The following is a 70,191-nucleotide window of genomic DNA, read 5'->3' as shown; positions in this document are numbered from 1 at the left end:
CAATAAGACTATGATAATTATACAATGACATGCTTAAACCAATTCAACATCTTAATTTCTACGTTTTTTTTTCCTTTACGTGCTATCTTATAATCAAACAATTGTTACAGTTTAAACTCATACCACCCTAATTTACCTTTTTTTGGTTAGTTAGCCTTTCTTCAGCCCTCCCCTACAAACATCAACCCTATAACTGTAATTACAAACCTTTTCAATTTTAAAAACTTTCACCCCAAGGCCTTCCCACCCCAATTACCCATTAAAAATAAGTCCTCAGCTGACACAATTCGAAAGCAACATCAAAGAGAACACACTAATTCCCTGCGGAATATTTTATAAAAGTATTCAACAGTCTAATAAAATACGTGTTTTCCTTTTTATATTGAAAGGCAAACACATGAAATTACCAAAGCGTCTGGTCCTAATTATTATAATAAAATAACATTCTAACCAAAAGTATGAAATATTAAAAAAAAATACACTAAGTTCTCTAATCTGGACAAACTAATAGCATTCTACAAGAAATCCAAAAATTTGAAAACATTCTACAACTTGTGATCCAGGTCCAAATCATGTCAAATTTTCCATCAATCCTAAGAGCCAATTCCAGCAAAATCAAATATTCGCAATTGAAAACATTTCAAATATAGGCCCAAAATTAACGAATTTTCAAAATTAACAGCCTCTTATAGGTTTAAAGGTCACCATTATTCGTACGTCGGTAATGCCCTTAGGCAAATAGAACAAGAAAAACATATATTATACTCGAAATATGTAATTAACCACCTACATAAAAAGTTACATTTGCAGCATATATTCACAAATTCATTCTTGCATACCTTGTTTGTCCCAATGCCTCCTTGCTTATCCAACCACTTCATAAATTTTCTTATTTTGTAAGCATCCCACCTGACAACCGGACACATTGATGCATCTTTTCTACTTTTCCCATAAAAAACAGAATTTATGTACAATACCTAGATGACCTCAGAAAAATGGACACCCAATACAATTATATACATTAAAATCCTCATACACGTAATACAAATAATGCAAATCAATAAATGAATTCATAATATTATACCAAAACAATAAATAACCAACTATTTTTAATAATATACCAAGTCCTAGAGGTTAATGATTAAATGATTTCAAATTAAGCACTTGTTTACCCATAAGGCCCTCGGATTGTAAATCACTTTTTCATCAAACATCCAACTTCTGCAAGAAATATCTATCAAACAAAATAATAATAAAAAATTTGTGTAGATAGCATATTTACCTGAAGATAAAGCAAACAACCCCCAACATATGACAATTTCTCTTCCTTGTATCTTGTTATCCCATCCATTAGCCTACCAAAACAACAAGACGCTCAATTCCTTGATTTTATTGTTTTCACATCTGTCAATGAAAAAAAATATTCTGAACTAGTATGGACTCCCCCTGGTGGACATAACACTGCATACAGTGCGAACAACATAAATGCTACTTTAAATTCATCATCATCACAACTTGATCTACTTATGATTTCAACCAACTTCTTAATGTTTACACCCTTAGACATGACTTCAAACCTTTCTACATATCCAGAAACTTGATTTATGTCACCATCTAATTCCACATGCATTCCTCTATCAGAAATACCTATTATTTGTCCAAAACTCTATGCACTTAGCTCTAATTCCCGACCATTAACACATAATACCGACCTTGTCGTGTCAACCCTCTATAATAACCACTCACAAAGTTTTCATTTCGAACAACCACACTTCATCTCCAGTAATTGCCCAAATCCAATAGAGCACAAGGCTGCTCTTTGTTCTGCCCTCAGTTTCCCTATAACGGAAGCCAATCGCTCAGGCACACACCTCGATACAAACTTCGGTCTTTCTCCACTCAAACGAAATAATTTGTGCCTTCCAATTGTGTACTTGTGCCTTTTATCAATCGGCAAATTCTTGAATGCCATTCCAGTTTCCTTCCTAATCTGCAAAGTAGTAATAAAATAAACTAAGGTCTTATTATTCTTCGATCTTGTTTGTTATTCCCAATTTTCAAGTTCATCCACTAACCTCTTTAGTTATACATGCGTTTTCATTATTTTCCTTTATCTTCTGTACTGTTTCTTTACTGCAGTTGTCAAAAAAAAAAAAATTCATCGCATCAATTCCATACTTTATCACTCTTAAACCTCCACTTTGTGTATATCTAGGTTCATTTATTTTACTCTTTCTTATTTTCCATTATGATCATTCTTCCCTATCATCATCATGTGAACTAACATATAATAAAGAACATTAACTACATGACATATACCACTGAACTATCAAATATGTCTATCTTTCTTCAATCACCACATTCAAAATATCAATTAAATTTCCCAATTACGGTACAAACTTATAATTTGTTACCTATTCTCATATATCCATTAACCTAACAATTAAATAGAAATTCAAACACTGCAATCATAGCAATTAATAATAACCTCCAATGCATTGTTTAAAAGGAATACCAGAATCATACTTACAAGTACGAAATAAAACCGTAATTATTTCTCTCCTTTTTCTTATCGTCTGCACTGTTTTCAGCCTCTGCTTTCTTCTCTTCACGACAAAAGGCCCCTTGATGTAAATCTGGTTCACCTATTAATACATTGACGCAATTTTCACATAAATCTTCTTCCCTTTGCTTTGTCATTTCTTTCCATCTGCTTAACATTTTCCCTTTCCACATAAACAAACTAACCAATTTCCTACTTTCATCTTTTCATTCCTAACCCTTGATATGCGCCCTTCACTAAGCTTCGATTACAGTCGTAACCCATTCTCTTTAACTCGGGCTTTTATCAGGATTAATTCTGGGATTTTTCCAAATAATGATGTTCAAATAATAACGAGTCACCCATAACAATGAATGATGTGAGGGAAATTTTATGGTGAAGACAACTTCACAAGATGAGGCTTGAAATTTTAGCATTTTCAGTGACATTTGAGCGCCTCTAGCTTTGATTGTATGGTTCTGTAATTTTTTTAGTTTCCCCAATTTGTGATCTGCAAAAATGAACTAGTAAATTGGTATTATCGTTTGGTGCTTCTATTGTTTTCCCTTCTTTCAAAACCTAATTACTGTACTTTTTTCCCTCTTGAATTTTTCGCATACCCGGAGTACCACTCATGACTCATCTTTTCCCTATATAATTTTCATTGCCGACTAACCCCTTAGCTGCATTATTCGACAACTGTTTTAGCAGGTTGTCCTTTTATTTTTAATAATCCATTTTCCACCAGTACCTGAACCTAATTTTGTGTTAAATTTCATCACATCCATTGGATCTGAAAAATGATGAATCCAATGATTCATTTTCTCGGAATGTTACTTGCAGCAAATGTAACTTAAGCGCGGCCTCATATTCAAAGATGCAACAGTACGAACAAAGCAATTATATATAATAATAAAAAAATCAAATCCCTAATAGCTCCACAAATCATGAAAATAACCGAGGATATCAAACAAAGACAAATTTGAATGATTTGAAAATTTGATATCAAAACGGTTTGAAAAACAAAGACAAAGACAAACCGAGGATATAAAAACCTTTTTCCTTTTAGCAGATCCAAAAAGAGAAAATGTGAACGATTTGAAGTGAATCTTTTTCATTTATGATATCATGTATTTGTTTTGTTAGTTCAAACAATTGATCAAACTTAATTAGTCACACTGCCACTGAACAATTATTTGAAAATATTAGCCCTATTTGGTATTGAGGGCAGTTATAAAGTTACAATATTAAAGTGTTTGGTAAAAAAACTAACTATTATGACTTAAAAATTAAGTTGATTTGATTCACCCATTATATGATGAAAAAAAAAACTTATAATATATTTATTATATTTTGCAAAATTATTATTGAAAATGTTCGTTTACCATACGTTGTTAACTTTTATTTGAAATTATAATTTTTTTCACAATAACTATAACTTAAAAATTACAACATTTTAATACCAAAAATACCTAGTATCTATGATATTATGAGTTAATGTAATGTGTCTAAATTATGTGGTACTTTGACGGTCAATGTATCTAATCTCTAAGTCCAACTCAGCAATGGCTGAGATTCAACTCCTCTCTTATGTTGAGGCTTACTTGTCTCCCCACATTTGGGGTTGAATCTATTTCCCTCCAATATTAAAGTGAGAGTAGATCTTCCTCCAGTACTAAATGGGTGTTAACCTTTGGATTGTGCCATAATAAAATTATTAAAGAGAGTTTCAACCGATCTTTAATTGTAAATATCAATTAAGATATGATTGTAATATATAAAAAAAAAAACACTCAGCCCACGAGTGAGCTGTATGTGTTGGTGGGTTCTGAAATGTCTCGCGGAATTCTTGCAGTTATACTATTTGAAGGGATGGATATTTTTAAAAATTTAAATCTTGAATTTTCTTTTTTGTTTTTTTGAAAGAAAAGAAAGTCACGTTCATTAACAGTTACAAGCACATGAGTGAGGCCCAAATTAATTTGGCATTAAGTTTTTAAGTGTGAATTTGAGAAAGAAAGTCCATCTGTCATTTAATTGCACCAGCATGTTTCACGAGCATCTAAGTGAGGCCGTAATAAATTTGGCATTAAGTTTTTTAAGTGTGAATTTGAGAAAGAAAGTCCATCTGTCATTTAATTGCACCAGCATGTTTCACGAAATTGAAAGTAACGTGTATATTTATGTACTGGAAAATGACTGCCATTCAATTTAATTTCAATTTGTCCGTTCTAACGCATAGTGGACTGCACCAGCCCTGGGCTGGGCATTTCTCCGAAAAATTGTAACCATTGATTTTCTTAACTTCACATGGAAAATGGAACAAGAATAATTTTCCAATTATAATATGAAATCACTTTATGCTGGGTATATAATGTTACGAATTTTACTTTTTCTCTGTTTTGGGATTACAATTCCTTATTCATCATTTGATTCGGTCCATTTAGACCTATCAAATTTAATAACTTCTTGGATTTAACAATGATATTCCTTATTCGTCGTTCCTTTCAAAAGAAATGGTCTTAATTAAAAAAAATACATTTTCTTTTATACGTATTTACGAGATTTTTTTTTATTTAATATCTTTTTAAATTGTATTGATCAAATATATTTATTCACTGGGCTCAAGTGTAGAGGTATCCTTTATAAATTTTAATAATTAATTTCGTGATATAGATATTAAAATATATGTAGGGTTTTTTAATTGGAATACATAAATAAATCATGTTAATGAATAATTTTTCTTTTGAAATAATTATATAAAAGAATCTTCTTTTAAATCAACTAGATAATAAAGTTAGTTTTTAAAGCTCTCTCTTCAGCTTCCTCAACCGCGCATTCTGATCTCACCAGTTATCACTAGCAGGAAGAGAAAAGGGCCAAAAAAAAAAAAAATCCTTGCCAGAGAGAAAAATAGCATGGAGAAAGAACCTAACGAGTGGGGCCCGAAGGCGTGGGCCCATCTGTCGGCTGTGCGAGCCCAATCACCGTTGATACAGTGCATCACGAATTACGTCTCAATGGATTTGGTGGCGAATACCCTGCTATCCGCGGGTGCATCCCCGGCCATGCTTCACACCATCGAAGAAATCCCCGACTTCACACCACACGTCCGCGCTCTCTACGTCAACGTGGGCACGCTCTCCGCCAACTGGCTACCGTCTATGAAGGCCGCTGCGCAACTGGCGTCTCAGTTGGGTAAGCCTTGGGTTCTCGACCCCGTTGCCGCTGGAGCTTCCGGTTTCCGGTTAAACGCTTGCTTAGAGCTCGTCCAACTTAAGCCCACCGTCATTAGAGGCAACGCTTCCGAAATTATCGCGCTCTCTCGGGCCTCCGTGGGACCCACTAAGGTAATTTTTATTTTTTTTTCAATTTGTTTGCTCTCTGAATAACTAATAATTTGGCATTGTTTTGTATCATCAAATTCAAATCGTCGGGCATGTTAGGAGTTATTTTGGCACATATTGTTGATTACAATAATGTTTAATAAGATAAGCATAGTGATAATGTGTGTTTACGGGCTTACGTGGCATTAAGGGATTGATTGGTTGGTGGTTGCAAGTGACACCCGATGCCAAAATGTGGCGCTTATGTTAAAATTAAAAATTTTGTTCCTATGTATCATGGGAGACTCGCACTTACCATAACAACTAGTATGTTTATTATTATTTTTTATTATTATTAAGGGTGTAGATAGCTCCCATGAGTCGATGGACGCAATGGAGGCAGCAAGATGCTTAGCTGAAGCAAGTGGTGGCATAGTTGCTGTGTCTGGAGCGGTTGACATTGTAACAGATGGGAGGAGGGTTGTTGGTGCTCACAATGGGGTGCCCATGATGCAAAAAATTACAGCAACAGGATGCTCTGTCACTGCTCTGATTGCGGCTTTTGTTGCAGTTGATCCTCCGCACGCTTTTGAAGCCACAGCTTCAGCATTGTCTGTATATGGTATTGCTGGTGAGATGGGAATGAGTATGGCCAAAGGTCCTGCTTCATTGCGGATGCACATGATAGATTGTCTCCATGGGCTTGATCAAGCTGCTCTACTTTCCCGCACCAACATCACCGCCTTGTCATGATCCTTTGCCTGAGGACATATGTAAATGGTACGTTTCGTTGAGTTGTATTCATTTAGGATTAGAGAAAAATAGTTAGCTGCTGCCAACATGATTGAGACCTTGTTTCATTTCCTTGCAATTTGTTCTTTTCTTTTTCAAGTAATATAAAGCTTAAAGCCAGAATATTTGGGGAATGGACACATGATCAGTGTCCAGGACTCCATTTTTTCAATAAAAGTAATCTATAGATCATAATTGTTAACCTCTGTTGATTTCAATTTCTTTTCATTTTAAATGCTGGTGAACATTCTTCGATTAATAAAGTCTCCTCTTTCAGCAAAAATCAAGCAAGAATGCTTTAGTGTGTCATATCCATAATAGTATAGTAATGAAGACATGACAATATTGTAATTACTACATATTTTGACTCATAATTATCACATTGACAGAGTGAAAATGGAACCATGTGACACTCTTTCATGATCAAACGGACATATGCACACGAAATCTTACATTGTAATACATTTTCAGTATTTGAGATTGGCGGTGATCCTAAGCAGTGATTCTGCACCATCTGTGACATGTTGACCAGCTGGTATCAATGGTCGCACCTCAGCCAGCCCACAAGCATGCTTGAACTTTCCTGTACCACCAGTCACTGACAAATGTGACATGGTACTTCCAATCTTGTACACACCATAGAAGTTGAGGCTATCACCATATTCTCCTTCTTCAATCATAGCTGTAAATGCCATCATCTGTGTCGACCCATCTGCTGAGCTTGCCACATAAACTCCTTGAGCTTTCCCCAGAGCCTGTGACCTCAACTCAGGGCTAGCCGTTAGTATGTCATCAATGACAGTGATTGTTCCAAAACCTAGTCCCAATCCATCAGGTCCTAGTTGAGTCTGAGTGTTACCATTTAGGCTCTGCTGATTTCCTTCTCCTGCAAAAGTTGTACCGGCTAAGCCAGTTCCCAATGGGACTCCATTCAGACCATTAACTATTGGAATGGCACCATCGGCATTAGGGATGGCAACTCCATCTTGGGGGGGAAGGAACCCAATCGGCCTAGCAAAGGGCACTTGACCGCTGTAGATGTTTCCTAGCAAGCCAGTGATTGGTCTTGCCGTGGGGTTACTGCCCCCAAGTATGTCATGCATATAAAATTCAAGAATGGGATGTTCTCCAGCAGCCGGGGCAGGGTCAACTGCAGCCACAAATATGGTCATCTGTGAAGTTAGAATTAGCATTGTGAACAGGGATGATCGCTTGGAGTTGAACATCATGTAATGTGCGTATCTGAGGTATCCAAGACGAGAGAGAAATGAAAGATGAAGGTTTTTTGGATGAGTATGCATGTAGGAGGCTGATTTTGGTCATTTTTATATAGAGGCAATGAGCAAATTGAGGTGGGGTTGGTGTTAATTCTGAATATCGAGGAGTGGTTGGAACTGGAGCTGTTTAGCTGAAGCATACTGGTATTTGGTAACATACAAGCCTTCGGATTGAGTGGTTGCAGCAAGGGAGAGAGCTTTTTGAAGCAGTTAAGATATTATTCTAAGACAAAATCTGATGTTACAAAAATGGGCTTTCTGAGATGCAACAATCAACAGCAAGATTTATGTAAAAATGGTTCTATATCAGTAAGTATAAACACTTTTATGCATTTTCTTTCCTTCCACTTGTGTTCTCTGTTTTTCATATTTCAAAAGTGAACAACACGGACTCCCACATGAGAGTGGTGAATAGAAGAAAAAAAGGAACAAAAGTTGAAGAATGCAAAGTTATAAATTGCAAGTAATTCTCGGTGCCCACAAAAAATAATTGATCTTAATCGACCTCGGTCAAGACACTATTATAAGCTTTAATTAATGTTCAACAGCAACCATAACAAGGATAGCCAGTAGCCAGACCTCTTCAAATTTTTAACCGAACATGAAGTTCTGTACAACGAATTTAAAACATAGTTACAACCGTAACTCTCTACTGGTTGGTTCAGAAAGTGCCACGTCATCACTCCACCTTCGGCCTTTTCTATCTACACTATGACTAATACAACAACAAAAGCAACTGCTTGCTACATGCTTAGAGGAGCAAAAGTGGGTGTGTCAATGGAGGCAATACACGTCCATTGTCACCGTTATTGTTTCCTCAGAAAAATTTTATCAACTTGCAATCATAGTAAGGCCTTCAATAAACAAACAACACACTGCCGTCAGAAGAAATTGAGCAGGAGGAAGCCAATTTTGTTAAGCACAAGCATTGACAGGGGATATTTAACAAGAACAGCAGCCGGTGGAGTTCCACCTCCACCATTAGATTTGACAGAAGACAATGTTAGGCAGGTCATAGCCGATGCTCGTGGCGAGGTTAGTAGCTTCCACGCCCCCCCCCCCCCCAAAACCTAGATTTATTATCTCAATTTTGTTCATTGATAATCTTGTTACTATGATCATTCAATCTTGTGTCCCTTTTCTGCAGCTTGCCCAGTTGTTTGACACTTCAGTTGGCATAACAGGTGACAACTTTTAAGCTAAGTGTTGAAATCTTCATTATTTTTTTGTCACTTTTTTTCTTTTTGGTTAAAAAATGAAATAAATTATAGGAGTGGCTGAGCTAGCTGAATTGGATGGACCCTTTGTGAAGATTAGACTGAGGGGTCGGTTTTGGCACAAACGTTCAACTGTTATTGCAAGACTCGCCAATTACTTGAAGCAGAGGATCCCAGTAAGTCCACTACCTTGTCGAACATGATCCAGTGCGTGCTGTCGTGCGCGAGCGTGAGCTTGACGGTGCGCAACTGCATGCACTAATCAGGACCCTTTATCATGTTTGTCATGTGATAGCTTAGCTTCAGAAAATGATTAAATCTGTTGCTCTGATACTGATAGCAAGCCATGCTTGGATTTGTTTGCAGGAAATTTTGGAAGTAGATATTGAAGATGAGAAACAGTTGGATGATAGCCCTGAAAACTTTTGAGACAATCGGTAGCCGTTACCATTTTCTTTGAAATGTCAATGTTAATAATTTTCTTTGCTACTGGTCTGTTTGTGCACCTGCAAAATCTGGATTTGAACCCCATAGAATTGCAGAAAAACAAGGCTTTTTCACAAGTTTTTCATTATCCATCAAACCTTTGTTCAAAACCAAAACAATGAAAATTTAAATAAAAAAAAAAGAACTGTATAGCCTTCTGCCACTTTTTGATTTGGGTAAAGAGGTAAGCACCTGATACAAACTAACCGTTTAATCATACATGATATACATCAACGTTCTACAAAATTCCTTGATCACGCACTACAAATATTACATCTTACAGCTGAATATAGCAAGGATCATGGATACAAAATTTCATTGGCAGGGGAAGCCTTCGGTTTCTGTGTTGCTTTACGACAATCTCAACTTGAATGCACAAAAATTCGATGTTGTTAGAATACGCAGCTGAGATTTACTTCTCAAGCTGTTTTAAGGGGCGAAAGAAAGCTCAAAGCTGGTTGATTTCCTTCATTTATTCCTTTTTTTTCACTTTTCTTTTCTGTAAGTTGGGATGACGAGATCAATATCATTCAAGTATACATTGCTGAGACCGGAAGTTACCACCTGAAAACATTTCAATGAGACGATTTTCAAGCCGTCTTGACCCTGGACCAGGCCTCAAAATATCAGCATCACCCCAAACAGAACACGTGTTATTCCCAGGCTCGCCTAAGCACCATCCACCAGGTACAACATTGCCAGGGCTGCGATTCAAAATTTCTCTGTCAATGCGATCAAGCACAGGATCATCAAACTGGAATTGTGAAGCAAAGATTGCTCCGCTTTGAATCATATCATCAAACTCAGTGGAATTAAGTGTGCAGTTCTGTTTGGATGGCTTGTCACAGGCTACATATAGCAAGCTATCGTTTATGACAGTCTTGTTGAATTGGTGAGAATTACATAGAATGGTAGGAAAGTAATTGGGAAAGGAAGAAGGAGTGTTTGATAAATACATCAGCAGAGTCCTTGGAAGGTTATCTGTACCCAAAATGCAGAACTCAACAAAATTACGACTTAAAATGACAACAGCTGAACCTGCAAATAATAAAAAAAGGACCTGAACTGTCAGTTCAACATATCTAGTTGTCCCAGAAGCAGAAGGTAATATCAAGAGTGGCACTTGATGGACCTTCGGCCCAAAGCTGAGCAAAAATTTTACACATTTGCCAAGGCACAGAAACTGCAAATTACGCAGGAAGGAAAACTTAAACAAGCCTCATGCAGTGCTAATTTGTATAGAGCAACCAATGCATCCATGTTCTCAAGCCTGACAGAGACCAGATACAGTGCTCGCTTAACCAAAAAGAAAATGAATGAAGGAACATAATGGTTAGTGGGCCAAAAAAGGCTGCATCCTTAAAGTTTCAGAAACAGAAAGGGAAGAATCTGCAATTTTCAGGAATCTCAACTGAACTGAACTATCTGCGCGGGGATCTAAAAGTTTGATTATCATCATATAGAAACATTTTAGCCAACAGATCTCACTCGAATCGTGGATCCCTTGATGGGTTGACTTTAGGCATGGTTTGAGAGTCTGGTAAGTGCTAGCCATCTAAACCTCACACTTAAGCATCCTGGCTACCACATGGTGCGCTGTAAAGTCATGAAATCCTAGACTCTTGATATTTTAATACTAACAAAAATAATTATCATCAATATCTTCAAGTTGTGAAGTAATGAACAGTCCAAACTTTATTAATACTTTCATTCCAAATCACCACAGAATTTCACTATTAGAAATTGAAGTACAAACTAAAGATTCTTAATTTTGTAAACTTTTGACCTGGCTTTACACCTTTTAGCACAATCTAACCCAACATTTTTTCAATTATTGGCAATTAATCAGTCCAGCTGGGCTTTTTGGCTGAATCTCTACTCCTGTAGCTACTAACGTCCTCAAAGTCTTCTAACCCAGTTGAAATTACCCTTTCATCCCATTTCCTTACAGTACGCTACTGCCCCCCAAAAATGTTGTTTCTATTTAGGATACAACACTACAATCAATGCACAGAGTCTAAAGATGAATTTCAAATGGTTCACGTTCATACATTTAGACCCTCTATCAAGAGATTCTAGATACATCAAGCATGATTCTAAAACTTGGAAACCATAAAGCTGTTCCTCACTTGGTCAAGTCTGTTCTAGCTGCACCAAGAAATCTCAACTCTTGTAATCCATCTTACTATATCTACATTTCATCCTACAGAATTTTGTGGATAGAATTGTAAAACAAATATTATGGCTGAGACTTATAAAAGAGTAGAAAACAAATTATAGGTGCACCAAACATGCTCCATGTCTCCACCCTAGGGTTATGCAAAATTCTTGTTAGCATATATAAATTCTAACTAGAAGGTTCTCATGTTCTCAGAAATCTTTAAGAATACCTCATTGGTCTCTGGAAAAATTAAAATTATAAAAAGGAATCCAGAATTTACATCACATAAGAAAGTTTACCTTCTACCATACAAGTTTTGTCACTAATGCAGAATCCAAGAACATGATATTTCGATATTGAACCATTAAAACGAAAAAATGAAAATGTGAGAAAAACCAATCAAATAGAGGCCTAAAAAGAACCAAAAAAAGGAAAACAAACACACCCACATACCTGAAAACAATCTGAAAGCATTGGGCAATTGTCGCTTTTGAGAAACATAAAACATTGGGTTTTGCTCTGAAAGATAAAGTCCTGGATCAACAATTATCCTCTTCATTCTACTCGAACTACAAAAAAACCAAACCAGATTCATATCATTAACCTTCATTTACTAAAAAAAAAAAGCATCATTGTGAGCGGCTGACAAGAAAAATAATTAAAAAAATAAAGCAGAAATACAAATATGAAACGTGAATAAATCAAATCATACTCTCTCCAGTCAAGGTAGCTTGTGTGGTTCACAAAGTTAAGTTCTTTCGGCATATACGATAGAATGTGAAGAAGATCTGCAAACATTTTTATTAAAATATTAAAATATAGATTCAAATTACAATTTCTCCAAATCTATAAAAATAACCCAGATGATAAAAGCAATTAAAAACCCCCTAAAAGAGTAAAATTTTAACTAATTTGCAACAATGCCATCGAATTTGCTCAAAAGAAATTAAAAAAATAAAATTATACCATCTTGCTTAATAAGGGGATAATCAGCGGCATTCAAGTTGATGAACCAATCCCAGTTCTTCGACAACTTCAACAGGATCGACGCGCCATGAAGCGTCGACGAAATCGAAGTCGAGCCGGCCGGGTAACTAAAATCAGCTTTCCCAATTACGTCGACGTTTTGGGCAGCCCTAAAAACGGGCACCGATTCGATCGTGACAGCCAAACTGTCGCGCTCAGCTTGCGGGGCTGACCGGTCCAAATGGAGCAGGTACTGGTTCTTCGGGTGATAAACAGCGTGCAACAACCGGACGATGCGGGCCGCGTCGCCGGCCGAACCGGAGATGAGGTAAGCGAGAGAGGGAGGGGCCGGGTGGGAGGGGATCTTGGAGGGGAATGCGGGGCGGGTTGGGAAGAGGAAGGGGTCGGATTGGGTCTGCGAGTCGATCGAGCGTCGAGAGGAGGATGACGTGGAGTAGAAAGAGACGAGGAAGAGGAGGGAGAAGAATAAGGTGGTGAGTAGAACGGAGCGCGTGGCTTTGGTTTGGTCCCTTGGGACGGACATTGACGGCGGAGTCGACGGCGGTGCTGACGGACTCGAATGGTGCATTGTTATTAAATTCTCTCTGTTATCGGTGAGTTGTTGGATTTGGATTGGGATTGCGTTGTGCTGGAGAATGTGTGTCGTTTTGATATTGCGCTCTTTTTCTAACATTTCATTTTCCTTTATTTTTGGGTTTTAGATTTCGTTGGCAATTGGCAGCTTGGTATCCTCTGTTGGGTGTTTGTCACTTTGCCAATTTCTTATTGTGCTTAAATTAAGGGTAATAATTATTCAAGTCATGTGCCATCTGATGGGAGCACCACCAAGTGGCTATGTATAATCTTGTATGGGAACATTTATTTCCTGCCGTCTTATGAATAAAGTTCCCCTTGAAAATACTTCTATACTCGTATCCTCAACTATGTTGACGACATCAGTTGGAGAGACCTATACAATTTATTTCCTTTGATTTAGAGTAAATATCTTTTAAATATTAATGGGATCGGATTTTAGAGATAGAAAAATTCTATAATGCCGTAATGAAAATTACGGTATCAATATTGTAGTAGATATAAATATCGTATATTATATGTAGAACTAGTAAATATAAAATAAAATTAATAAATTCATACAAGATTATTAATTATTTAAAAAATTTACATTCTTTCTACGGAGTTTTAATGAAAAATATTTTATTCATTTACAAAAAAAAAATCTTTAATTAAATAAAGAAAAAAATTACTCATTAATTATACAAAAAGTTATATTAAAAAAAAAGTGGAATATGTTTTATTGAATCGGTTTAACCATAAATTATATATTTATTCTAGAACATTTGTATACTTTTTCCCATTTTCTATAATAATATCTATTCATTACACAAGTTAATTAAGTATAATTATTTATCTTAATATGGATCAAGTAACAACAAAATAAAAAAAAATTCTTATATTACTAGACACATATATGATATATCAATAAAATTATATCTAATTTTGAGTTTTATGCATACTTCATGTAGTTTTAAATTTTTTACTTGTACTTATAAACAATTTAGGATTGTTGTTCGAAAAAGTGTAAAAATATGTAAATTAACCTTATCTTACAATAACTATGAAAGATATTAAAATAATTTTTTTTCAAAATCCAATTTTGAGAATAAATTTCATCCTTAATAAAACATCACACGTATTACATAAACGCAAAACTACCATTATTCAATCTAAATAAAAAAATCAATAAATATATAAGGTAATAAACATTATAGTGAGTTTTTATTTTTACAATTGTGATTTTTTTTTGTGCAGTAACTCTTATATTAATTTACTTATTTTACCTTTATTCATAAGTTTTATGCATAATCTACAAAATTTATGTTTTAATTTGCACTTAATGTTGATTTACTCATTTTATATTATATTTGTAAGTTTTCATTTTATTTACCATAAATACATCATTTTATTAGTTTTATAGTAATTTATTGTTTTACCTTCCTTTTACAAGTTTTATGTTATATTTTCAAATGTTTTATTTTACAGTTATTGTTGATTTAATAGTTTTATTTTATATTTGTAAGTTTTTTATTTTGTTTACTATTAGTACATTAGTTTACTAGTTTTATATTAATTTACTTGTTTTACATTCCATTTTACAAGTCTTATATTTCATTTTCAAAATTTATATTTTTATTTTGCGCTTAATGTTGATTTACTAGTTTACGTTATTTTCATAGATTTTTTATTTATTTACCAATTTTATTGTAATTTACTTGTTTTGCTTTTACTTTGCAAGTATTTTGTTTCATTTCCAAAATTTATCTTTTATTATATAGTTAATATTTATTAGTTTTAAGTTATATTTGCAAGTTTTTGTTCTCATTACTAGTAATACATCAATTTACTAATTTTATATTAATTTAATTATTTTATCTTCCATTTACAAATCTTATATTTAATTTCTAAAATTTATATTTTATTTTGCACTTAATATTTATTTATGAGTTTTATGTTATATTTGCAAGATATTGTTTCATTTACTAATAATACATCAATTTACTAGTTTTATATTAATTTATTTTGTTTACCTTCTATTTATAACTCTTATGTTTAATTTCTAGAATTTATGTTTTATTTTACAATTAATGTTGATTTACAAGTTTTATGTTAAATTTACAAGTTTTATACTTCACTTACATAATTTATATTTAATTACGGTATTAATGTTGTAACTTTAATCACAACATCATAGAATGACCCACAAGTTTCTTAGTTGTATTTTAAAATGTATGTATTTGTAAGTTTCAATTTAAATTTTAATGTACATATATGATTGTGACAATTTAAAAGAAAAATGATAATAATTTAAAAAAATAGTTGAACTTGGCCTTTGGAAAACAAATTAAGAAACAAATAAGAGTGGAGCTTTTAACACACCTATAAAATTTTTATAACACACTTTTTTTAAAATTTTATTTCCTAAAATTCCCTGCGTTTTATTTATAAAATAAAAATCCATATATTAAAATTAACTAATTTTTTACCCTAAAACATTCTATCTTAAAAGCTTTTATTTGTAAAATGCATATAAATTCTAAAATCCTAAATTATTCCTTCTTATTATATAATTTATATTTTCATAACACTAAACTCTTATAATTTTCCCAGAAGAACGAAATGTTTGTTTAGAGAATAATTTATTTAATATTTAATTAAAAAAGAAAATGAAATAAATTATATTTGGTTATTTTAAAGAATTTCCATTGGAAAGGGGTTTTACAAGGAGTTCTGCCGGGTGTCAAGAGACCTACTCAACAAATAATTCTGTTTGGAAAAATGGGCCAAAGCCCAACTATGTTAGCCCAGCAAACATCAATTTAAAATCAACTAAAAAGTTCGGAAGCCACTCTTATCAGAGCCAGGTTTCGATCCTGGGACCTGTGGGTTATGGGCCCACCACGCTTCCGCTGCGCCACTCTGATTGCTGATTCATGGTTTCCCAGTTTTTAATCTTAACCAATCTGTAGCTAATTGACCCTCCACGTTTACGAGAGGGCAAATTTCACAACACCCCAACATTCAAAGGACTCTTTTTTTCGTATATAATAATAAAGTTGTAGTTTTAACTTCTTTAAAGCATTTTCAAATATTTAAACAAAATACAACTGAAACGAAAAAAACGTATTATTTTTTTATATTTTAAAGGGAAATTATTAATATTGGATTTTTTTTTAAATCAATTTAGGATTTTCACAGTAATGTTTTTGCTCCAATTAATTTATTTCCTCTATTTAATTAACAGTTATTTGATGGATAAACAAAGTTTCGTAGGCTTAACTCAAGGGGGAAAGTGTCAATGAACCTTTTGATAAGGAGCTTAATTTAATTTTTAACTAATATAATCATAATGCTCATCGCAAAGAGTGAATGGATAAAAAGCAATACTCAAAAATTATAGGAATTAACGACTTTCTCATAATTAAAAAGCCAATTTATAAACATATTAAGATGTAATAAAGTTTTATCAAAAAAAAAAAATTGATGATGATATACAATGGCACATATGGCAATGAAAAAGCTCCGAAAGTAGAAAAATCAAAATCAAAGAGTTGAAAGAATAAATTGTATATTCTGATTATATATGGTGGCATGATTTGAATATCTACTGAGCCTAGAATAGGCGGGATCTACTAATATTTTGAATTAAATTATCATAAACCATAGGCAGGTGAGGAACTTAAATTGTGAATCTAAGATTATTCCCAGCACTCGACCAAGAAAGGTTTGCATTAGATTTGTTATTTAACCTCTATTGTTGTGTCAACATTCTATGAAAACAGAACACTACTTAATATTAATTCTTAGCCATAGCAAGATAATAAATATTCCTCACTAGAGCTGGCAAAATTTGACAGGATCCTATTACTCGATACAAATACAACACAAATAAATGGGTTTGAATCGTTAAATTTGATACAATTATTAAATGGGTTGGGTCCGGTTGACATGATTTTTTTCCGTGTTAGTTTAGAGTTAAAATTCTTGACTCATTTACCCGAATAATGATACAATTATATTTTTTTAAATTAATTTTTAGGTTCTTATTATTAAAACTCAAATATTGGATATAATTATCTCTTTTTATTTTTTTTGGAAGAGTAGATATATACACAGTGTTTTATTTATAAAATTTTATATAAATTTAGAACTTTAATAGTGTAAGTGTGTAAAATATTGGTACACCTATATACTTTATGATATTAAATTTACATATATATAATTAAAAATTTTAATAGTGTAAATGTGTAATATTTGGGGGGGTGTGCAACATTTGTTAAATATATAGATATTAAACGGGTGGGTAACCCGTTTATTTTCCGTGTCGGGTTTGAGTCTCAATATTTTAAATAAATTATTAAATAGATCGAGTTTGGGTCAATCTAAATTTGACATGAAATAAAACTGACACGACACAAATACGACCCGATGGCCTATTTTACCAGCTCGAATCCTCACCTTATAATTAATAATCTTAAGTTCAAAATATTTTCTAAAGAGAAAACTCAATTGTAATAGACTGAAACCTTGCATTGTACTAGGTTATATATAGAATGTGTATTACGTACAAATTGGTTGTGATACCAGGGACAGTGGTCGTTATCCAATCGTACGTGAATATGGTTCTTAAAACTTTAAAAGTCTAAAAACATAAACCATATACGTGTCACATAATTAAACATAGCAAATTTGTTGTGAGCACCTTCTTTTTTTTTTTTATTAATGCGGACATACTATTAAGTTGTGCAACTTAATAAAGTTAGTTTTAAATGCACAATAAAGTAATGCAGTTTAATAATATTAAAATCTAATGTTATTAAATCGCATAGGTTAAAAGCGTATTCAAATGAAAAAAAAATGAGAGTGTTTGCACTAGAGGACTATATACACACTCACACTCATGCACATACCTCGCATAACATGTCGTGTTTGTGCTACAATAGTTGCTGCATTAGTGCCACATTATCTAAACCAGAGTGTGAATCAAGTTTGCTTAATGCTACAGTTTGCCGCATTAGCTGGCTTTCGTCTATACATACATACGTACGTACATACATATATAATGAATAAAAATAAAATTTTGATTTTACATTAAATTACTTAATGATATTAATTTTTATTTTCTTTTATTTTAACATTATAAAAATTAGTATATATTAATAAATTATCATGTATTACTCAATAATATTATATTATATTATATTTTTATTTTTATATTAAGTATATAAAAGTAAAATTAAATATTACATCATTTAATTATATTATATTATAATAACTAATATGTAAAAATTAATTATTATTAAATAATTTAATATATCTGATAATAAATACGTAAATATTAATTAATATAAATTTAAAATTAATAGTAGTATAAATAATGATATAAAATATTATTATATATAATACAATCCTTGCTGCACCAATCATCATATTGCATTATAATAAGATATACCATAATGTAATACACCATAATCCAATATAGCTAATGTAATGCAATATAATATGTCAAACGTACCCTTACTATTTTAATCTATCTAATGGTAATCCCTTCGATATAGCCCAACATTTTGCTAAGTGTGACTCAATTTTGAATTTTGATGTTGACAATCAAGTCAAAATTTTTTTTTTCACTATATTTACAATTAGACTAGCCTTTTTTTATTAAATTTGAAACATAGGAGAGGATAGGAGGAACAAAATTAAAAAAGAATCATAATCCATGAACTAAAACCCCTGATTAATTATATCCTATTTTCCTTTGGTTGATTTTATTTATTTTAAAATATTTTGATGAGGTTTCATCACTCTTTTGAATATTTATTTTAACGAGTTTAGTTTAGCTTTTGGTGAATTGATTTTCGTGCGGTTATTGAGACTTAGGTTCATTATTTTGAATTAGATGTTCTAGATAGAAATTATTAGATAAGGGATACCGCACTTTAATAAAATGCGGAATAAACTATTATAATATTACATACTGTAGAATAGACTTTTACTAAAACTCATTTATAACCCATATTTTACTGAAATACGAAACAACTCAGTTTTTTTTTTTTTTTAAATAAACACAAGTCCGTAAATTTTGTTACTACTACCAATGCTATGGAGTAACCTTGAAGGTTAATGCGTAAGTTTAAGCCCAACGTTCAAAACTCCTGTTACATCTATCAACTTTAAAAAGAGCAGAAAGTCTACAAGTGACGCATGCATTTTTCAAATTAATTATAGTGCATGCAAGCAAAATTTTATCAGGTATATATATACCCTAATATTGAAAATGATCAGTCACGATGAGAAGAAAAAAAACTTCACAACGCATATCTTTAAAAATTTACGTTTTGACCCTCTATATGTATGAATTATTTATTTTGGACTACCCAATGGTTTAGTTTAAGCATTTACGTTGAACCAAAAACCCGTTAACATACGTGCCTACATATGTCTTACTAGTCTACTTACCGATTTAAAAAACTACAGATAAATGCCTACGTCTTATTATCAGTCCTAATGGGTCATGTTAAGATTTTATCTTTTTGGAAAATTATATCTAGCAACCAGTTCAAATTAACTCCTCCATCCGTTGGGAGCTCATGATACTTCCTCCAATAGCGTATGTATGGCAGTATGGGTACCTTTAGGTTCATAGATTAAGGGAACGAAAGGTGTAACTCCAAGAAATTTCCTTGGATTCAGATCTCCGAACTAGTTACACGTGTTAAATAAAACAAATAATGACAACTAAAAAATTTTGAGAGTTACTAATGAAGTTTTGCATGCCCTTGATCCACAAACCATTGTGCCTAAAAATGCAAATGGTAGGTATATATTTAGAAAATTTTCAGTCTAGAATTTTAAAATACGAAAAATTTGGGGAAGTTTTAAAATGTTGCGGTTTTAATGTTTTAATTTCATAATGCTTTAAAACCGTGTAGTTTTAAAGATTTTTCAGATTTTTTCACACTTTAAAATTCTAAACCAGTTATAACTAAATACTAGAGTAATTTTATAATGAGTGATCCTTAAGTTATTAAAGTAAGAGATAAATTAAAAGATAAAAAACACACACTCTAACACACTGCATCACAAAATACACTATAATGAAGTGTGTGTTCTGCTTGACTTTAATTAACACCGTTCATATCATAATTCTTATAGTTAGCCTCAATAAGTGCCATCCACTAAGTAAACAAGTCATAATGGTCGAGACATGAACAAAGGTCTTGTGCTCAAGTCATAGCTAGGGCAGCGTCAAGTGGTGCGGGGAGGGACTGAAGTCCTTGCTGACAGGAAAAAAAAATTAAAATTATTATTTTTTAAGTTTATGAAATCTTTTAAGTACAAACGTTATCGCATCCTAGTTGTTTCTTTACATTTTCTTACCTTAAAAATCAGAATTTATAATTTTTGTATTATAATAGATTCTTTTATTTTTCTCTTATTGTTAATTTTCTTATCAAATTAATTAAGACAATTTATGATAATTTCTTTCTCTTATTTCTTTCAATTGTTAAAGAATTTTTCACCACGACCAAGTCCATCGACAAATTACATCTGCAAGCTCATAATAGAACTAAAATTAAAAGTTTTCGAGATTCTAAATCATTTCAAATTAATAGTTCAATCTACATAATAAGATAGATAATGAGACATTTAGAGAACTTTAACGTATAACTAAGTATCATTGTTAATAGACAGACTAGTAAATCGTTAGAAGTTTCAAGTAAGCCATTAAAAAATTTAAACAATATCACGTGAAGAATGAAATTTATAATTTTGGCACTTAACAAGAATAATGCTATAAACTTAGCCTCTTTAATATTTAATTTTTGCCACAGCCACTGTCTATGGGTTTGGACCATGGCGTTCATAGCTCTAGGTCCAGGGCTTAACCTTTGTTTCTTGATTATGTAGCTCACTTGACTTTGATGAATGGTGCTTATGAGCATTGTCATTGTGAAAACAATTTTAGGCTCAACTTTAGCTAGCCATCTTCCTTTAATTTTTTTTTTTTATTTTATGCAACGGGGATGATAATTGACAGTAGTACTCAAGTTGAATTTGGTTTTGGGAGTTGGGCCATGTTTAATGGTAAAATAAAAATATATATTATGTTATCAATTAAAAAATGAATAATGTGTGGTGAATATAACTTTTAGATTGTAATTTTGATAAGAGTAGCAACGTTGTTAGTGTAATTTTGATAAGAATAATTACGATCTTCATGGAAACAAATTAATTAATGTGAGTTAGGGGGAAAAGGAGAAAAACAATGAAAGAGACTCTTCCAAAATAAAAAATAAAAATAAAATAACAATGCAATAAACTTTCTTTTATACTGTTTCTACAATTTAATATTCTTCCAGACGATTAAAGGAAAAAAAAAACAGAAGAATAAACAATTAGTTAATAGAAGTCAAAACTTTAGTCTTCTTAATGAAGTAATGCATGTCCCCGAACCACCCACCATCGTCCCTGTGGTCATGTTTGATGAAAAATCAACCTTAACTTGCTCACATGAAGCCGTCATCAGCCCAGACTTGAAATCCTGTCCCTCAATCTCAACAACAGTTCTCACGGCCACAGTAAAGTTGAGGGCGGCGCTCGACGTCAAATCATCAGCAATGGCATCAGCAAGGGCAGGGTTGATATACGCAGAGGATACATCAATATTTGCATGTATAAGTCTCTTGCGTCGATCCCTGTTATACTCAAACAAGGGAGATTTAAAAACCCTAGACGAGATCTTTAAGCCCTTGTATAAAACTGAAACCTCAACATCTCCATAGTAAGTGTTGGAATTGCTACAATGGATGTTACAATTCTCAAAGTCAATGGCAGAGAATACGATGTTCCAATTGGATGTAATTTGAGATGAACAAGATATGTTGAAGGGAGATACAATCAACGAATCGACTTCAAACCTTAAATTTGTACGAGAAGGCACGGTGGCAGAAAATATGAAACCAGTAATTGATAATGATATCAATAGACAAATTAAAAAAACGGGGTATATGAGAGAATCTCGGCGATTTTGACAAGGTGGAGATGTAACCTGCTGCTGGAGAGCCATTGATGGGCAATTGTGAGGGTGGTAGCTATTATAATATTGCGTGAGAATGATGAACAAGATATATAAAGAGAAATAGAAAAGAAGGGTATTTATGATTATGTGCATGATTAATTAGATAGAATCCGTTCGTCAAGTTTAATTCAAATCATATTAGAATTAGAATTTAGTTTACTTTTATGGCCCTTCAATTATTAGTTAGTAGAGTATGTCAAATCTTGTATAGACATTGATTAAAAAAAAAGATAGATATAGTTTCAAAATACTAGTACATAACTTTATGTAGTGCTGGGAATATTTTCAAACAACTTTAGAAAATTTTTACTCCATTTTAAACCTTCAATATGGCATAGCATATGTTTTTACACCATACAATTAATTATTTTGTTTTAAGGATTAAGGTACTAAGTATATAAAGAAAGAACTGATGATGGAGAAGAATAGTTAATAGCTAATAAGTGGTCATAGAGTATAACAAGCATATTTGTATTCGATTGGAATTAGACCACGAGATAGGAGGAACCCGAGTCCTAATCAGAGTAAAGCATTTTCTTTTATTTTGTGATTTAAAAATAATCTTTTATTTATATTAAATATTTATTTTGAATTAAATTTTTTTGAAGATATTTTAAATGAAATAAATAATTTAAAAGAGAGATAAAATTCGAGAAATTATTTTTTAATATTTTGAGATGCGCTTCACAGTGTTGCGCTTCTGTGGAAGCTGTTTCAACACGTTAGTGAATGTGCTCTCCTTATAATGCTTATTGATTAATTATCTAATGTTGTTGAAAATAATGAATGCTATTTGTTTGAAAATAAGCATGATTATTCTTATTGATCCATGTGATAATCATGGTGAATTAATTTGTAAATTATATTAGTATATCACATGCAATTATTTTATTGAGAATACAATAAGATATTTAAAATATATTGGGATTACTAAAGCCTAGCGTAGTATTATGAATGTATGCATGTTTACGAAAATTCTGTCAAAACGATGATAAGGGTCTAAGAAAATTTGGTATTTAAGTGGGAGCATACAGTCCCCACCTCTTTTCTGAAAATTTTCTTGATGCATTATTCATGTGAACAGATGCATGAAAATTGCTTTATTCCCATTATATTTATAAATTCTTAGTGGGAGTTTTATTATTATTAAAATTCTGGGAATAAATAATAATTCAACCAAATATTTTACGCAATAGAATAAAATTATGTTAGTATAATGTTTGGAAAGGATTATGATTGGAAGCCTCAACGACTTTTTGATTCCAATCCTTACACTAAATTTTCATTAATTTGGTTTATGGTTGCAACAAAATATATTAAATGTGTGTGAATTAAATGAAGATTATGCTAGCATTGATTGTCTCTTTGATTGAATATACTGGAATATGTTGTGTACAAATTAAATGGAAAGACTATTCAGGCTTTAAACAAATACCAATTTTGAGCTTGAGCATAAGAAGCATTTTATGGGATTTTACAAAAGCCTCGTATACTTGCATCTTATTGCTGAGTAACATGCATTATGCCCTTATTAATGACTCTAAGAAATATTAGGTTGCTCATATACGAGAGCTCAAACATGCTAGACACATTGTAATTGACAATGTTAGGTCTAGGCAATAAAATGTCCAACCTTAGTAGTTAGGACAGTATAGAATTTTATATTATACGTAGCCCTAGGGATTTGAAGATTAAAGCAAGAGGCAGCTAAAACTTCTAATCAAATATGTGTTTCTTGGATTTGGAAGATGAGTACCTAGAGGCAGCTAATATTTCCAATTAACTGTATATTACTAAGTCCAACTATAGAAGATGAGCGCCTAGGGGTAATGCTTCCAGCAAAATTCATATAATTGATTCGAATTTAAGAAGATAAGCGCTTAGAAGCAGCTAATGCTTCTAAAATTAACCTAACAAGGAGTTTGGCTTGAAGAGATGGGTTAGTCTCTTCTAGTGGGAGTTAAGGACTTGATCCTAATCTAATGACCAAATGCTAAGAAATGCCGCAATGCATGGATGGCTACTAAAGAGTAATAATTGACATGTTCAAATTTATATTATGCACTATTATTGTGAATTTGTGATAAAAATATGAAACTTAAGGTATTCTTATACATTAGAGTACCAAAATCAATATGTATTCACTTCAATATGATTTAGGTTATGATAAAATACTACGATATTTATGTTATTTGAGATATATATTATTTATTTAGCATTTCAAATTTAATAAGGATACAAATGTAAAACTATATGTTTTCATTTTTTTGAAAGTTGAAAAAACTAATTTAATACTTATTCCAGAGATTCAGACGGAAAAAACAAACATGTTCAAATTCAAACTAAAGAGTAATAATATAGTCACAACCACCTTGTGCCATGAGGTGATTAGTTGTATAAAAGCATCATAAGCCCATATAATTAAAAAAAACGATTAATATCACTTTTCACCAAATCTCTTCATGTCATAATTAATTCAAAAAAAGGGTTTATTCAGAATTCAAAAATCAGATGCTATCTTAATTAATTTAAGAGAAAGGAACACTTACACAACCAAAGTTTGGGAAAATAGTTACAAAGATTCTCAAGTTTTCAAAAAGGGATACCAAGACCCCATTTTGACCATAATACCATTTGAATATAGTAATTAGAGAATTAACTTTAAATTTTTTAATTAATACAAATTTAATATAAATAATATAGTCTACATAGTAGACTAATTACAATAAATTATTTGTAACATTTAAAATAATATCAAAATTTTAAATTACTATATTTATTTTAATAACATATTTATATTTATTATAAAGATTTTAAGTAAATCTTTGGGTTAAATATATTTTACAATTAATAAAATATCTCCCTATTACTAATATTAAAATTATTTTGGATATTATTTTGTACGTAATGTCTACAGTAATTTTAATTTATTTATTTTAATAATATGTTTCTATATATTATTAAAATTACTTTAACATAATAAGATAGCTCTAATAGATTGTAAAATATTAAAATATTTTAAAATTTTAAAATAATTTTAAAATGTATATATTATTACATTTATGTTAATGCCATATATTTATTATAGATTTTTTTTTTGGGTTTATAAAGTCAAAGGGTGTTATGATCTAAAGGTGTTTTGATGTCCCTTATTAAAACTTAGGGGGTCTTTGTAACTATTTTTCCAAACCTTAGGGGTACAAATGTTCTTTATTCTTAGTGTAATGTGTTTATGTGTTGAATTAAAAAAACAAAGAGTAATTAACTAAATCATCAATCATATATAAACCTTGGAAAAGATGATAGGTCAGTAGAAGAGAACCGAGATCCCAAAATATACCGGAAAACTGATGCCAACCAAATGACTCATTCGCTGATTAATTAAAATCTTAAAAAACCCAACACGGACTAGAAAAATGTTCGACGTGAAATCGAAATGTATACTTTTGTAGCAACCATCTATATATACTTAGGGAATTATTACTATAATTATCTTTAGTATCTATAGGTTCGTTCGGGTATATATTACATGGACTAAAGAAAATAGAAAGAAGAATAAAATAGTGACAAATTATATAATTTAGCTTCTCAAAAACAAATTCACTAAAGAGAGTTACGATAAAACAATGCAAGAAACTCTCCAAGTAAAGGAGAATAACAATTCTATTTTCTTAAAAAAAAAAAAAAGATAAAGGGGTAGTCGAAACTTAAATCAATTTTTCAACCTGTGTTTTCTCTGAAGTCGAACTTTAGTGGCCAGCCAAATATTAATAAATCCAAAAAACTAAGTAGCCATTAAGGAAGTCTTGCAAGTCCTTGAACCACCGTGCATTGTCCCTTCCATCATGTCATCGGATGAAAATCCAACACTAACTTGTTCACACGAAGCCGTCAGCTGCCAAGACGCGGAATCATCACGATCATGGTGATGTTCACTACGCTCGATCTGAACAATTGCTTTCACAGTCACCGCAAAGTTGACGGCGCGACGCGGCGACGACACCAAATCAGCGACAATGGCATCGGCAATCGAACGGTCGATATGCTCTGAGGAAACCCCAGTGTTTGCATGTGTAACTCTCCTGTGTTGTTCCGCAAAATACTGAGAGAGCGGAGAATCAATCGCCTTATATGTGATGATTGAATCGTTGTAGAAAATGGAAACCTCAATAGGTGAATCATAGTAAGTGTCATGGTGCTTACAACCAAAGTGACAAGACTCAAAGTCTGTGGCACTGAATATGATGTTCCAATTGGCGGTTATATTGGAAGAATTATTAGAGATGTTTAATGGCTTTACACTCAATGAATCCAATTCAAACTTTAACTTTCTATGATGAGAAGGTAGGGTTAAAAGCAACACGATGCCAACCAAGAATATTATAAAAAAAAGAAATCCGCAGCGCGAAGATTGCTGTGGCTTTGGATGAATAGTGCTATTTTGCTGGCTAATATTGGTGGGATTCTGACGGCTAATGTTGGTGGGATTTTGAAAAGATTTCAGTATAATGGGATAGCCTATATACTCCTGTTGTTGCTGCTGCTGCTGTTCCTCCTCCTGCTTGTGGTGATGGTGATGGTGGTGGTGCTGCTGTTCTTCCTGCTTGTGGTGATGGTGGCGGTGGTGATGTTGCTCCTCCTGCTGGTGGTCGTGATGGTGGCGGTGGTGATGGTGCTCCTCCTGCTGCTGCTGGTGATGGTGGTCGTGGTGATGCTGGTACTGATCCTGGTGATGGTGCTCCATTGATGGTACTGATGGTTACTGTCGAGTTATCGAGTGAGAGTGAATGAAGAAATGTATGAAGAGAGAACAAACAGAATAGAAGTCGCAAGTAAATGGAAGGATACTTTACATTAAATTAGAGTTTGATAATTAGAAGTTCGAGTCCCTATCAAACACAACTCCTGTCACACGACACTACTAAAAATAAATAACTTATGTTGTGTTTACTTGCTGGAGTGGGAGTGAGGAGTGTGGATTCCTCCCACTCCAGCGGTTACTTACTTGAAATGGGGAGGGATTGGGAGTCCCACTCCGTGGGCCCCCACCCCATTTTTGGAGTGGGGAGTGGGAGTGAGACTCCCATTGGGGGGGAGGTGGAGTGGGAAATCCACTCCCACCTCTCCCATTTCTACTCTTTTTTATTTTATTTTATGTTTTATAATTAATAAAATAAAATAAATAATATTATATTTATTTGAATAATAATATTATATTTATTTAAATAATAATATTATATTTAACTAAATAATAATTTACATTGATTCTAAGTTAAAAATTATTTTAAAATAATATTATTATATTAATAGAGAATTAATAAATATAATATTATTATATTTATTTTAAAAATAATAGTACTATATTTATTTAATATTAATAATAATAAATACTTTATTCTAAGAAAATATTAATTTTATACTAAATAATATTATATTATTATTTTATATAATAATAAATTTAATATAATTATATTAAATAAAATAAAATAATATTTAATTTTATATTAAAATTACAATTAATAATTTATTGTTCATAATTAAGAATATTAATAATTATAATAAATTTACAAATATAATAAAATAAATATTATTCATTAAATATATTTTTTATTAGTTTTGTAATTAAAAACTATAATTCTTTAAATAAGGATAAAATTGTAATTTGAAACTATTTACTCCCAATCCAAGACAAAGTAAACACATAAATTGGATTCTGATCTCCATTCCATGCTTCCATTCCAGTGTAAGTAAACAACCTACTCCCACTCCCACTCCACACTCTCAATCCTAGGATTCCCACTCCCCAGGATTCCCAATCCAATCCAAAAAGTAAACGCTACCTTAGAGTCTCTATTACTATTATTAGTTTAGTCTATATTACGCTTATTTGAATTAATATCAACTTGAATATCTGCCTTTTTTTATCTGAATAAAATTCGGGGATTCCAATATTCTTCTTATTTTGGTGTTCTCCTTATTTGTTTGAGTATTACAAAATAATTGGCACGTGTAGCTGAGATTTTAGTTTATCTTTTTATCTAATTTTTAAACTCTGCGTTATCTAACTACAATTTTTGTCCATCTCTAAAGCTCAGATTCTTATTAATTACGATAGTTTTATTGATTACTTATTAAATAGAGCTGCAACTCTTTCCATACTGGGAATCCCATCCTATACATAAAAACCTATGTATGATGATGATTTCCGTACGTGCTGGCATCACTGAAGATTCAATTAGAATATAAATTCTTCCTTTAAATCTATTTTAAAACATTTACTTGATGTCAAAAAATATCAATTGCATCTCAATTTTGCCTCTTGCAGCTTTCAAATCTCGTATCTTAATTTGCAGATTTGATTTCTTCTTATTTAATTTTCGATTAAATGTTGCCCCATGGGCATGACTAAGGGTCGACCACCAGAAATTTGGATTCTAGAGATGATAGGGATCCCGAGTTTGAATCTAGGTAGGAGAGCTTAAAATTAAAAATAATAATAATTTAGACTTTACTCACTACCATATTCATTTTTCTCACCATTAAATTTTGAGTAATGATACAACCACAAACTCTTGTATAAATTTATTTTGTACAAACTGATGTGGCATTAATTCATTGGTTGAATGAAAATATAAATTAATAAAAACAAATCATGTGGGCCAAGTGATATTTAATTCAACCAATCTTATCATGCCACATCAGTTTGTACAAAATAAGTTTGTACAAGAGTTTATGGCTGTATCATTACTCTTAGATTTTATAGAAGACATGCTTATTAATAACAAAGAAACGAAAAGAAACCCCAAATAATTTGGGACTTAGAACTTTGGACAGCAGGGGTAATGGGCATCACCAGCTACAAGTTTGTTATTACCAAACCTGTATTCTTAAAAAATTTAAATTATTTGCCCACAACCTGCAACGGATTTTTTTCCAAGACCCCTCCCCCCGCACCCCCCCCCCCCCCCGGCGCCATGTGTTTTAACATTTACTAAATCCACCCACAATTCATGGATTTTTTTGCGAGTTTTCTCATTTGGAATCACAAATATTAAAAAAAAAATACTTAAATTATATAATTAGAATTATAAATTTATATTAGTAGCCCAAAAAATCCACATATAATTTTTAATTCTAGAATTTATTAATATAAATAAGAAATTAAAATTTCAACATTAAAACAAGTACAAAAAATATATTAATCTAACACAAAATATTTCTGTTGTAGGCAAATCATCATCACTAATATCAATGTCTTGCTTCATCTTTGAATCAATATGGAATCATTTTCAACAATATTAAAAAAAATTATACAACTATCTTTAATAATAAATTAAACAAATAAAATTCCAACTTTAGTAAACAATCATTAGGTTCAAGTCGTGAAAGCGAAACAAACAAAATAAATCAAATTAAAATAAATTATTGTAATATTAAACTTAAAAATTATAAAATTTCTACTTATTAAAAGCTTTGTCTCCGCTTGTGTATCTGATGGATTCTTAATATCAAATCCATCCTGCAATTTGTTGTGGGTTTAAGTTTAAAATATCAAACCTAGGCAAAATTACCCACAAGGACAAATTTTCAGGTTCGCAGGTAATTTTGCCATTCCTAAGATAGGGATGTAAATTGATTGGTTTTCATATATTATTAAGTAGTTTGGGTTTTAGTATGTTGGGAGTTGGGTTATATTGAGCCTAGAAGTTTGCTTAACAAATGAACCTAGCTAGTGGATCCTTGCCTGCAATTGGTCCGCAAGCAGTTGTTTAGAGGTCTTCGAGATTGAGCCAAGTACATGAATTTTACACAGAATGAAGCAATTAGATTTTGAGTAGGCAAGCGTTTGAAGAAGCTGAATTTAAGCAGGTGTTTCATGTCAAATAATCTAATTAACCTAATACTAATCGGAGCAATTTTACAATAAGAGAATTTCTTATTTTAATAAAATAAGAGATAAATTAAAAATAAAAATATATATAATCTAATATATATATATATATATATAGACATGCTTTGAAATTTTATTGAAATAAGGAATCTCTTTCTTATAAAATTATTTCTACTAACCAAATACTAACATTAGGCAAGAGTTTAAACATTAATTTTTTTAGAGCTGTTTAGCATCACATTTCGTCATTCACGGCTAGAAAGCAACAAAATTTTGGGCCGGATACAGAGCTACCGGCCCAGTCTTTCAATTTGCAATAATTTCTGATTAGATCTTTATAGGATACGATACTAATCAAACAAAAAATTTTACTCCCGCAACAGGACCCACGGCACATGATATTCAACTTGAGGTTTACTCGTAAGAATGAAACTCTCTCTTTAGTGTTTCCCTAAATCCTAAGTCCTATTTCTGCTTCTTTCAGTATTTTGAGTGCTCTTCCAATTAAAAATCTAAAAACAAATAAATAATTAAAATATATATATAAACCACCACTCTCCCCCTTACCATATTATCGGTAATTTTATTTTTTTTAGTCATATTCAAAAAAGAAAATATTATTGTAAAAAGAGAACATTATAAAAGCAAGCAACGATAGAGATAATGATATGAATGTTTTGAGGCTGAACAAACACTGACGTCATAATAGAAAGACTAAATCAAATTTTACCCATTGAGGAAACACAAATTCTTCGAGATAAGTCAAAATTAGCTAAACTATGAAATTTTGTTCTAATTTCAATGCAAACTAGCCATTCATAAATTGGCGTTTTCGAAGAGACAAATCCACCAGGGACAAAGGCTGCTGAAGAGCCGGCACGTGCACAGCGAAGCGTGCCCACGGTTTGGTGTGGAAGTAATAGATTATTAAAGCACATGCAAATGGTTTCTGAATTTTTCCAAACGTAATATAAAATGGCCGCACTGGTACGCTGCCAAAGTTGAAACTCTGGGTGGCGCAAGAACGCTAGCTGCTTCAAAAATAGACGATTATAAAATGTGCCAAACAATTCTTATTGTATTAATTGGCTTGGTTGAATAGAAATAGAGAGAATAATTATAAGGGAAATTATCAATTGTATACTTTTATTTTACTTCATTATCAAATTTATTACAACACTTTCAGGATATATCAGTGGTTCACTCTAAATTAACAAAATGTATATGTTGTCCACTAAATCGTTAGTTGTCGTTTAAATATAATGACGTCAGAGGGGTAATTTGATCTTTTCATATGATACAAGTGATAATTTAAGGGTATATAAGTGATAATAAGAGATTTTAAGGGTATATAAGTAATAATTTTTAAGGATAAAATTGTCAATTCGCTATAGTTCTATTAACTTTTAAACAGCAGCTAACGGTTTAGTGGTCGGCATATAACTTTTGTTAATTTAGGATGGATAATTGATAGACCCTTAAAGTATTGTTGTATTTTTGATAAAAACGTAAATTTAGAGTATACGAATGATAATTTTCCTAATAATAATAATATGAAAGAGTTGATTTGAACAATTTTTGTATTTAATTGATTGAACGACCACTTAGGTAATCTATTTCGATCAATCATGAACCTGTTGACTAGCTGCAGTTGTATATTGCACCAAATGCAAGTCTATGCAGTTGTGTATTGCACCACATGCGAGCATATGCAGTTGTATGTAGTACATGTTGCCGCTTTATATATTGATAATGTAGTTTATTGGAGGATTTCACATGCATGCGTCAAATAATTTATTGTCTTAGCTATGCACTTGTAAGCTTGTCCGTTGCTGTGCACATTCAACAGTCTTACTCGGCGGGCTTGATTTAACTCTTCTCATGCCATGTCTTTATAAGTTTTATTTACTGTTCTCGTTCATACTTGCTAGTTACATCTTATGTAATAATTATTTTTTAAAAAATAAAATCGAGAATAATACAAAATTGCTAAAATATGTAATGATACATAAAATTGAATTGGTTTGAGATACAATATAGAGGAGGGATACAACAGTTCAACAGTTCATTAGCTAGGGATACAATTCCATGCCTGCCATGTAATAATGCCTCCATGGAGATTCAAATTATATATCTCTAACTATTTATTTGTAGCCTGACTCTGTTAAATAGTGATTAGTGATACATCTTTTCGAATACAAAATTATGTATCTACTAAGAAAATAGATTACTTGAAAATTGGATACTCATTAGATTTCACATCATGCATGCGTCAAATCATTTATTGTCAATATAGTTGGCCCGCATGAAAATAATCCCATCAATAAATAATTTAGTATATTGAATTTTATATTTTATTTAATCAATAGTATTCTAACACGTCAGTTTATTAAAAAATAAAAAAATTGCATGGTCATGCATTAAATTTATCAAATAAATATACTCTATTTTCAAAACTTGCAGCACTCTTAATATCATCACAAATTAATAGAGATTGTCATTACCTTCCAATCCGCTTATGATTCCGCTTTTTTTTGTGTATTAAACCGTCTGATATTCCAAAATTATATTGGGCTCTGACTAATTTAGATTCGTGTCAGATAGGACCACTAGAGTGGTAAAGCTCTCTCAATAAGCCTCGAACCGAGGATCTTGGTTAAATTAAAATAACTTCATGCCAGCTGATCTACGCTTTTATTGGTTTCCGCCTTTTATCACTATCCCTTATTCTTTTTCATAGTAGCCCCTTGACTGCTTGACATCAAAAGTTAATAAAAACGTTGTAAATACATCTTTGACTGCATTGTTTTTAAAATTTCAAACTAAAAGATGACAAAGGAAAAAAAAAAGAAAATAATTTCCTGTGAGACTTGACGTCATGATATTGAATACAGACAGAGTACATAATATATGCTATTGTTAATTAATTATCAGGCAAATATCAATTAAGCAATACTCAAATTTAAAAAATAAAAAGAAAAACGGAAGAAGAAATAACAATTAGTTGCCATTTGTTTTTTTTTATTATCTAAAATCTAAATAAACCTTAATCAGTCTGATTTTTGAATAAAACTAAAAATATGAATTTAAATAACATATTCTTTTTTGTCTGAATCGCCAAAAATAGGTATTAAGTTGTTTTTTTAACGTAAACAATGTAAAAACTAGTATTTTTATATTTGTGTCCTTACAAATTATAAATGTTAAACAATTAATAATATCTCAAAGAATATAAATAAAATAATATATTTTCACAACATAATCATGTTCAATTGAATACCACCTAATATAAGTTAATCAATTTTATTGTTGTTTATGGTATTTTATATGAAAAATATTCATTAAAAAGTATGAGGATAAATAATGCTAATTTAAAGAAAATAAGAAAATTAAAATAATAATAGTCTACCACTATATTATCATTAGTTATAGCGATGGATAATAATGCTAATTGTTAAACTTATTTAGGTGTGAATGAAAATTAATTAATTAGATAGAGAAATTTTGTATACTATTTTTTGATGATGTCATTCGGACTTTTTAAATTAAGTAAAAAGTTAAAAAAAATTAACTTAATAACTTAATGACTGAAATTTTTCATTAAGTCGAAAAAATAAGCTGACTGAATGACTTAGGTGGCGTTTGTTTTTTAACTTAATGACTTAAAGTGACTTAACTTAATTAATTGAGTTAATTAGAGGTGTTTGTTTTTATAACTTAATGGGACTTTTTTGATAATTTTGACTTAATAAAATAAGCCAATTTTTTTGGTTTTTTACTTAATGGAGAAATCTTAATTAAGTCAATTACTTGTTAATGTCAAAAATATCTCTGCTTTATAATTTATTTTTCATGTTTATCCCAAAACTCACCCATAGACATTTACCTCACATAAAAATATCCATGTTTTTTTTTCTTATATTATATACGATAAAATTTGAAATGTATGGTTTTTTATATATTAAAATTATAAAATAATTATGTATTCACTTGAATATAGTTTTACTTATAAATGTTAAAATATTGTGGTATTTAATATATTATTTATTTGACATTCAAATTTAATAAGGATACAAATGTAAAAGTATATATTTTCAGCTTTTAAAGTTGAAAAAAACAAATAACTTAATACTTATTTTTTGAGATTCAGACGAAAAAACAAACATATTATTCAGATTCAGATCTATTCAGAATTCAGACTAATTCAGGTCTATTCAGATTTCAGATAAAAAAACAAACGCCACGTTAATTGATTGCAATTAAGTCAATTAAGTCATTAACTCAAAAAACAAACAGCCCCTTACACTCCTCGTCTAATCCCAATTATATCCAAAAATAGTGATTTGTGTATTTATATAGCCAAACCTGACTCCTTCCTCCACCCACAACCGTCGCGCAACCCCCACAATTTTATCAAACAAGCACACTAATAATCCCCATTCCCCAGTACTAATTAATTATACTTTAAATGATAAGAGTGTGGGTAAACTTTAAATTCATTTTTGGTTCCTTACTTTGCTACGTCACTATTCGAATTCAAGTGACCTATCATATTAATATTGAAGTAATTAATTATATATGGAATATATTCCCTTCATTTTAAACTTCAGTAAGAGGATCGATTGTATAACGCTGAATGCTGACCAGTGACCAAGACTAGTCGCCACATGACTAACAATAAAACATTAATTGATTTCTTAGTAGTTAGATACAGACTAAATATATATATCAACTTGCATGTACGTGCTTCTACGTAAAACCATAGGAACTTAATGAGTTTCCATGAATCTGCCTCGTTTTTATAATAGGACAATTGACCATAGAACGTGATAAACAACGTTCGAAATTGCAGTACAAAATTCGATATTATAATATATATTCCAGTCATTAGAAAACTGCTGAACTTAACAGCCATCTGATCTCTATATAATGTCGTATGGACAATCTCCTCTTCATTCAATCAAGAGTTTCTTTTGCCATTGAATAGCCATTCATCGTTTTAATTAGAAAAATACTACAGCTAGCTCATACGTTTGAATCTGAATTACCTCCATGGATTACCTTTTTCATCTTGACAATAATCCCACTTTTGAATCCGTTGTTTGGGTGACAGTCATTGCCCTGATCCTTGTTGCACTAACAAGTTTTCAGCTCAAGGTATGTGTTTACAGCTTCCTTTTTTCCTTCGTCTATTTATTAGGAGCTATATCTCATTATACATGCATTTGGTTCAAATTCGGGTGGCCAGTAAAAAATGTTACTTGAAAACCTCTTGATTATATAGGCCCCCGATGCAGCATGCATGCGGTAAATTAATCGTCTCCCGTTCTAATTTTTAATTTTAATTTTTTCTTCAAAACTAAATCCAGGTTAGAGGCCAGAAAAGAACGAAGCAGCTACCTCTCCCTCCAGGCCCGACTCCATGGCCAATAGTGGGTAACCTCCCAGAAATGTGGAGCAACAAGCCAACCTTCAAATGGATACATGATTTCATGAAAGAGCTAAACACGAATATTTCTTGCATCCGTCTAGGAAACGTGCATGTTATTCCAGTGACTTCACCAGAAATTGCCCTAGAAGTTTTAAAAGATAATGACTCAATTTTTGCATCAAGGCCACTTACGATGGGGACAGAGTATTCAAGCCGTGGATTCTTGTCAATAGCAGTTGTGCCATGGGGAGAACAATGGAAGAAAATGAAAAAGGTGGTGGCTTCTCACGTGTTAAATTCATCACGACTCCGCTCATTACTTGTCAGGAGAACTGAAGAAGCTGACAATCTTGTTAGGTTCATTTATAATCAATGCAAAGATAGTCCAATTGGCTTGGACGTTGACGTAAGGCTTGCAACCCGTCAGTATTGCGGAAACGTTATGAGGAAGATGATGTTTAACAGGAGATATTTTGGAGAAGGAAGAGAGAATGGAGGGCCAGGATTTGAAGAAGAAGAACACGTTGAGTCACTCTTCGTTGTACTCCAACGCCTTTATTCGTTCGCTCTATCAGATTATGTTCCCTGGATGAGAGTGTTCGATTTGGAAGGCCATGAAAAAATTATAAGTGATGCTATGAGAACTGCCTCCAAGTATCATGATGCGATTATAGATGAGAGAGTGCAACAACGGAGGCAAGGGAAGAACAAGGACGATGCTCATGATCATGATGTGGACCTGTTAGACGTCCTTATTTCAGCAAAGGATGAAAATGGGAGGCCATCGCTATCAGTAGACGAGATCAAATCTCAATGCATGGTAAGATATCTGAAGAAAATTCTCCTTTTTCCATTCACTCTTTTCCATGTATAATAGTGAATAGATGAGAAATAATGTTCCAGGAACATCAAAGGCCTTCTCGATATCTAAATATGTTTGTAGCTCATGTTAGGATGAAAACACTAGCGAGTCTTGAATTAACTTGACAAACTTATGATGAATCTATATATACTTGCAGGATCTGATGCTTGCAACAGTGGATAATCCATCGAACGTAGTAGAATGGGCAATAGCGGAGATGATTAACCAGCCTGAAATTCTCAAAAAAGCAACAGAGGAAATAGATAGGGTTGTGGGAAAAGAGAGACTTGTTCAAGAATCTGACATCCCGCAGCTCAATTATATCAAGGCTTGTTTAAGGGAAATGTTTCGCCTTCATCCCGTTGCACCATTTAACCTACCCCATGTCTCAAATCGTGACACCACAATAGCCGGCTACTTCATTCCCAAAGGGAGCCACGTTTTGATAAGTCGTGTAGGGCTTGGACAGAACCCTAATGTTTGGAAAGATCCATTGAAATTCATACCAGAACGTCATATATCTGCAGCTGATCCTCATCATCAAGTCGAGATTACTGAACCTGAATTAAGGTTTCTTACATTTAGCAGAGGAAGACGCAGTTGCATGGGCATGGCACTTGGGTCCGAGATGTCTGTAATGCTATTGGCAAGGCTGCTTCAAGGGTTTGATTGGAGCGTGCCGTCACATGAGGAGAAGATTGACCTCGCTGAATCCAAATACGATCTCCTTATGGCTAAACCGTTATATGCTCATGCAAAGCCTCGATTGCCTGATGAGATATACACCCGCCTTAAATGAGAATGATACAACTAAGTTAGAACTAATAAATTGCAAACTGCCCTTTCTTAAAAAAATTGTAATAAATTAGTGGGTGTCAGTTTATCTTGTAAAATAAATTCAAAATTCTTGCATGGCATTTTTTAATTGATATTAGTAAGATATTTACATCATGTCAATCCATCCGCCTCTTATGGGGATTCTTTATTTATCTAAATATTAACCCATGGTTGTTTATCAATAAAGAATTTAGATCCCGTGGTGATTTTGAATATGTTTTAAAGATTTTAGTTTTATTTAGCAATTGTTGTATGTAATATTAAAGTGTTTAATAAATTGTAGTTATTGCAGCTTAGAAGTTAAATTAATTTGATCATTATATATATAATGAAAATTTTATACATTTTTTATTATTATTGTTAAATTTATTATTTAAAAATTATATTTACGACAGACATCTAACTTTTTTAGAGTAGCTATAACTACAATATTTTAATACCAAACAAAACCTTTGTATCAGGTGACCGACTTTTGTACTTTTTCGGAAAGGCATCATCCATTTTGTCATTTTATTTTATTAGAAAACCAAAGTGAGCTTGCTTATATGAAGCCGTCAGCAGAGACTCGACATCCTCTTCGCGGCGGTCAACAGCTTGTCTGTACGAGTAAATCAACTTCAAATTTTAAATTTGTATTTATACGATCAGAAGATGATGTGCATTCGATAACAGTCTAATACAAAAAGCCAAGGTACAACAACTGCAAAGGAAAACGGATATTTTGACACCCGGCAGTCGTCAAATTGTGTATTGACGGATGCAGGTGGTGGCGTTATTAGGCGGCCGGCATTATATTGGGGTTGCCCATTGCTGGATCCATTTAGAACTTTCGTCATCTGTGACTTTGTTAATCTTATTAGCCCACGGACAAGTTAATAAGAAAGAGTTATTATCATTTCATTATTTCAAGAATCATAAAATATCAAATAACTACAGTCTACAAAAAACAGGTAATGTTCCCTATTATTTTACTATTATAACTTTACAAAATCTTTTATTTTATTACTTTTCCATTAAAATCGTTAGTTAACCAATTAATTGACTAATAAAATACTAATTTTACCTTTTATAGTAAAATACACAAATACAGATATTAAATAATAGACAAAATCTATCAAAAAATAATAGACAAAAAATTATGTTATGAATTTAAATTGTTAAATAATAGTTTTAACTATGAATTTATTATAACTGTAAAAGTTACAAATCGACAAAAATACCCCTGAATATTTTTGTTAAAAAAACTCAATCTATTCATTAAAAAAAAATTAACCTTGTCTAAAAAATCAACAATTCCATATTTAAGTGTTTTTTTTTATGAATAGATTGTGTGTTTTTTAACAAAAATATCTAGAAATATTTTTATTAGTTCACTACTTTTATGTTTATAATAAATTTACAGTTAAAACTATTATTTAATAATTTAAGGGCGTAACAATTTTTTATGTTTATTACTCAACACTTATACGAGTGCCCTTTACCACAAAGAGTAAAATTTGTTTTTTACCAGTCAACTAAGTAGTCAATTAACAACCCTAATAAAAAAAAAAGTAGTAGAATGAAAGGTTTTACAAAGTTATAGTAGTAAAATGATAAGAAACAATAATTCTTGTAGTCATTTGATATTTTATAATTCTCGGAGTAATGAAATGATAACAACCCAAAAAGAAATTATTAAGAATTTTAAATCAGATTAGGATGATTCCAAGAAGATATCTCAATGAAATTATACCAAATAATAATTTTTCCCTATATCATTATATGATAGTCGATCAATTTTTGATAGTCAATCAATTTCAAAATACATGATATGTTTGTCCTAGTGGCATAGCCAAGATTTAAACTCAGCAGAGGTAAACGGATACATTTGGTAATTTTTTTTATTAGTATTTTTGGCTCTTATTTTAGAGAAGGAGAATGATATTTTTGATGAGATGTTTTTTAAAATGAAAATCTGTTTGATGGTTTGTTTTCAAAATAGTATATGAAAATAAAAATAATAAAAACGCATTTAGTTGTTTGTCTGAAAATGTGAAAAATAATAAAAATACATATGGTCGCTTGTTTGAAAATGTAGATTTTTTTATAAAATAGATTTTTTTCAATTTATTTACACATTTTATCTTTTATTATTATTACTTTTATACAAAATCAAATCACATTTCATACAATAATATTAATTTTCAGAAAACCCTCTCACAATTTGTTAAGTTTAAAAAATTAAAATAAAATAGTAAATTTAAAATTAATTAGTATATAATAAAATAAAAACTTGTACTATAATTATATACATTCTAGACGTTTACGTAGTTCATTTACGCTAATTATATTTTACAACCCAAAAGATAAAGAACAAAGAGTACAAAATATTTGGATCCAAAACATGCCCAAATATCTACATCTGTCCCATTCAGCATGAAAGTTGTCACCTACAAGAAGAAGATTAGAAGCTCAAGTATATGACAAATAAAAATTGATATAAAAAAAATCATACAAAATTCTAATGAATAGTAAAAAAAACTATAAAAAAAAAAAGTTACCTGGATCTTGGCTACAGTTGAAGAGATAAAAACTAAGAGTTTGCAATTGGGTGGGGGGGGAAGAGGGAGATGTAATGGTTACAGTTGAAGAGGTGAAATGATTTCAGTTATACTTACAGGAGAACAAATTGTTAATGCAATAAAATAATAATTAAATAAATAAAAGTGTTGGGCTAGGGCACCACCATTTTTCCTAATCTGTTTTATTTGTTGTCCACTTTCGTGAACAAAAGTTGCGAACACTAAATTGGCGTTCTTGACTTTTATTCACAGAAATAAAAGAACAAAAACATTTTATTCTTTAAATTTTTTTGAGATTGTCAGAGAATGGTCTTACCAAACTTGAGTTTGTAATTTTCATTTTTGAAAAACAAAAAGTACCCAACAAAAAAACTTACCGAACTCACCCCTAGTTTCCTTAAAAGAATTTGATTTTTCTCAAGCGTTTTTAAATAATTTTAGATTTAACGTACTCAGTTAAAGTGATTTTAATGATGATAATTTAATTTTGAACTTCTTTTATATATTATTCTGAGGACAAATTCAAAATTTAGTTAAGGACCAATAAAATTTTTAATTAAAATTTAAACATAATTTTCTGAAAAATCTAATAAGATTTACATGGGCAACCGGCCCTGCTTGTTTCTACGTAGCTTCGCCGCCAATTTGTCCCACCTATTCCCAAAGCATACTCGGGTTGGCTGGTCTCCTGTTACGTAACAATGAGCAAATTTCAAATACAGAGGTAGGGATACGTTTAATGTGAAGGTTCAAATATATTTCTGATTGAATATTAATATATTGTAATGTAATTATAAAAAATAAATGTAATAGTCAGAGTTTTAAAAAATTTTAAAAATAAATATTTTTTTTTTCCGTGTGAAAAGGCTCGAAAAAAGATTTATTCAACTAAATATTATTTGGTCTCTATCATTTTAAAAGTTCAATATCTTACCTCAAAATTAACATACTTTTTATTAAGCATTAACCCCTAAAAAATTAAATCCTATGGCATTTCGCTCCAAAATTTCCAATTCTTAATTTGCCCTAACCAGAGGACCCAATCTATTTTTTTTTTTAATTTTCTACTAAAGATTATTTGGATGTCAATAAAAAACTCATCCACTAAATTCGTGTGATTATGAGCGTGGAAATGTATTCATAGCCAATTGAGATGTGACTACGAGCTTAAGACAATTTATTCTGCTATTAAAAATCAATTTATGAAAGGGAAAAAAAAATGTGCAAAAGAAGCAATTTAATCTTTGATATGATGATAATAATTTTACACAATAATTAAATAAATAAATTTGTCCTTTACATCTGCTTGGAGCCTGAATATTACATGATGGATCTAAAGGCTAATTAATAACGAACACAGAAAAAGAATCAATAAAATGGGTTGAATATATATACAGAGAGAGGAAGATAAGTTATTAAAATTTAAAATCATGGCAAGATTGAGTCATCACTCTGCTGCATAGGCTCCTGATGAACTTTTGGCTGCCTCACTACAGGCGAAATCAATTTCCACACTGCAAATACAAAACCCTTTTAACAAATTTAGGTAAAGAGAAAGGAATTGGAAGTACATATAGCGAGCGAGACACATCAAATTTACTTACAGTATATGGTGGCGGCGAGCCACTCGTTGAGGATTTTCACCCATGTACTTGCCCAGCCAACATCAATGCTCCATCTGATTGATAATTGTTTTTTGGAAATGATCAGTTAAAAAAAAAATATGATGTAAACGATGACTTGAGACACAAGTAATCTGGTTTCTTACTCCTTCGCCGGGTTTAGAAGATTCCAGCTGAGGAATAACATTGCAAAATACATGGCTCCGAGGGAGAATATCAGGTGAAAAATTCCGTACTTGTAAGGGATATCATCCTCTTCTTGAACTTCATCTTTCCGGAACTGCACAAACATTAGTGAATATCTGCTGTACATTCGATGTTACACGTACGCTCGGTTTGCTACTAAGGAGAGGGATTATCACCTGAAAAGATTGTGAATCAATTCCTGTTGAAAAGGTTGACATGACAATTGTACCAATGGCGATCAGGAAGCTCTGGAAACAAAAATCAAAAGAAGATTTTGAAAAAAAAATGAACTGCATCGTGTATTGAAGAATACAGAAAGATTAATGTTAAATCTTACAAGTATTGTTGTCCAATCAGCATTGCTATTTACTTGTTTTTGTACATTGCACTTCTCATAAGGCGGTTCACTGAAAAGCCATACATTAAAATGCAGAAATTTAGGTTATATTTTCATGCGAAATTACACTCTACTTTTTTAGCAGTAGAATTTAGATTATAATTTTTTGAATTAGTCTTAATTACCTTCTAAGAGCAGACCAACAGAGGAAAACAATGTAAGATGCCATGATTCCTGAGGATAAAAGACCTCTGTTGACCTGTATATATGAAACAGATACGTAATGAGCTCTTCATAAAAAGGAGATATAAAGGAGTACTGTGAGTATATGTCATACCAGTGAATGTAAAGATATAATCATCATCACTAAGACAAGAATTGCAGTCCATGTAATGAAGAATATGTTGATGGCACATGCGAGTCTCGGGGCATATAAGTAGTACATTAGCGCAATCCCCAATATAGAAGCGACATAGAAAATTGTTGACATGAATAGTCCCAGCGAGCAGCTGCAACATAAAAAGCATGGAAGTAGCATTATTTAACCAATTCCAGAAGGGAAAAAAAGATCTTTGTATCCAAAACAAGACCATTCTATTTCTATCCCAGTATCATAAAGCAAATTGCACTCTGGCACTATGCTGATGCTTTTTCTGATGTAGCATATGGCACAAGGTTACCTCTCTGACTTCATGTGTGTATATTGCTAGCTAGATTGTGCGGAGTTCTTTCCGAGAACAATTTCTAGAAATATATCAACTGCTGTTAGTATTACATCTTAAAGAGTTTTACTTCCCTGTAGTGTACTCACTCTTTCAATATGCATTGTCGATCTATCTAAGCAGTTCAAGTTGATGCGCTTATGTCCTCTCAGACATTTATTTTCCTAACTTGAATGCACTACTGTGGTAGTGAGGCAACTTTAAGGCCATAGAAGGGCTTTTGATGTGAACGCACTACTGTGGTAGTGAGGCAACTTTAAGGCCATAAAAAGGCTTTTGATGTGAGCGAGAATCTTATACCTTTTCTTCTCATCATCAGGCGTCCAGTACTTATTCCACCATACAATAAACTCAATCACGCTTACAAGTTGGAGAAGGAGAAAGATCCTGCATCATCAAAACGAAAATAAAGATTTATCGCTACATTGTCCAAAATGAAAGTTAAAATGAAATGCTTTTCGCACATTTCAGAAGTTACTCAATGCTTTTAACATGTTGCAGTATAGGTGTTAAAGCAACGTATATGAAGCTATGGTTAGATACTTAATTCCACTTTAACAATATATGAGAAGCTTACCCAGCACCAGCGCGAGCAAGTTCACCTGCACATATAATGACAAACATTTTAAGCAAATGCAAAGCAGGCAAAAGGCATGTAGTCAAGTATGAAAATTCGAAAGAAATACATTAAAGTTCTATTCTTTTTAGGCTCCGTTAGTATATATAGAGGATGAAAAGGAAGCTCCTATTTCTCAAATGTGTTAGTTTTGCTCTGTTTCTCCATCAATTGTCAGATGAGTAAATACAGATAGATGTAACATGACTGCAACATTAACATGCAGTGGTTGATTCTCAAGTTACACTTACCATATATTTGCATATAATCTGAAGGGAAGAAGAATGGAACTGCCATTGACGCAATCAATAGAAAGGACTTCAAAACCCAGCACCCCGAATGCCAATTACTGCGAACTTCATCTAATTTTCTTGTGGAACATGTACTGAGAAACATTAGGAAGAAAAAGATCTGAATCCATTGTCAAGGATTGCAAAATCTGAATAAGAGGTGCTATGCTCAGACAGAAATTCTTCAGACAACAAATAAGAGGTCCAAATGGTAACACTTATAGTTTTTCAATACTGGGACCAGAAATCTAACAGCTCAAAAATGAAAATACTTGATGGTCACAAACAGAAGAAAGATACAAAGCATCCTAAACTCACGCGAAGAACTCCAAGCATGCGAAAGCAATTGTTTCCCCCAGCTCCACAAGCTTTTACGTCTGCAAAACAATTTTCCCACAAGCAAAAGAATGAGGAAATCAACTAACATTCCCTCAAAGCTCCAGCTATATTAAAGATTTTGAGTAATCATATTGTATACATTTGGGAAGCAGAAGAACTTTGACTCACAATGGAGCTGAGGCAAAAACTTTTGTCCGTAGTCACGAACTAACCAAGCAAGAAGAATATACATCAGGAAGATCATGCCATAAACATAACGAACTCGAAGAGATCTTTTCTTTTCTGCTGAGCAATCTTCAATGGCTCCAGCAGACCCACTCATTCTGCTCTTTCAAGAATGAAAATAGGACAGTTTTTAATTGACATTAACTCTTACACCTTTTTTCTGCAACAACTTACAAGAAAAGCTTATTTCTCATCTTTTTAAGGCAGGTTTGGTACCACTAAACTTTGGCAAGCTTCCTATATGATGGTCATGAAAGAGAATATACACTGTTTCCACATTGGCAGCTGAAATTTCAAAGAATGTTAGGAATGACTGAAGATTGATTAACTTGATTCTCAGTCTACGTCGTCCAAAGTGGTGGAAATTAACCAAATTAAGTATGATCTTTTAGAGGGATACCTGATTAAAATTCAACTCCTGCCCACCGTGCAATATAATTTTCTTCACATTATTAATTATCAGTTCAGTTATTAAAATTACAAAGCGAAAGTAGATTTTTCTTTTTTCCCTTCCATTTCAACTTCTGAAAATTGCCCAGAAGAACCAATATCACAATGTTTAATCAAAAGAAGCATGAGACGTAGAAAAAAAAAATTATCTACAAGAGAATGAAGAGATACTAATGACGTGTCAAATGAGAGAGGTGAAGTGAAATTTCTAACCTCTGTGGCTGTACACGATATGAATGAAGCTCCTTGCTCACTAGCTCCTCGAAAGAGACAAAGAATGAGTGCAGCAACACTTAATATGAAGCAGCAGGTTTAAAAAATTTCAGTTTATAATGTTTAATACCATCATAATCAAAACCACTAAATGGCTTTTGTTGTGCTTAATTACCCTGTTTGAGCTATTTATTTCATGTCTATTATATCACAATGTATGAAATGGCTCCATTGATAAAACTTAAAAAATATACAGTGCTTTTTTTTAATTTTGTTTTTTTTTTCTTTTGGGTTAGGTTAATATATAATGAGTTACTTGCATGATTTAATCAATCACATGCTTGGCTGGTCTACTATATTATATTTGATCACTTTTGCTTTGGTTCCGCTCATTTTCTTCTTGTCCTTTTGACTTACCAACATTGTCCTTAGTCCTTACAGCTCATAATCTTCGGTCTTTCTTTTCTTATCTTTTCTCCGACATCCTCCAAGCAAGTAAACAAACTTAAAGACAAAAGTTGATAACGAGAAAATGAAGCACGCATGTTGTTTAGGCAATCAAAAGTCTTTACTCAGTTGAATAACTGCGGCCTTATCAACTTAATTTCGAAAGTGAAGTAGGTGAAGTATTTGTTAAACACCCACTTATCAAATAATGATGATGCTCAAGTCTGAACATCCGAACATAAACGTAGCTATATCAAATAATGTCTCATGATTTATTTTTCAGTGATAATTCCACCTCAAAAGTATTTGCGAATTCAATATGAAAAGATTTGTAAAATTGGAAACCACCCAATTGCTTGGTTGTTACGTATAAACCCACTTCGCTTCTCATCGTTAACGAAAGAAATAGTTAATTTTCTTTCAAATATTTGATAATTTCTTCTAACTTTTCACAGTCCAAATGGGTCACAAAATTGATCTTAGATGTTCTTTATTGCAAATATAAATAGACTTGCAATGTTATAAATTTTTTTTTTATAGAAAAAGGCATAATTAAATGTACGAAAATGCAAAATGGGAAAGATCTAGCCTGATGATAGTGAAAGCTCTATTACTTATGGTCTATGATGATTTGATGAACAAGCTTAGCTTTGATTGAGAGCTTAGAGACAAACAAAACAAACAAGCTTGTGAGGGCCCATGTCGTTGACCATCCTGATTTCAAGACGGCGTGTGGGGCCCGAACTCAACCACGCGCTCAGCCGTTGATATATTCTTGATCATATCATTTTTTAGAGGTTAAATTAATTAACGAATCTACCAGACCGTTTGTAAAAGTAGCGGCCGTGGCGCGTCCTCGTGATTATTTGAAAAGGCTCTACGTAACCCATAAGCAAAAATCTTGATTTGTCAATAATTAATTGACACAATAAAATATACCAGTATTGAAAATTTGAAACGCCATTTCAGGCTGGCGTTTTAAGGTGTTTTATCATCGTTTTTTTTTTTTTTTGGTTTTTAACTTTGAATTGAAGTATAAACTTGTGGGCAATGAGTTTGAATATTTGATAATTAATATTGAATTGTTGGGTAATAAAGTTTGGTGAAATTTGGCAAGAATGCCAGAACATAGCACTAGTGATTAACTGCCTGATTATGTTAGCTTGTCTTACCTCTATCTCCAAGTTTTCAGCTAACTATATCATAAAAAAAAAAAATAAATAAACATTAACATGAAATGGAAAAAAAATTTAAAAAATGGGGCACTAACATCTTGGCCTAGCGTTTGGTTGCTGCCTCAACTTAGTGGAGGAGTGGTGCCGTGACTCCTCAAATACTCGTTGGGCAATAGATCGAGTCTCCTCATTTGCGAATTTATAATGAAAATTTCCTTCTACAGGAGTGGATATTTTCAAACTATGTTTGGTAGGTATTCGGTTGTCTCTAGTACATAAAATTTATGAATTCAGACTTGTAGTAACCTCCTAATTACATGGTTATAATTAGTAAATCTATTATTATTATATATTTACTAATAGAATCCTGGATCATAAAAATTAATATATTAACCCATGACACGTCTGGAATGAAGTCGACAATTTTTTTTTTTTATAAAATTTGAAATTGAGAGATAATTACTTTTTTCAAAATTACACGTACCAAAATCATGAAGATACCCTTATTTGCCTATTGATGATTAGTTAAGTTACAAAATCATGCATATGACTAAATTTCATTGCCAACCTTATTTTAAATATCTCATTTTACCAAATTAACTCCTAAATCAAATAAATTTGAACCTTTATTTTCTTCATTAGTCATCTATCTTTTATCATCCATAATCCATTATTATTTGTACCCAAACTTTAACCATCAATGAAAAAAAATCATATAAAAATCATCCGTATTAATTTTGCATTAAAAAATATCGATTAATAAAATCAAAAGTTAATTAACAACGGTGACCATTGCATCTTAAAACACTACCAATTGACTCGAAAAACTCAATTTTAGCAACACACATTTAAAGTCATCTAGGCTTCCCATTTTAAAATATGGGCCCAGTGCGAAGCACGACAGAAGGCCCAAATTTGAAACCCGCTGGGCCTGGCTAAGATGGTTTGAAACGACACCGCATCCACCTCCTGGACGACCGGATAAAGTACAACTGTACAAGATAAAAAGTTAAAAACGAAAATACTGAAGGACATAAATGTCAATTTGATAACCAGAAACCCGATTCTAGGGCTCGAAAGTTCGTTGAATCTCTGGCGGGAAGAATCCGAAAACTTACACAGAAATTAAACGAAATCAGCTGCAGTGAATCCTGAAATCCCCTAAATAATTCACCGAACATGTCATTTCTCGATGAGTTTCAAGCCAGTAAGCTCTCTAATTTTATCTGTTTTATTTAATGATAGAAACCCTAATTTAAGATGCTTCTGTATGACACAATGATTATCCAATTTTAAGATGAAATTGTTTGAAATTTATGCCTTTTTCGTTTTTTTTTTTCTATGTATTCTTCAGCAATCATATAATTTGCACAAAGAAAAAGGGTATCTTTATGATAATTAAAAAGGCTAGTGCATCTTGAAACAGTTTTAATTTGATCAGCTATATTTATTGAAGTATATATTGCTCAGTGTACACTGGTAGAAGTAAAGAACATTAGCCCTAATTATTCACCTTTGAATTAGTTGTTCAAGTTTTTCAGACTTTGTGCTAGCTAGCATAGACATTGAGACCATATGACATATAAACTCTCCGTTTAACTCTTGGCTTAATGCTTGTTTTGTAGATCTGGAATCGCTGCCAAATATTCTTCAAAAAAAGTATGCGTTGCTGAGAGATCTTGACAAAAGTTTACAAGGTTTGCTTTCTGATAACAATCTATTCTAGTGCATTAAGAAGCATGGACGTATTCGATATTGCTGGTTTTGTGATCAATATAATCCGACTTCGGGCTTTCCAACAACCTTTGCAATCTTGTCTCTTTTAATTCCTGCCCTCTGGAAGGGGAAGGAATGGAGCAGAATTAGGGTATTGGAAGTTAGAGGTTTTCTTAGTTTATTATCTTATCATTCTTAGATCTGGTGTCAACTTTGTCATTGCCTTAGGTAGTGATGTAGCTATTATAGGGATCCTATTGTGACCAAGAGCTAGAAGAAATTGACAGTAGCCACTAGTTTAATGTAAGTAAACTAGAAGTGATCTCCATAAAAACATCACCAGATGAATCACTAGTGATTTTATATCCTTCTGTGTAACAGCTGCGGTCTCAATGCCCTTATAAACTTGTGTGATGAGTTTCAAAGATTCTAGGACAGGCAAGCTTAATTAGTAGGATTGGAACAGTCAAAGTTAACACTCACCCTACCCTACCATGCCATTTATAGTCTGCCATCCCTGTATAAAGAAGTATGTTTAAAAGGTTTCAAGTTTTTTTGCTTACGTTTATGGACATATTTTTTCCTCCTTTGGTCCGGGATGCTCAAATGCAGTGTTTTTTGTACATGCACTGGCAGAAATCCAAAGACAAAATGAACAAAGATGTGAACAAGAAATAGAGGATCTTATGCGGGAAATTAGGGCTGGGAATATTACTCCAAATACTTCGCTTATCAGATTCTCAGATGATGCCCTTGATGAGCAAAAGCATAGCATCAGGATTGCAGATGAAAAGGTTGCCTTGGCTGTTCAGGCTTATGATTTGGTATGTCATATGTGGATTGTTTGCATTAACATTTGATTGCTGCACATTACTTATTTCTCAGACTGTTTGGAGATTACTCTCAAAGTAATCTCTTTGCACAGCAGCTGATGAGATTTTTGAATGATCAAAGAACAATTGCATTGCATTCACATTACTGACTGGGTGAATATTACACTCATCAAAAATATTATTCATTTATTTTTCTAATGAGGAAATTCAATAACGGTTTTGTTTAATTATCAAACAATACTATTGTTAATATGCCATGATTATGGGTATGAGACGATATACTACTTTGTCATAGATGTAGCACGTTATTATTAGCCACAAGTTCTGTTTGATATACATTATGTGATTATTCCATGCACATAGAAGCTCAAACATATGAATCAATCTTTGGTTGGTTGTTGCTAATTGCGTATGAACTACATGTTTCAGGTAGATACCCACATACAACAACTAGATCAATATCTGAAGAATTTCGATGAAGAGCTTCGACGTGGTACTTTCCATTTCCACATTTTTTACCTGTTCAGTACATAGGTTTATGCTTTGACCCTTTTTTTTTTTTTTAAGTAAATAGTATCTCTATCTGGATTATGTGTTTGCTAAGTGTTTCGTGTTCACATGGTTCTTGGCAGAAAGAGATAGTGTTGCTACAACTGCATCACCTGCTCCAAGTCTCGATGGTAGCACAAAATCTGGAAGGAGCAGTGAGGGTGGTAGAGGAGGGCGTAAAAAGTATCTTCCTATCCTACATATGCTTATTATAGTTTCCATATGAATTATTTAAAATTACCCGTAGCCTTATGATCTTAATTTTTTCCAGTTGTCTCTAGAGCTCTTCTTTTTCCTCGAATGTTGATGGCATTAACTTTATTTAGTTCTGTCTGAATTTGATGTTCAACCGCTTTGGCGTTGGCTAAGCAGAATGGATCTCCTATTGGAGGTTGGATTCTGTACATAGTTGAGTTTCATTTAGAATGTGAGAATGGAGTGCATGTTCTCTTATGGTAACAACAAGGATTGAATAGAGGTCATTAAGAAAGCTGGACAACCCTACAGAAGAGCATGTGAGAAAGTGGACTTGGAAGAATATTGAATATGATCCACTTCGATAGGACTCATTTTCTTCTGCACATGTTATCGAGAGTTAGAAATTTGAGGATATTTTCTCCCCTAATTGAGATACAATTCGAAATTATTGAGGAGAGAGTGGGTTTCTTCTAACTGTGAAAGTAGAATGGATACGATATAGAGTAAGCCAAGGGACCTAGAAACAGAGCATGTGAGTGGGTTGAGGAGAAAAATTACTCAGTATAATATTACTTTGTTAGGGCTCTGTGTGAATCAACTTCTATCCTTCATGGAGGCTAAGGATAGCTATTAGCAGCTCTTGTGAAGATAATAGTCAATTTTGACAAAACAGAAAAGTTTTACAGCAAGAAAAATAGATGGTATATTCTACTTTCAACAGTTGTTTGCTTATATATGTTATTTTTATTAGCTTGTCACCTATTTTTCAATCATATCTATCTGATACTTGTCTGAAACATAGAGAATGATATGTTTTTACCCATATGAGAGAAGGGAGAAATATCAAGTAGAAACAAATGTTTATTTTCTAGATAACCTATGTTTTATTTCAAATATGAGCCTGTTCATGGAAGAAGAAGAAGAAGAAATGTATTTCCAAGCTGATCTTTAACCCTACATCTGCAGAACACGCCTGGCAACAGCGGCAGCCGCTGCAGCAGCAGCAGTGACGGAAGCAGCGGCAACACCAGTTGCAAATCCTACTGGTATGGAGTTAGATTTACCCGTGGATCCAAATGAACCCACTTACTGTGTCTGCAACCAAGTCAGCTATGGAGAGATGGTTGCATGCGATAACCCCAACGTATGTAATTGAATCCTCAGATAAGTAATCCCTAATATATCTTCTTTTATGTAATATCCATCTGACGAAAGTGTGTTTTTGTCTTGACAGTGCAAGATAGAATGGTTCCACTTTGGCTGTGTTGGTTTGAAAGAACAGCCTAAAGGGAAATGGTATTGTCCAGATTGTGCAGCTTTGAAAAACCGTCGCAAAGGCAGATGATGCCTGACTATGCCATATGCATTTGTACATCCTAGATGTGAAAATAAAACGTGTTACAGGAACCATGTTTGTTTTGTTAACTATCTCATGATGTAGGATGCATCTCTTTTGTTGCTCAGCTATTTAGTGTGTGATTCATGTTACTCTGTTCAGGCTAACTATTTAATGATTTAGGATTCATCTGCTTTTGTTGTTCAGCTACTTAGCGTGTAATTCAATTTGCAGTGTTGAAGCTTCTTCGAGAATGTATCACATCCTAATTTCATTTGTGAATTTTTTTTTGTGAGCTTACACGTAATACATTTCCAGTATTCCCCCCTCCCCCACAAAAAAAAACAAGAAAGAAAGCGGGGGGGAAAAAAAGAACTCCGATGTCGCGGGTGAAATGATGAACCCTATTTATATGAATTTCATTTTTTCCTTTGTTTTTCCCACCTAAAGTGAAAATATGCCAATGCATGAACAATTGAGATTTAGACATGGCTTCATAAAAACAATTGGAACTGCACATTAAAAGATGCTATAGAATTATTCATTATAACCCACCAATAAAATTTGAAATGTATTTGCAAACAAGTCACTTGAAACAAATTGAAATTGGACGTTTGCATATTCCCCTAATTATTTACATTGTGATCTAATCCAAAAAAGGAAAATAGGAACTAATAAGATAATAAATATTAGATTGCATTTTCAAGCACCAAATATGCAAGGAAGATATATTTTATTTTGAAATAAAATACAGTTCAATTAAAAACCAACCAATCATCCAAGTGGAGGATCAATCAGCAATGTCTTATCCTAAATTGCCAAACGACCTAAATGCCTACCTCTCACTATGATTACAAGGATGCCTTATGATTGACACAATTGAGACTCATTAAGCTGGCCACAAAATCCTAACATTCAGATTGTATGTTGATTATGGAACCCAAAAAAAAAAAGGGGACAATCAGTTAAGCATTCTACTGGGATTTCAATAGTCCATGCCCCCCATTCCGCCCATGCCACCCATGCCTCCCGGAGCTTCCTTCTCCTCCTTAGGCAGCTCAACAACAATAGCTTCAGTTGTGGTCATTAAAGATGATACACTGCAAGAAAAGGTAACATAACAAAATTACCACCCACAGACATTTCCATAATGCAACAATTATACTGGATTAATAATAATAATAATAATAATAATAATACTCTAAAAGGAGCTAGCTTCTTGTGCTTACCTTGCAGCATCAACCAAAGCAGTTCTGATTACTTTCAATGGATCGATAATTCCAGACTTGACCATATCAACATACTCACCTGAATAAAAAAGATTTCATTCAGTAAATCAGAGTGTACACTGGGGGAAAGACGTTGAAGAGAGATGAGAAGAAAATTCTCCAGTACTGACCTTTGGCGGCATCATACCCAAGGTCAGTGTTGTCCTGCTCCAATAGCTTACCAACCACAACAGCCCCCTCAACTCCTGCATTAGCAGCAATTGTGTGCACTGGTGTCTGCAAATGAAAATTACATTTTTAATTTATTAGATCACAACACTGCAATAGGAAATAGTAAGCTTCTCGGTAGTGGAAGAGGGGTATGCAACCAGTCAGCTGAGTCACTTAAGATTTTCTTTGTAGGATGAAGTGAGCGAGTTCATATAATTAGCTAAATTAATATGACAATGACCATATACTTTAAAAGCCATTACAAGGCCACATAACATATCTAGAAAAGGCAGATAGGATACAAACCTTTAGAGCATTCTGAATAATCTGAACACCAATCTTCTGGTCAAAGTTAGCAGTGGACAGCTTTTCCAACTCTTTTGCCGCATATAGAAGGGCAACACCACCACCTGCAAGCAAATTAGTGAAGAATGAAAAGATTGTCCACAGATAAGATTTTACCAATATTAATAGTACCTTAGGAAGAAGAGAACACAGAAACTCACCCGGCACAATACCCTCTTCTACAGCTGCCTTCGTCGCATTCAAAGCATCAGTAACTCTATCTTTCTTCTCACCAACTTCAGCTTCACTAGCTCCTCCAATCTGCACAAAGTAAATTTCCGCTATGGTCAACTCTTACTCTAAGCTCAACGATGTTAAAAGGTTTTCAAAAAGGTTTCCAGGAACCTATACAACTATTTAAGAGAATTCAGCAAGACCAGGCAAGCCCAGTCTGTATTTTTGCATTATAAGTTGATGGGATATCAAATGTAGGCAACGGGCTATATAAAACCGCAGCAGACCTTCAACACAGCAACACCACCAGAAAGCTTTGCCAATCTTTCTTGCAACTTCTCCTTGTCATAATCAGAAGTGCTGTTCTCAATCGCAGACCTAATCTGTTATAACAAAAAAAACCACAGCAAATGACTTCAGACTCATTAATCAAGTTTGAATTCCAAAAGATCAGTGTCAGTTATTTTTGTTATTTCCATATCAGCATAAGTTCAAAAATGAATGAGAATATAATTCAACTGGAAACGACACATACCTGTTCACATCTTTCTTCAATGGACTTCTTATCACCAGCACCGTCCAGAATGACAGTGTCATCCTTCGATATTGTAACCTACATGACATAAATTACACGTTAAAGACATGTATTAAAAATGCAACCCAAAAGCATTACACTATTCCAACCTGCAATCTTGAAAAGAAAACAAAAATATATTCAAGTGTGACAACTTGACAAGATGACTCATTAATGGAAATATGATGCACACAATAACAGGAAAAATATTAAAAAGATGGAGTGCACATGACATCTCACCAATGGCGTTTGAACTTACCTTTTTGCAAGTGCCGAGCATATCCAGATTCACTTTCTCAAGGTCCATGCCGAGCTCTTCAGTTATCAGCTACAATACACAAAAACATGTACCCTGGAGGGTCATGCCACATACAATACCATTGACACTAAATTTACATATTTGAGAGAATTAACTTACATCACCACCAGTGAGAACAGCCAGATCCTGCATATTGGCCTTCCTGTTCTCTCCAAACCCAGGGGCCTTGATGGCACATACCTATGCAGTAAAAGATGCAGATAAGATCAGAAACTAACGACTGAAAATTTAATTGAAGAGAAAATTGAGTATCTAAAAGACGAAAGCAATGAAAAAATAGCAATAAATGAACCTTGATTCCAGCGCGAAGCTTATTCAAAATAAGAGTCGCTAGCGCTTCACTTTCAACATCTTCAGCAACAATCAATAAGGGCCTTTGTCTCTGAACAAAGATAAGAAGAAATTGGTCAATTTGAGAACCAGTCACAAAAAAAAAATCACTATTATCATTTGCATATAGCCAGAGATATTGACAGACCGACAAACACATACCTTCAATGCCAGCTCTAATACCCTCACAACAGCAGTTAGATTTGAGATTTTCTTCTCGTGGACAAGAATGAGAGGATCTTCTAATTCCTGAAAAACACCCAGGGAAAATTATGACTAAAAGAAGCAGCTACTCAACAATCAGTCATACAGGAGCAAATGCTTACACATTTTTGATTTTTCTGGTTGGTTATGAAATAAGGAGATATATAACCCCTGTCAAGCTTCATTCCTTCAACAACTTCCAACTCATTATATAATGTCTTCCCATCCTGCAAAAGTTTGTCACAAAGCATAAGACCAAACATCATCGAAATGTCATAGCAATAAAAAGCCCAGTGAGCATGGATAAGAAATTGCCACAGTAGAAAATATTGAAAATTTTCATCTAGTGCTTGCTGAGAAGTTATAATTAGATGAAAATTTTCCTAAATAATGAAAAATAACTTCTCAGCAAGCACTAGGAAGAAATTTTAAGCAGGGAAACAGATTATATATAAAAACTATGGAAACAAATAATATATAAAAACTAACTTACTTGTATGGTGATTACTCCTTCTTTGCCGACCTTCTCCATGGCCTTTGCAATTAACTCGCCAATTTCTCTCTCTCCATTTGCTGATATTGTCCCCACCTGTCAAATTAATAGTAGAATGTCAGATGAATCTCAAAGCATTGATAGCGCAAAAGTAATCAGCTTGCATTAAGATTTGAAAGAACAAGCCTTGCACACCTGTGCTATCTCCTCAGATGTGCTGATCATTCTGGCTCTGCTTTTCAAGTTAGTTACCACGGCATCAACTGCCATAGTGATACCACGTCGAAGATCCATTGCGTTCATACCCGCAGCAACTGACTTGCAGCCTTCTGTAAATATTGCTCGGGTAAGAACTGTTGCACAGGTAGTTCCTGCGTTCACATTAAAAAGTTCAAACTGCTTAACAAAATACAGAATCGCATGGAGATAATGACACTCTAATCAAGTAAGCCACAGGAAAAGCCTTAAAATAAAACTAGTTCTTGTTATTGAAAGCTTACCATCACCAGCAACATCATTGGTGGCATTAGCAACTTGCTTCACAAGGCTAGCACCAATGTTCTTGACTTTATCTTTGAATTCAATGCTCTTTGCAACAGTAACACCATCTTTCGTCACCTTGGGAGCACCCCAGCTTTGTTCAATGACCACATTACGCCCCTTTGGGACAGAAAAACAAAAGATAAACCATCATTAGTCTGCCTACTCGCTCAACTTCCAAAACAGAAGAAGAAACATATACAAACAGATAATGCAAGAAGCAAAGATGTTATTGATTTTTCTTTTTGTCTCTATATGGTTAACCCCAAACAAATACACGTTTACTTTCTTCTTTTGTCCTAGATAAATACATAGTTAGGAACAAAAGAGTTAAGCCCTATAACAGCCTCTTCTAGAAAAAGACTAGTGGTTGCAGATAGAGAACCTTAGGTCCCATGGTGACTTTGACAGCATCGGCGAGTTCTTCAACACCCTTCAGCATCAAAGCTCGAGCTTCAACCCCAAATCTAATGTCTTTGGCAGCATAGTTTCTGGACCAACTCAATCTATTTCCAATCTAATAACATAAAATTTCATATATACATCAATACAAACATCACAGTGCAGAATACTTAAAAATAAATAAACATATTTATACATACACACACACAACCAAAGGCAAACCAATAGTGCAAATTTGGGAATGCCTCTAACTAAAGAGAAAAGCCACTTCAAACAAAAAGAAAACCTTTTGCGGAAAAAAAATTGAAATTTGATAAGTACTTTTCTAACAAGTGCTATTTCAAAAAGCACTTCAGGTACTTAGATTGGAAACCCAAAGGCTTTTTACAAAAGCAGTCCCAAACGAAGCCTGTTTAAACAATTCAAAAAATCAAAAATTTTACCTGCTGGGTACTGTTCCTAGCGATCCTGCGAGCCGAAAAAGAAATAAAAATCAGAACTTTCAAAGCAAATCAAATGTCGTTACGGATTCTAACTAGAACCCACTAAAGAGAATGGGCTGAATGGCATAAATCTTGTAATCACAGTGATGCTGTTGTTGTTGTTGTATGTTACCTTGCTTTGGAAGCGAGGCTTGAAGCGAAACGATACATAGTGGCAGTTTCGTAAAATTGCAGAGAAGAGGAAGCCGAGAGTAACAGTCTAGTGGCAGAGATAGAAGGAGAGGCGACACAGAGCAAGCGAAGAGAGGAACGATGATAGTGCTTTGCTTTTAAAGAGAAGAGAAGACTCTAGAACCCAATATCCAACAGCAGCTTCTAGTTTTAGTTTCTCGCTAGGGTTTAGGGTTTTGTGCTTTTTTAATTTCTATTTTTTTATTTTTTTCAAAATCTCTTATTTATTTTTCAAATCAAACGGACGTGGTTGAAGGGTTTTACGTTTTTGTAATGAGCTTGCCGGATCCAATTAACACCCGGATAAAATCAAGTCGACCCCACCAGCTTCAAATGGGTTCATTTGCAATTTCTTTTGTTTTACAGAATAAAAATAAAAATAAATATCTTCACAAAAAAAAATCTACAAAAATATCCAAGATTTCTAATGGATTTTGAGATCTAAAGAAAAAAATTTATATTAATTCAAAACAAATCAATTTTTTTATATGTTAATTTCTTTTTTTAATCTATCATAGCTATAAATTGATAACATTGTAATTATTTGAAAAGTTGATGAACTTGGCAATATATTTAGTTGGTTTCTAATGGATATAATTATTTTGCACTCTAAAAATTATCTTGTACGCTCACCTCTTAAATTTAAAAAAATTGTTTTAATGTTATATACTCATTAAAATATTAAAAAAGAAAATTTTTAAGAAATTTAGACATATACTTGCAACACAAATCAAGCCAAAATTTACACATACTTTGCTCAGGTACTAAGTTTTTAAAGATGCCTTTTAAGTCCTATCAAATTCTAAGTTCGTCATTTTAATTTTTCTATTCTGTGTAATAGATTCATCTATTTTAATAAAAAATTTCCAAAAAAAAAAGGAAAAAGAAAAGGATAGAGGCATGGAAAAGCATTTTGTTGTGGGGGTTAATATTATAGCAATGCATATGTCTACTAGTTGAAGAATAATCAAATATTGCACAGCGATTTAAATGTTTATGCATTAATTTTTCTTCCCAATTGCGAATGAATTGATTTTAAAAAATGAATGGATTAATTAGTGTATTAATAATTGGATGAGTATTTAGAGTGCTTAATTATATTACATAGACCGATAATAAATATTTCTTAATAATACACATCAAAAGTATTTTTATAATAAATAAATTTATTGAAATAAGAGTGTTCAAAAGAATTTTTATTGTGCAAATAATTCCACTCTTATTTTTCGAATTGAATTGAACAAGATATAATTACTTTTTAGCTAAGAATAAAATTAAAATAGAACAATTAGACATAACATACAATCGTTTTTATTATATAACTCAACTTAGTAAATCCATTTTTTTCTCGGAAAGTTTAAGTTGAGCTTGACTTCTTGTCACGAGGTGTGAGGAGATTGTTTATGAACATAATTGAATTTTCTTACTTTGTTGTTAACTAAAATTAATTTTTTTTAAAATAAAGCTATTAGTTTAATTCTGAAGTCACACAATCTATCATCCATGAGCTAACTTGACATGCACCGATGCACGTAATAGATAAACCAAATGCAACCCCTCCTCTGCCTTAGCCCTCGTTTTGGGATTAAAAAGTTAAATTAAAACTTTCAAATGGTTTACTTAATTTTGGTAGCAACTTTTCTTTTTTAATTCTTTTTTGAAAAGAAATACCAATTCATTAACATAAATAAGGTTATAAAGAATTAGACACTTTCATAGATAGCTCTTCTCTTTGAACACTAAAAACAAACAACTAATTGGACATGGCCAAACTAGAGGTGGCAAAAATACCCGCCCGGTCCGGACCTGGACCGTACCCGGGCGTTGCGGGCCGGGTAATACCCGGCCCGGGTATGAAGCCGGGTCAGTCTTGGGCATCACATGATAAACCCGGAACCCGGATTTTATTAAAAAAAATTATAAAATATATATTATTTTAAATATTTTATATTTATTTGACTTATTTATTATACATATATAAAGTTTTAAACACTTAAAGTTTATATTTTCATGTCAAATTTTATTGAAATAAATTTAAAACTTATAAAATTACCAAAAAATAAAAAATATATACACATAAAATATTAAAAAATATAAAATCCGGGTACCCGGATTAAAACCCGGCCCGAACCCGGACCCGGACCGGTTGCATCCGGGCAGGGTCCGGTCATGGCAATACCCGGACCCGGCCCGGGGTTTTGCCATCTCTAGGCCAAACTGCTGCCCGTTAACCATCGAGGCATCCACACATAATAAGGCATTATGCTGAACGCCATCATCAAACAATGGTGACGCTAGGGTTATTTTTGGTGCTAAGGTGATTGACATGCGTCGAATATGTGTACTCTAGATAAAATAGAGTATGATAATTTTTTATGCAAAAAATTATGACTGTTGGAGGATAATACTTTATTCATGATGGAGTAATTCTCATGTGAGTGTAATTTTGGTAGAGTAAAGAAGGTGAAAAATACATGGTCGTGTGGATATATAGTAAATCATGTTGTCACCTAATTGAAAAACTCATCAATGTAGAAATTGTTAAAAAATATGTCTTATTTTTTAATAAAGATTTCTTAGGATATTTTCTTCTATAATAGAATTTATATTTAAAAAATAAGTAGTTTCTCGTTTGGACTTGACTTATTCAAGAATGAGTATAACTAATATTAAAACAAAATGAATACTCCTCTTATAAGAAATAATCACAATCACTATACATAAGGATATTGAGTTCACTTGTTTGCATAACACAACAATCAATTTTTTATAAGTAGACAGTTTTTACTGTGAGAGAAACGGTAGATCTATTCAGGAATTAGATGCGTTGTTGTAGTTTTGAGTGTAAGGAAAAATGCTAGAGTGCTTATAATAATTTTTCACATAATAAATTTTTCTCTCATCATCTTTTGGTGACCCTAGCTTTTTCCGATATAGGAGTTTTTTTGTGTAAATTCGTGTATTGTGTAATTGATTTTATTATCCCTCCATTTTCTATTTATTATTTGTTTGATATTTTTACTTGAAAGGACTTAGGTGAGCTAAAAATTTTATAATAGCTAGAAAATAGAATTCAAAAGAGATTAAATTTTTGGGAAATTATCAATCGTATACCATTGGTTTACTCCGTTATCAAATTTACTACAACACTTTCAGGGTATATCAGTCGTCCACCATAAGTTGTCAAAATGTATATGTTGTCTACAAAATTGTTAGTTACCGTTTAAATATGATAACGTTAAAAGGGTAATATGGTCTTTTTATATAATACAAGTGATAATTTAAGGATATATAAGTAATAATAAAATATTTTAATGGTATATAAATGATAGTTTTCAAGGGTAAAATCATCAATTCGCTATAGTTCTGTTAACTTTAAAACGATAGTTAACAGTTTAGTGGTTGACGGAAAACTTTTGTCAATTTAGGGTGGACGACTGATACACCCTTAAAGTGTTGTATTATTTTTTATTAAATCACAAATTTAGAATATATGAATGATAATTTCACTAAATTGTTTTACCACTATAAATGTAAATACGAAATAAACACATACAAATATCAATTTTTTTAGGTCAATACCAATTACCAGATACAAGTTTTGCGGGGATAATAATGCTAGAATTCAAAAATTGAGGAAAAAAATGTTGATGTTTAAACACAAGATTACCTTTACAACCAATACACTTAAGCCCCAATAATGTGATTGTCATCGATCTGGATGAACCGGGTTGAACTGATTTAGGTACAAACCTGGGTTGGTTCGGTTATCCCTTTGCTTTGTTTGTTTTAAATGAGCGAACAAAAACGCGAAGGACGGGTGGGCAGAACCGAACCAAACCCTAAAAACCGATTTGATTCGCCTTTTGTTTCGGATCGGTATATTCTAATTAAAAATACCAAACAGTTTAATTTAATCCGAAAGTAAAACTCGGTTCGATGTTTGGTTTAAAATTCAGACCGGAGCCGACCGATTTCCAACGGTATATTTATAATTTTGAAATACTATATAGACATACAGTTATGTCACATCTTTGAACCCTAATTTATAGTTTCTACGCAGCAATCTATCGAATTGCTGCCGCTGTCGATAACAAAACCTTTGCCGCTGCCGTGCCGCCTTTCTTCGCTGCCGCTGCCGTGCCGCCTTTCTTCGCTGCCGCTGCCGATTCCTTGTGGCCTTGCTGTTGCCTGTAAATAACTGTTATTGCTTTTTCTGGCTTCACGATCTAGCGGCCATCGCTGTTTCCTTCAAGTCTACTGCTGCTGCCGCTTCCTTCTGGCCCTGTTGTGATCACTGCCGCTGCCGCCGCCTTCAAGGTTGTTGACTCTGTTGTGGGCACTGGTCGCCGAACTCTCTGAGTCCCTCACTGCGTATTGCAGCTTGCAGGTACTTTGATTTCATTTCATTTCGTAATTTTAACTGGAGTGCATTATATTAATAGATTAAAATCACCCTGCAACGCCGCAACATTATTTTTCTTTCTGTTTTTGTTTTTATACACTCTCATTTTTGCCGATAACTGTTTTTGCAACGTAATTATGCATGTAAATATATGCTGTCAATTTTTTATGTTTAGTTTTTCTACATAGATAATTGAGTGTGTAATTGTGTTCTGTGCATTCAATAAAAATAGTGAAAAAAATATGTATTTGTTGTTGCAGAGAGGAGATTTCCCAGCTTTTAATTGCAGAACCCTTACTTCCATATGTTACTGTACCGTTAAGCAGAACCGTTGCTGAACCGATCCAAAACCATCAGTTCCAGTTTGGTTTATTGTTTTATTTCAGTGATATTGAACCGAACCGAAAACTTTGGTTTTCTCCAATACCGAACTGTACCAAAGTGCACCCCTAGCGAAGGTCCAAAACTCACTGAAAATGCTACCAAAACACAATATTTTGAAGCTGTTGTCACAATCCCATTTACAAAAGCATGCCAAAATCTATTATTTATGTTACTTATCATGCAATCCTCTTTGTACCACTGCCGAGTCACCCAGCAGCACTGAGTCACCTTCGCTACCGAGTTGGATAAAATTCTTTGACAGCCAAAGCCCAGATGAGGATTTTGTCATCCCTTCACTTGCCGGTTGGGTTGAGAGTCACAGACTGAATGAAAAAAGCAGAATTTCCAGCCGTGTACTGAGTGAAAACCATGAAACTGATGTTGATAAAATTAGCAAAATACTCAGTAAGCAGTACCAATCACCTGATAAAGTTGTTGAAGCTTTAAAGGGGTGTGGCGTGAGTGTATCAAACAGCTTGGTTGAGCAAACATTGAGGAGATTTAGCAATGACTTGACTCCAGCTTTTGGGTTCTTCACTTGGGCCAAAACACAAACAGGTTATATGCACACGCCAGAAATGTATAACACAATGGTTGATGTATTAGGAAAATCAAAGAAGTTTTGTCTTATGTGGGAATTAGTTAAAGAAATGGATGAGTTAAATAATGGGTATGTTTCATTGGCTACAATGAGTACCATTATGAGGAGGCTGGTAAGAGGTGGTAGGTATGATGATGCAGTTGAGGCTTTTAGAGGAATGAAAAAATATGGTGTCGAAAAGGATACAAGGGCCCTGAGTGTATTAATGGATACATTGGTAAAAGGGAACAGTGTTGAACATGCTTATAAAGTGTTTCTTGAGTTCAAGGATTGCATACCTTTGAGTTCTCAAATTTTTAATATTTTGATTCATGGATGGTGCAAAACTAGGAAGGTAGATGATGCTCAGAAAGCTATGAAAGAGATGTTTCAACAAGGATTTAGCCCGGATGTAGTTTCTTATACTTGTTTCATTGAGCATTACTGTCGCGAAAAGGATTTTCGCAAAGTTGATGATACTTTGAAAGAGATGCAAGAAAAAGGGTGCAAGCCAAGTGTTATTACCTATACCATTGTTATGCATGCATTAGGGAAAGCAAAGCAGATAAATGAAGCATTGAAGGTTTATGAGAAAATGAAAAGTGATGATTGCTTACCCGATACTTCGTTTTATAGTTCATTGATCTTCATTTTGAGTAAAGCAGGAAGGGTTAAGGATGCTAATGAGATATTTGAGGATATGAAAAAGCAGGGAGTAGTGCCGAATGTTTTGACTTATAATACCATGATTTCTTCTGCTTGTGCACGTTCAGAGGAGGAGAATGCATTAAAATTGCTTCAAAAGATGGAGGAGGATTTGTGCAAGCCCGATTGTGAGACTTATGCACCGTTATTGAAGATGTGCTGTCGTAAGAAGAGGATGAAGGTGCTTAACTTCTTGTTAACTCACATGTTTAAGAATGATGTGAGTATGGATGCTGGTACTTATGCGAGTTTGGTGCGTGGGCTAATTGAGAGCGGGAAACTTGAACTGGCTTGCTCATTTTTTGAAGAAATGGTATCAAAGGGAATAGTTCCTCATCATAACACATACAAGATGTTGGAGGAGAAACTTGAGAAGAAAAGGTTGGGGAATGCAAAGGAACGAATTGACAAGTTGTTGGCACATGCAAAAGAGCAAAAGACATTTTAACGTTTATTTTTAGAATTCTTGTTGAGGTATTACAGTTCAATTTGATTCTGATTGCTATTCGTTTCTTTAAGTTCTTCAGAGTTATTGGATACAATGTCATTTCTCGATGAATTTCAAGCCAGTAAGCTCTCTAATTTTATCTGTTTTATTTAATGATAGAAACTCTAATCTAAGCTGCTTCTGTTTGACACAATGATTATTCAATTTTAAGATGTAATTCTTTTAAATTTATGCCTTTTTTGTATTGTTTTATATGTAGTTTCAGTAATCATATAATTTGCACAAACAAAAAAGGTATCTTTATGATAATTAACAAGGCTAGTGCATCTTAAAAAGATTTTAATTTGATCAGCCATTTGTATTGGAGTATACATTGCTCAGTGTACACTAGTAGAAGTAAAGAACATTAGCCCTAATGATTCACCTTTGAATCAGTTGTTCAAGGTTTTGAGACTTTTTGCTAGCTGGCAAAGACATTGAGACCTCATTAGGTATAAATTTTCCGTTTAACTCTTGGCTTTAATGCTCTTTTTTATTTTTGGGCAGCAGGTCTGGAATTGCTGCCAATATTCTTCAGAAAAAGTATGCATTGCTGAGAGATATTGATAAAAGTTTGCAAGGTTTGCTATCTGATAACAATGTATTTTAGTGCATTAAGAAGCGTGAATGTATTTGTTATTGTTGTTCTTGTGATCGATATGATTGGACTACAGCCTTTCCAACAAGCTTTACAATCTTGTCTTTTTTAATTCCTACCCTTGGAAGTATAAGGAATGCAGCAAAATTAGGGTATTGGAAGTTAGAGGTCTTTTTAGTTTATTATCTTATTATTCTTAGATCTGGCGTCAACTTTCTCATTATTTTAGTTAGTGCTATTATAGGGACCCTATTATGGATGAGAGCTAGAAGAAATTGACAGTGGCTAAGTACACTAAAGATAATCTCCATAAAAATATCACCAGATGAATCACCAGCGATTTCATATCCTTCTGTATAACATGCTTTGGTCTCAATGCCCTTATAAGCTTGTGATGAGTTGCACAGATTCTAGGTCAGGCATGCTTGATTAGTAAGATTGGAATAGTCAAAGTAGCAACACCCACCTTGCCCTACCATGCCATCTAGAGTCTGCCATTCTTGTAGAAAGAAGTATATCTGCTTTCCAGTGTTTATGCTTATGTTTATATACGTAATTTTTTCTCCTTTGGTCTGGGATTCTCAAATGTGGCGATGTTTTGTATTTACACTGGCAGAAATCCAAAGAGAAAATGAACAAAGATGTGAACAAGAAATAGAGGATCTTATGTGGGAAATTAGGGCTAGGAATATTACACCAAATACTTCACTTATGGCCTATGATTTGGTATGTCAGATGTGGATTCTTTGCATTGACATTTGATTGGTGCACATTACTTATTACTCTTGACTATTTGGAGATTACTCTCTGAGTAGTCTCTTTGCACAGCAGCTGATAAGATTTTTGAATAATCAAAGAATAATTGCATTTTATTCACATCACTCACTGGGTGAATATTACACTTATCAAAATCATTGTTCATCTATTTTTCTGATGAGGTTGTGGAAATGCATGGAAATTCAAGAGCAGTTTTGTTTAATTGCCAAACAATACTATTTGTTAATATGCCACGATTTTAGGTATGAGACAATGTACTACTTCATCATAGATGTAGCATGTTATTATCAGCCATGGGTTCTGTCTGATGTATGTTATGTGATTACTCCATACACATACAAGCTCAAACATATGAATTTGGTGGTCTTTATCTGGCTATCTTTGGTTGGTCGGTGCTAATTGTGTATACCCTTCACGTTTCAGGTAGACACACAAATACAACAACTAGATCAATACCTGAAGAATTTTGATGAAGAGCTTTGATGTGGTACTTTCCATTTCCACATTCTTTACCCGGTGCCTAGGCTTTTGCTGTGCCTTTTTTTTTTAAAAAAAAGAAATGGTATCTCTATTTGGATCATGTGTTTGCTAAGTGTTTCATGTTCACATGGTTTTTGGCAGGAAGAGATGGTGTTGCTACAACTGCGTCACCTGCTTCAAGTCTTGATGGTAGCACAAAATCTGGAAGGAGTGGTGAGGGTGGTAGAGGAGGGCGAAAAAAGTATCTTCCTATCCTAAATATGCTTATTATATTTTCCATGTGAAGCATTTAAAATTACCCGTAGCCTAATGATTGTAATTTTTTCCTGTCATCTGTAGGAAGCTCTTCATTTTCGTCAAATGTTGATTGCATTAACTTTATTTTGTTCTGTCTGAACTTGATGTTCAACATCTTTGATGTTGGCTTCGTATCTAAGAGATGCTGATGAGAATGGATCTCCTATTGGAGATTTCTGTACGTGACTGAGTTTTGTTTAGAGTTTGAGCATAGAGCGGATGTCCTCTGATGGTAACAACACAGATAGATTGAGGGCATTAAGAAAGCAGAAGAACCCTACGGAAGAGCATTTGAGAAGGTGGACTTGTAAGAATATGAATATGATCCTCTTGGATAGGACTCAGTTTCTTCTGCAGATGTTGTCAAGAGTTGAGATTTGAAGATACCTTCTCCCCTAGTAGAAGATCCGGTTCGAAATTATTGAGGACACAGTGGGTTTCTTCCAACTGTAAGAATAAAAATAGAATGTACAATATAGAGCAAGCAAAAGGTACATAGAGCATGTGAGAGGGTTGAGGGGAAAAACTACTCAGTATAATATTTACTTTGTTAGTACTCTGTGTCAATCAATTTCTATCCTTCATGGAAGTTAAGGATAGCTAGCTATTAGCAGCTCTTGTGAAGGCAATATCAATTTTGACGAAACAGAACAGTTTGACAGCAAGATAAAAAATAGATAGTGTATTTGAATTTCAATGGTTGTTTATTTATATATGTTATTTTTATTAGCTTGTTACTCATTTTTCAAGCATATCCATCTGATATTTGTCTGAAACAAAGAGAATGATATGTTTGTATGTAAAAGAGGGGAGAGAGAAAAATGAATAGAAACAAATGTTTCTTTTCTAGATAACCTATATTTTTATTTCAAATACGAGCATTTTCGAGAAGAAGAAGAAGACATGTATTTCCAAGCTGATCTTTGACATGTCTTTAAGAAGAAGACATTTTCGTGGGATATCCCCAACCTATGTAATTGAATCCTCACATGTTACTTATCTCAAAAATAATTTCTTTCATGTGGTATCCCTCTGACGGGCGTCTGTTTTTTTGACTGTGCAAGATTGAATGGTTGCACTTTGGCTGTATTGGTTTGAAAGAACAATCTAAGGTTGTTCTTGTTATGCAGGATTAGATTGAACTAATTATTAGGATTCAATAGAATTAAATTTAATTAAATTAGTTGGATTATATAATTGTGTCTTATGTTTAGTAAAATATTGGATTGGGTTATATCAAATTATATTTGAATAAAATTACATAGCGTTTAAGTTGACATTTAAATGTAAATATGAATTATTTATGAATATTTAATAATAAAACAACTATTAATATTAATTTAAAAGATAATAATTAAAATTAAATGTATAAAAATTAGTTATTATGTAATCATAATTATAATAAACAAATATAAATTAGATTAAATTAAATATTCAAGTAATAATTAATTAAATAGATAATTATTTTTAAAGTTAATGCTAACTAAACCCATATTTCAATTGGGATTGATAATCTCATAATCTTAGTACTAAGTTCAAATTTAATCCCATAATCTAATTTAAAATGGAACTTGCCAAACATACGATAAATAATTAATCGCAAAATCAATCCAATTTTACATTTAATTCTAACTCTCAAAAATAATCTAAACGGAAATGGTATTTTCCAGACTCTAGATTGTGCAGCTTTTATAAACCATCGCAAAGGCAGATGATGCCTAACCATGCTGTATGCATTTGTACATCCTAGCTGCAAAAATAAAAGGGAAAATTTCGGTCTATCTCCTTGATGAAGTGACAATCTTCAATTGCACCCCTTATTATTAAAAATATCAAGTCACCCTTCAAAACTCGTTATTTCTCTGTTAATTTTAAAGGCTATAAGGATAAAAAAATACTTGCACATTTTCCTAACAGTTAATTAATAAAAGAAAAGTTAAACCTAGGTAGACTAACTTTCATGGGATCCAAATCTTTCTAAGTTTTTCAAAACACACATAAATATTTCAAATATTTATAGTAAGCTTCCTAATATTTTAAAATATTTTTATTTTGTGCTTATATGACTAATTTTTTTAAAGATTAAATTTTTCCTTTTCATATTTAAAAAATTTATTTTAAAAATAAATATAGAAATTAATTAAAAGCTACAAATGGAAAAATAATAATATTTTATCTTTTTCCATAATTTTTTATTATTATCATTATTATTCTTTTTTCATTTTGTAAAAGTACTTAAAGAAAATATAGATATAAAATAAAAAGAAAAATCAAAGAACAAAAGAAAAATGCTAGTTTCACCAAACAAATGAAAAGAGTGACGATGAGAAAAATAAAAGGAAAAAAAAATGCTACTGGAGTCAAGTAGAGATGGCAACTTAACCCGAACTCGAATGAACCCGGATAATCCGGTATATGTTTAACCCGTACTGGATTAAAATAAAGAGAAATTTACAACCGTCCACCTGTTTGTTTTGTCTTTTTCAAAAATATACAAACACTTTTTTTTTTGCAGCGCGCCACCTGAAGTTTACTTTTTGTTGCATTCGTCCACTTCTGTTTAATTTCCGTTAGTGAATTTAACGGAATGACATTTTTACCCTTTAAAATTACAATTTAACCCAAAATAAATAGAAATTAGAGATAAATTGGATTAATTTAATTTTTTTCAAAGGTGGATGCTAGAAATTGGAGGAAATAGTGTTTGTTTGTTACTAAATTTAGAAAATTTGTATTTATTTTTTTGTCTTCAATTTTTCCCAACATAAATTGTATTACAAGAACCATGTTTGTTTTGTTATCTATTTCATGATTTAGGATTCATCTCTTTTGTTGCTCAGCCATTAGTATGGTTCATTTTACCGTGTGTAACCATTTCAAGATTTAGGATTCATCTCCTTTTGTTGTTAAGCTATTTATTGTGTGACTCAATTTTCTATAATGGGGCCTTCTTGGCACTTTATCGCATCCTAATTTAATTTGTGAATTTATTTTAGTGAATTATAAATAGATTAGATTTTTTTTAAATTGAACCTAAATTAATAAAATAACTAATCCAACAAGGGCAGATTTAAATTTCAACAAAAAAAACATAACGTACTTTCTAGAATTTTTGGGACATGCAGGGACAGTTGCCTTTAGAAGCCCCTCAGTGGCTCCGCCACTATCAACAAGCCATGTTTGACAAATTTTGATCTACATAACAGAAAATATCACAGTGCACATTATGCACAAGTTGGTTCATAATCATTAATTTTTATTTTATAATTATAACTTTTTTTTCCACAACAGTTATAACTTTAATTCACAATACCTCAAATCAAACAAGGGCACAATCTACACATGCTTGAGTTAGTCATGTTCTTGCAAGAATAAACAATAATTTCGAGGTTGCCAATAGCCCCAGGGGCGGGCCTAGGACTTTATATTATCTTGGGTTAAATGAAAAGTTTATATTTTAAAGTGAGTAGAAACATTCATAAGTAGAAAGAAGTACATTAAATAAAAGAGACATGAAAAACCCTATAAATACGTACTCTAAACAAAAATAATTATATAAAAAGAGTAGAAAATAAAAGATAATTTAAATATAAAAACACTATTTTTTAATTATGGAATATGATATTACAATCTATAATAACATGTAATTATATAAGAATTAATGAATGAATTAAGTATTTCAAGCTAGAACAAATCAATGCATGCAATTATAATCAATTAAAATTTGCAAGTAGAACTTTTATATTTGAAAATTACTTAATTATCACATTTAAATAAATTAAATAATTAAAATCTATTTATCCTTTCAAATTATAAAAATATTATTAGTAAAAAATTTCAATAATAAACTAAACTCAACCCAACAAAAAAGTATTTGGTGCCATTATTTCTTTGTCAGGCACTCTGACTATTTTTTAAAAACCAGATGTTGATGATTCTTCAATCAAAATCTAGTCAAAATACTCAAATTTTATTTTCTAATTTGTCCTCTTAGTTAATGTAACTAATAAATAAAATCTCAAAATTCAGAGAAAATTTTATGGAAATGTTAATAATTATTGCTATATGTTCTTTTTGTACTTTTAATACTAGTGACAATGTTATATTACATTGACATATTTTTTAATTAAAATTTTAAAAATAAAACATTTTAGACCCCTAATGTTTTCAATCTATTCAATAAATATACAATTTAATCATTTTATAAAATAAGTCATTAATTTCAATTAGAAAAAAAATAATTAAATTAAGGACATATTTGAAAATAAAATAAAAACTCTATTGTTATAAAAAATTAATGAAAATGTAAGGGTAACTGAATTAGGGATATATATGAAAATAAAATAAAAGCTCTATCATTATATAAAAGTAATCAAAACATAAGGGGTTTAAATGATTTTTTTGAACTAAATTGGGTTACAGCCTGGTCTAGCCCAATTGTAGGTCTATTACTGATAGCCCTTCATAACCCAACTACAAACCGGGCCAAATTTAGCCCTACTCAAGTAAGCACGATGTCACATGATGCGTTTTTTGCACAGCATCCCGTCCGACACTTAAACAACTTCTAGCACAAAAGTTGATAAGTAAGTTTATTGGACTTATCAAGCTAGCCAAACAAGATAATTGCGGAAAGGTTAGAGAGAAGAAAGAACAATATGGTTAAACATAATTTTATTGCTTCACAAAAGAGAATATAAGAAAGTTTACAAGAATACTTGAG

At 32.5% G+C, this 70,191-nt stretch overlaps 9 protein-coding genes and 1 non-coding gene across 19 annotated transcripts; 5 read left to right on the top strand and 5 right to left on the bottom strand.

Annotated features, from left to right (window-relative positions):
- Positions 1-5,394: 5,394 nt before the first annotated feature.
- Positions 5,395-7,216, top strand: LOC18032648 (hydroxyethylthiazole kinase). Of its 2 annotated transcripts, none has more exons than XM_006420460.2 (3): positions 5,395-5,892; positions 6,229-6,648; positions 7,132-7,216. In XM_006420460.2, exons 1-2 carry the CDS (start codon positions 5,461-5,463, stop codon positions 6,619-6,621), a joined length of 825 nt encoding a protein of 274 aa, XP_006420523.1. In that variant the 5' UTR covers positions 5,395-5,460; the 3' UTR covers positions 6,622-6,648; positions 7,132-7,216. The 2 variants fall into 2 exon arrangements, with proteins under 2 accessions (XP_006420523.1, XP_006420522.1); XM_006420459.2 differs by lacking the exon at positions 7,132-7,216 and adding an exon at positions 7,050-7,117.
- On the bottom strand, positions 7,128-8,329 carry LOC18032865 (dirigent protein 16). The gene has a single exon (XM_006420458.2). It carries the CDS (start codon positions 7,959-7,961, stop codon positions 7,128-7,130), a length of 834 nt encoding a protein of 277 aa, XP_006420521.2. The 5' UTR covers positions 7,962-8,329.
- Positions 8,330-8,633: 304 nt separating this feature from the next.
- Positions 8,634-9,780, top strand: LOC18032093. The gene is made up of 4 exons (XM_006420456.2): positions 8,634-8,972; positions 9,085-9,121; positions 9,209-9,330; positions 9,521-9,780. Exons 1-4 carry the CDS (start codon positions 8,649-8,651, stop codon positions 9,581-9,583), a joined length of 546 nt encoding a protein of 181 aa, XP_006420519.1. The 5' UTR covers positions 8,634-8,648; the 3' UTR covers positions 9,584-9,780.
- A 349-nt stretch (positions 9,781-10,129) lies between these two features.
- LOC18033296 (beta-glucuronosyltransferase GlcAT14A) lies at positions 10,130-13,576 on the bottom strand. Its single transcript, XM_006420454.2, has 4 exons — positions 12,768-13,576; positions 12,514-12,589; positions 12,255-12,370; positions 10,130-10,678 (listed from the first exon to the last, which is right to left on the bottom strand). Exons 1-4 carry the CDS (start codon positions 13,459-13,461, stop codon positions 10,167-10,169), a joined length of 1,398 nt encoding a protein of 465 aa, XP_006420517.1. The 5' UTR covers positions 13,462-13,576; the 3' UTR covers positions 10,130-10,166.
- A 2,619-nt stretch (positions 13,577-16,195) lies between these two features.
- Positions 16,196-16,267, bottom strand: TRNAM-CAU. The gene has a single exon. It is a non-coding gene; the product is annotated as a tRNA-Met (tRNA).
- Positions 16,268-35,368: 19,101 nt separating this feature from the next.
- LOC18033040 (phenylalanine N-monooxygenase) lies at positions 35,369-37,408 on the top strand. Its single transcript, XM_006420451.1, has 3 exons — positions 35,369-35,473; positions 35,686-36,567; positions 36,767-37,408. The coding sequence occupies exons 1-3, from the start codon at positions 35,369-35,371 to the stop codon at positions 37,406-37,408; spliced, it is 1,629 nt and encodes a 542-aa protein (XP_006420514.1).
- A 4,363-nt stretch (positions 37,409-41,771) lies between these two features.
- Positions 41,772-43,901, bottom strand: LOC18032168 (serine incorporator 3). The gene is made up of 8 exons (XM_024190552.1): positions 43,742-43,901; positions 43,452-43,476; positions 43,175-43,261; positions 42,490-42,661; positions 42,338-42,411; positions 42,153-42,222; positions 41,992-42,063; positions 41,772-41,909 (listed from the first exon to the last, which is right to left on the bottom strand). The coding sequence occupies exons 1-8, from the start codon at positions 43,884-43,886 to the stop codon at positions 41,772-41,774; spliced, it is 783 nt and encodes a 260-aa protein (XP_024046320.1). The 5' UTR covers positions 43,887-43,901.
- A 3,760-nt stretch (positions 43,902-47,661) lies between these two features.
- On the top strand, positions 47,662-51,465 carry LOC18032858 (PHD finger protein ING1). The gene is made up of 7 exons (XM_006420449.2): positions 47,662-47,836; positions 48,255-48,326; positions 48,982-49,169; positions 49,608-49,671; positions 49,811-49,910; positions 50,892-51,069; positions 51,160-51,465. The coding sequence occupies exons 1-7, from the start codon at positions 47,809-47,811 to the stop codon at positions 51,268-51,270; spliced, it is 741 nt and encodes a 246-aa protein (XP_006420512.1). The 5' UTR covers positions 47,662-47,808; the 3' UTR covers positions 51,271-51,465.
- A 512-nt stretch (positions 51,466-51,977) lies between these two features.
- Positions 51,978-56,944, bottom strand: LOC112097176 (chaperonin CPN60-2, mitochondrial). The gene is made up of 18 exons (XM_024181479.1): positions 56,697-56,944; positions 56,525-56,549; positions 56,065-56,196; positions 55,640-55,799; positions 55,335-55,510; positions 55,140-55,235; positions 54,769-54,873; positions 54,605-54,691; positions 54,405-54,494; positions 54,212-54,292; positions 54,053-54,121; positions 53,755-53,832; positions 53,507-53,602; positions 53,207-53,306; positions 53,007-53,110; positions 52,661-52,766; positions 52,491-52,569; positions 51,978-52,361 (listed from the first exon to the last, which is right to left on the bottom strand). The coding sequence occupies exons 1-18, from the start codon at positions 56,732-56,734 to the stop codon at positions 52,247-52,249; spliced, it is 1,737 nt and encodes a 578-aa protein (XP_024037247.1). The 5' UTR covers positions 56,735-56,944; the 3' UTR covers positions 51,978-52,246.
- A 3,846-nt stretch (positions 56,945-60,790) lies between these two features.
- Positions 60,791-66,197, top strand: LOC18033257 (pentatricopeptide repeat-containing protein At3g22670, mitochondrial). Of its 9 annotated transcripts, none has more exons than XM_024181458.1 (7): positions 60,791-61,145; positions 61,421-63,303; positions 63,827-63,897; positions 64,531-64,640; positions 65,115-65,178; positions 65,313-65,412; positions 65,511-66,197. In XM_024181458.1, the coding sequence occupies exon 2, from the start codon at positions 61,637-61,639 to the stop codon at positions 63,275-63,277; it is 1,641 nt and encodes a 546-aa protein (XP_024037226.1). In that variant the 5' UTR covers positions 60,791-61,145; positions 61,421-61,636; the 3' UTR covers positions 63,278-63,303; positions 63,827-63,897; positions 64,531-64,640; positions 65,115-65,178; positions 65,313-65,412; positions 65,511-66,197. The 9 variants fall into 9 exon arrangements, with proteins under 9 accessions (XP_024037226.1, XP_024037220.1, XP_024037218.1 ...); XM_024181452.1 differs by having other exon boundaries at positions 61,421-63,398; XM_024181450.1 differs by having other exon boundaries at positions 61,421-63,398; positions 63,824-63,897.
- Positions 66,198-70,191: the final 3,994 nt, after the last annotated feature.

Source organism: Citrus clementina, unplaced genomic scaffold (genome assembly GCF_000493195.1).
Source record: "Citrus clementina cultivar Clemenules unplaced genomic scaffold, Citrus_clementina_v1.0 scaffold_9, whole genome shotgun sequence".
Classification (NCBI taxonomy): Eukaryota; Viridiplantae; Streptophyta; class Magnoliopsida; order Sapindales; family Rutaceae; genus Citrus; species Citrus x clementina.
Note: the sequence above shows the minus strand (reverse complement) of the source record. Positions and strands in the feature narration are given on the sequence as shown.

What these genes read in the sequence shown, in the direction of transcription:
- LOC18032648 (XM_006420460.2), top strand. Translation starts at nt 5,461, where the DNA reads ATGGAGAAAGAACCTAACGAGTGGGGCCCGAAGGCGTGGGCCCATCTG. An exon ending in CCTCCGTGGGACCCACTAAG is followed by an intron (nt 5,893 to 6,228) that starts GTAATTTTTATT and finishes ATTATTATTAAG; the next exon opens with GGTGTAGATAGCTCCCATGA.
- LOC18032865 (XM_006420458.2), bottom strand. Translation starts at nt 7,961, where the DNA reads ATGCATACTCATCCAAAAAACCTTCATCTTTCATTTCTCTCTCGTCTT.
- LOC18032093 (XM_006420456.2), top strand. Translation starts at nt 8,649, where the DNA reads ATGACTAATACAACAACAAAAGCAACTGCTTGCTACATGCTTAGAGGA. An exon ending in TAGCCGATGCTCGTGGCGAG is followed by an intron (nt 8,973 to 9,084) that starts GTTAGTAGCTTC and finishes CCTTTTCTGCAG; the next exon opens with CTTGCCCAGTTGTTTGACAC. An exon ending in ACTTGAAGCAGAGGATCCCA is followed by an intron (nt 9,331 to 9,520) that starts GTAAGTCCACTA and finishes ATTTGTTTGCAG; the next exon opens with GAAATTTTGGAAGTAGATAT.
- LOC18033296 (XM_006420454.2), bottom strand. Translation starts at nt 13,461, where the DNA reads ATGTTAGAAAAAGAGCGCAATATCAAAACGACACACATTCTCCAGCAC. An exon ending in AGCTACCTTGACTGGAGAGA is followed by an intron (nt 12,371 to 12,513) that starts GTATGATTTGAT and finishes GTTTTTTTGTAG; the next exon opens with TTCGAGTAGAATGAAGAGGA. An exon ending in TGCTTTCAGATTGTTTTCAG is followed by an intron (nt 10,679 to 12,254) that starts GTATGTGGGTGT and finishes TATTATTTGCAG; the next exon opens with GTTCAGCTGTTGTCATTTTA.
- LOC18033040 (XM_006420451.1), top strand. Translation starts at nt 35,369, where the DNA reads ATGGATTACCTTTTTCATCTTGACAATAATCCCACTTTTGAATCCGTT. An exon ending in TAACAAGTTTTCAGCTCAAG is followed by an intron (nt 35,474 to 35,685) that starts GTATGTGTTTAC and finishes AACTAAATCCAG; the next exon opens with GTTAGAGGCCAGAAAAGAAC. An exon ending in AGATCAAATCTCAATGCATG is followed by an intron (nt 36,568 to 36,766) that starts GTAAGATATCTG and finishes ATATACTTGCAG; the next exon opens with GATCTGATGCTTGCAACAGT.
- LOC18032168 (XM_024190552.1), bottom strand. Translation starts at nt 43,886, where the DNA reads ATGTTTCTCAGTACATGTTCCACAAGAAAATTAGATGAAGTTCGCAGT. An exon ending in TTATATCTTTACATTCACTG is followed by an intron (nt 42,412 to 42,489) that starts GTATGACATATA and finishes TCATATATACAG; the next exon opens with GTCAACAGAGGTCTTTTATC. An exon ending in TTGATTCACAATCTTTTCAG is followed by an intron (nt 41,910 to 41,991) that starts GTGATAATCCCT and finishes ATGTTTGTGCAG; the next exon opens with TTCCGGAAAGATGAAGTTCA.
- LOC18032858 (XM_006420449.2), top strand. Translation starts at nt 47,809, where the DNA reads ATGTCATTTCTCGATGAGTTTCAAGCCA. An exon ending in CTGTTCAGGCTTATGATTTG is followed by an intron (nt 49,170 to 49,607) that starts GTATGTCATATG and finishes TACATGTTTCAG; the next exon opens with GTAGATACCCACATACAACA. An exon ending in CGATGAAGAGCTTCGACGTG is followed by an intron (nt 49,672 to 49,810) that starts GTACTTTCCATT and finishes GGTTCTTGGCAG; the next exon opens with AAAGAGATAGTGTTGCTACA.
- LOC112097176 (XM_024181479.1), bottom strand. Translation starts at nt 56,734, where the DNA reads ATGTATCGTTTCGCTTCAAGCCTCGCTTCCAAAGCAAG. An exon ending in CTAGGAACAGTACCCAGCAG is followed by an intron (nt 56,197 to 56,524) that starts GTAAAATTTTTG and finishes TTATGTTATTAG; the next exon opens with ATTGGAAATAGATTGAGTTG. An exon ending in TTGAAGAAAGATGTGAACAG is followed by an intron (nt 53,603 to 53,754) that starts GTATGTGTCGTT and finishes TTGTTATAACAG; the next exon opens with ATTAGGTCTGCGATTGAGAA.
- LOC18033257 (XM_024181474.1), top strand. Translation starts at nt 61,637, where the DNA reads ATGCTACCAAAACACAATATTTTGAAGCTGTTGTCACAATCCCATTTA.